We start from the raw sequence: 72,089 nt of genomic DNA on the forward strand, positions 1-72,089 counted from the left end.
GCAGCGACGGGATGTTTTCCTCCTCGCCTTTGAAGCAGTGCTGCAACTTCCTCCAAACGATAAGTGGTCCTATTTCCAGATTGCAGGTATTCATGGTCTGCCTCACACCCCTTACGATGGTGATGAGGGTGTCTGGTCCCAAAACAGTGAATGGTGGGGAGGATACTGCCAGCACGGTTCCCCTTTGTTCCCAACCTGGCATCGACCGTATATGATGTTGTTGGAACAATCTATTATTCGTCAAGCCCAATTGTTGGCCGGGACTTTCTCAGATGCTGATGAGAAGAAGCTCGTGGAAGACATGGCACAGAAATTACGCATACCGTTCTGGGACTGGGCGGACGAGACTACCAGGACTCTTGGTTTGCCTGATGTGTTTACTTCCACGCAGATTTCCTTAGCATACAACTGGAAATCGATTTCTCGAAGGAAAATTCCCAACCCTCTCAAATCTTTCGTCCTTCCAGAGGATGTAGGCCAGCCGATAGCCTCGTCCGATGTCTTCAATCCTTCAGCTAAGCCCAACTATGCCGTTCCATCCGAGGGCACGCCCTTTATCCCGCTTGGCTATCCTACCGTTCGCCATGTTGACGCCGCTTACACCAGTCAGAACGATCAACTGAATCTGACTTTGATGAGGAATTCGAACACCACTTTGGTGGAAGGGGTTCACGCGATGTTTCATCATGACGATTGGCTGTCCTTCTCGAATCACTTCTGGTCCAAAGAAACTCATGGAGACGGCAGCGAGTTTGGCCACTATTCTTCTTTGGAGCTCGTGCACGATCTTCTGCACGGCACTGTAGGGGGTTCTGGGGGTCAAATGACATACCCTGAAACAGCTGCGTTCGATCCTATCTTCTTCTTCCATCACAGTAACGTTGATCGCCTAATAGCATTATGGCAATTCTGCTATCCGAAGTCCTGGATTCCCGACAAATCTTTACAGCTCGACCACGACGGCACCTATACTCTGAAGCCTGAGAGCGCGGTAAACGAAGACACTGATCTTACACCATTCCGACGCTCTCAGAAAGGGGAATCTTTTGTGTCTTCTACCGATGTGCGCATTGTGGATGTGGATTGCGGTTACTCCTACCCAGAGATCTTACGGGCTCGTAAGGAATCCTGGAGCCCTTCGAAAATGTTGAGCTACGTTCTGAAGCTGTATCGACCGCCTCAGCAATTCGTCAATCGATGGATCCTTGTGATGGAAAACATATTCAAGCGAGCATTCAATGGGCCTTATTCCATCCGCGTGTTCCTGGACAAGCCTGATGCTTCTGCGAGTACTCCACTAAATAGCCCAAATTTCGCTGGAGAAATTCATGTATTTGCAAGATCCAACAACGTGAGGTGCGCTAATTGTGATAAGCGCAGATTCATGAGAGCATCTCTGGACCTGACCAGAACGATGTTGCGACTGGGTATTGCGACAGCGGTACAGTTGACTGGAGAGAGCAACATTGAGGAAACCCCAAGCAGCAATCCTTTAGCAGAGGCAGGCTCCATCATAGTGGTTTTGGTCGATCCTACTGGCAATCAGCTCGATACAAATAGCGTTGCCAATTGGGAAGGGCCAAAACTTACTCTGTATTTCCAAGAAGGGGTTCGAGATGAAGAGATTAACGAGTCTCTAGAGCAACAAGTAGACACACAGAGTGCTGAGCTACCCAAAAAGACAGTGCACAAATTTGCTCTCTCTAATTAATAAGCTTTTTGGCTTTCCAATGTACAGAAACTTAGTTTTGTAAAAAAAAAATATTATTTTCATACTCTTTGTTGCATGGTTTTGTGCCAATTAAAGATGCTCCTTTGCTGTTGTTTGTGTTCCATTTTGGGCGTTTTAGGGGAAGATTTAGTTAGTGATTAGTCTTTAAGCTCGGGTGGAGCTTTATGGAATGGGGCATGTTAAATGTTTCCTCAATGTATTACACTCCCTATCTCTTTAATTAATGGGTGGGACTCCTCCCTTTCATCCTCTCCTTCTCCCAGAAACTTTCCTGGCTTTTATCAGAAACTTTCCTCACTTTTATCCTCTTTTCCCCATAGGAACTCTCCAAAAAGAGAATTTCTTATAACACATCCCAATTATGGGTGTATAAATGGGCCTCTACATGGGGACATACTAGTGTAGCACATCTTAAACCTATTAACCATGGACAAAGGGAAAAAAAAGCAAGGACACATGGCAGCTTGGAGGAGAAGAGCTTGCCACGTGTCACAAGGAAGGAGCTCTTGGATGGAGGCTTGGAGACGGGAGGAGGTGGAAAGACAAGAGGCAGGCTTTGAGTGGGGAGGAGGTGGAAAGACAAGAGGCAACTTTGGGAGGAAGGAGGAGATAGAAGGTCAATGGAATGGAGGAGATGGAAGTTCACCTTTGCTCCATTGGAGAGGGGAGGAGGTGGAAAGACAAGAGGCAAGCTTTGAGTGGGGAGGAAATGGAAAGACAAGAGGCTACTTTGGGAGGAAGGAGGAGATAGAAGGTAACACTTAGCCAAAATTTCAAAAGCCAATCCAAGTATGCAAGGTTAATTGATTAGCAATTTAAGAACTGATAAATGCATGTGCCAAAAGGAGTCTCTCTCTCTCTCTCTCTCTCTCTCTCTCTTACACACACACACACACACACACACACACACACACACACACACACACACACACACACACACACACGTGTACACACACAGCAACGCGTGCCAAAAGAAGTCTGTGTGTGTGTGTGTGTGTGTGTGTATCCTGTAGCAACACGCGGGTTGCATACTAGTGCTGATTATGGGTGCAAGAATAAGTCTCTACATAGGGAGATTTAGTTACAACACATCTCAATTATGGTGCATAAATGAATCTCTACCCAGGATTGTTAAAAAGGAGCAAGATTTGATGCAAAGTGAAGATACTTTCTCACTAATTTCACAAGAGAAAGGAGGGAAAGGGTGAGAGGAAGAAATGTTGAGATATGGTGCCATGAGCACATAATTGAAGGCTAAGGTATGGTATAGGAATGTATTAAAGTAGCCACCCTAGGATGTGGACTACATGATGTGAGGATGTGGATCGAGGACATCCACAAGGAGAGAAGCTGGGACACAAGGAAGAAGATTGCATATTGAAGAACTACTAGGTCAACTACGTGGAGTTATCATCAAGCCATGAGCAAAATGACAAGAACAACATGTATTGAGAAGAAAAAGCCTTGCCACCTTTAGCCCACATGTTTGTAAATCAAACCTGACCACCTGAGAGTAGCTATCAAAGCACCGAGGGGGGGATTTAATCTTGTAACTCACATCTGACCACCTTGCAATAGCTAATGGATCATGGCACCAAGGGGAGGTGTTGAGATATGGTGCCGTGAGCACATACTAAGAGGTTAAGGTATGGTATAGGAATGTATTAAAGTAGCCACCCTAGGATATGGACTACATGATGTGATAATGTGGATCAAGGACATCCACAAGGAGAGATGTGGATCAGAGGATCCCACAAGTATTGACTTTTCTAAGGACTCTCTCTATATAAGAAGCCTATCATGTATTGTTGATTATGCACACATTATAATAGATTGAGTGTTTTCTATTTGGTGTCTCTCTCCTCATGGTTTTCACTATATTCTTTGAGCCTCCGTAGTTCTTACATTGATCTTATGTACACTAGGCTTAGCATGATCCCACTTTATTGACAAGAAAGAGGGAGAGGAAGAGCAACAATTACTATTAAAACCATATAGATTTCACTCTTATAAGCCTTTATATGAGAAGCTAGCTAAAGAAATTAAATTGCCTAGTTTTGAAGTAAACAAGAAACTAAAAAATGAAAGGAAAATGATGCACTTCATGCATCTCTAAACCCATCTTGTGAAACCAAAAGTTTGATTAAAGGTTTTCAAGAATAGAGAAACAAATTGTCATGTGTTGTCCCTAAATACTTTTCATTGTGTGCACTCCTTTACTCTTAAATCTTTTGAAGAGTCCAAGAACAAACTCTTATCACTATTATTTGTTGCCCCTCAGATTTTTTATTGTGTGAATTCCTGTTGCATCTATTTGTTGGGAATTTTGAGAAAAATCATCTAGGCATCTGGGAAAATTAAATTGGGCATGTATCTTTTTGTCTCAAAGGTCATGAAATGAAGCCTAGCATAAGGACTCCTTTTGTGAATAAATGGGTCTTTGGGCCTCTTTTGTTTACGTTGCTCATAGGGGGCAATTCAAGAAAATAGACCCAAAGACCCCTTTCTTTGATGAATGGGATTTTGGGCTATTTGTTTCTCATGAAAGCTTCCCAAAAAGGGGTCTTTGGGCCTCCTTTTTTCACGTGGTCCTTTGGGCGTCTTTCTTTCGCATGGACTGTGTAAAGAAAAAGAGGCCCAAAAATCCAACAAAGGGGTCTTTGGGCATCTTTTTTTTTAACATGGTCCATGTCAAAAAAAGAGGCCTAAAGACCTTTTGTTTTCACATTGCCCATGTGAAAAAAGAGGTTCAAAAACCCCTTTTGTCAAAACAAAGGGTTTTTCGGCCTATATTTTTACATGACCCATGTGAAAAAAAGAGGGCCAAAGACCCCTTTTGAAGACCCCTTTCTTCACCTAAATAAAGGGGCTTTTGGGTTGCTTTCATGTGAATAAAAGTAGCCCAAGGGGCTTTTGGGCTGCTTTCATGTGAATAAAAGTAGCCTAGAAACCTCTTTCATCATCTTAGCCTCTTTTTATTACATGGCCGATCTCGGAAAAAAAAAGAGGCCCAAAATCTTTTTTCATCAAAGAAAGGGCTGTTTGAGCCTCTTTGTTTTACATGGCTGAGCAAGGTTTTAAAATGGAAATCTTGGCCATGCTCAACTTAGTAGGTGATAGAGTATACCATCTCCCGATTGTAAACTGTAATGTTCAAGTAAGTTTGAATGATGGATGTTTAATTGAGATGTTGCCAAAATTAAGTACACATGTAGGGTAGTTTCATGAATAAAGGAGTTTTATAGACAATATCTGTTTTAGAAAATCAACAAAAGATGAAAAAATTGGAAGCTGAATTGGAAAGATATTGAATGTGGTTAAATGGGCAGTAAAATATAACACACCTTGTCTCGCCACATCATGTAGGAGTCTTTATGGGGTGTTTTTGCAACTAAAGGAGTCTATAACGCTACAACAAACTTGTCTAAGTAAAGACAATATATAGGACATGCCCAAAAAAAATTGCTCCGAACCAAATGCTCAAAGAAAGATGCCCCCCTATTTTTTATTGCTTGAAGTACTACTACAATATATTGGCCCCTTTCCAATAGAAATTCTAACAAAATCTATAAAGAATTAAAATGTCATTTAAGAGGACCATTGATATAGAATTTTGAGATGATTAAAGTATCCCTTATGCAGCATGAAAATTTTTACTTTTTGAATTAAAAAATCACTTATGTCTACATATTTTCTGTAACTCCATAAAAATATAAAGCCCCTTCAGTTGATCACTTGTGCTATCTTACATATGTCTTAGTGACCCCCCCGAGGGAAAAAATTGGGATTGATTCTTTGAATTTGAATTTCCCATATGATAAGTGGAATCTCGACGTCCTCTACATTATAATTTGATTTGGTCTCTTCCACCTCAACAAAGTTCATCTCCTCCCACTTATCTTCTTCACTTGACACTACAAGGCACAGGCCCTTTTTCGACGCAAATACTGACCTTTTTTACACTAAAAAGTGGGCTCAAAGGTCGGTATGTACGTTGCTATTAGCATTAGAAAAGAACGGTCGCTATATAAGTGTCGCTATATAGCGACATTGGTAAATGTCGCTATATAGCAACGATTAACAGAAGCTTAAAAAAACATTAGTGGGACTAAACAAGGCCACAACAAGCCTTGTTTTGCCCCACTAATGTTTTTTTTTTAGTAATTACAAAAGAATGTTGTTTGTTACAAAATTTCCCTTGTGAAAAGAGTGATACAAAATCGCTCAAACGAGCCAAGTGACAGAAGCATATACATGTCGAAGATATATAACATTGTTGTTACAAAATTACCCTTTCGAAAAGGGTGATACAAAATCGTTCAAACGAGCCGACATACAGAAGCATATACATGGTGAAGTATATGCAAACTACTAGTAATACTACTACTACTGCTGCTTATCCGAATCGTCATCCTCGTCCTCATCACGCTGGCCTAATCCCTGGCCCTCATGAGCTGCGCCTGATCCCTGGCCCTCGTCGAAGCCGTGTAAGCCTAATCCCTCATCATCACCGCTCACCTCTGCTGATGGGACGTTCGAGCTTTGATTCTAAGAGTGAAACCATATTAATTGGAAATTAGATTGGAACTTAAAGAATAAAATAGATTAAAAAATGAGATTACAAGTAGGAGTAGACTTATACCGTGCGAGCAGCCACCTCAGCCCAATCGACCGTTGCTCCCAATTCCTCCACTCAATAAACCACGGCTTAGTTCCTATGCGAAACCCTCATCTCGTCTATGTGAAGAGAGTGGGAGAGAAGGAAGGAGTCTCACTTGCATCTTTCTCACATACACAATGGGGGAATACACACGAAGGTGGAGGCTGAAAACAATTTTCCTCTTCTTAGTTGTGAAAGCCAAAAGAACTCTAAGTACAAAAGGATAGATGAACCCTATATGTGGGTCTCAAACCAAACTCAGCTACCTAAGGTGGCATACTAACTAAGCCACAAACTAGAGTACATAAAGATAGCTGTCATCCAGCTATTATTCATGGGTGGTGTACCAACCACATCTGTAGCTAACAAGTCAGTGACATAAATGCACAACGGTCACCCTGGCATATCACGAGTGGAGCTCAATATCTCAACACCCCCTCGAGCTCAATCCCAATTCCTACACAGCAAGCAGGTCTCTAAACTTGCACAACTTCTCTGTGCCCAATGCCTTCGTGAATATGTCAGCCACCTGATTCTCTCTGCTGACATAAACAATAAGACCTAGTAAAACCTTCTCTCGCACATAGTGATAATGCACCTCAATGTGCTTTGTTCTAGCATGATAGACTGGGTTATTTGCCAAGTTTATACTGCTCATGTTGTCACAATAAATGACAACTGGCCCATCTGTAGACTAATGCATATCATAAAGTAGCTTATGCAACCAAGCTACCTCACATGCAGCCATTGCTGACCCTGTACTGAGCCTCTATGCTCGACAAGGCAATTGTAGGCTGTTTCTTGCTGCTCTAAGTGACTGCAACACTCCCAAAAGAGAACACATATCCACTGGTAGACGTCTATCAAAAATACTACTAGCCTAATCAGCATCAGTGTATCCATGCAACTGTATCTGAACCCCAGTCTCATAAAACAGTCCATATTGCACTATAGTGATTTAGGGGTAGATGCAATGCAATTGGACATCTATGTTGATCATCGTTGTGCAAGTTGGCATTCTGATCTAGTGCTTCTTTGTCATCACACACAGGTTGACTTGATATAGTAGCAACGCCACTTTAGATTGCCTTTGGATAGTCCTGTCGATAGCAACCCACTATCATTTGCCTCCTCAGTCCCTTTTGCTTTCTTCACATACCTCAGTATGCATCTAGCCGCATCCAAATGCGGTTTCCTTAGAGCCTGCATAAACTGACTTACCAATCCAATAGTAGCTCAAATCTCGCCTGGTAATAGTCATATAAATCAAACTTCCTACTATGTGTCTGTACATAGTAGGGTCTTCCAGAAGCTCACCTGCATGTGCGCTCAGCTTCACATTCTGCTCCAAAGGAACTGAAATAGGCTTACAGCCTGTCATCCCATATTTGGACAGCATGTCCAATCCATACTGCCTCTGCAAGAGCCATATCCCACTTGGTGATCTAATCACCTCAATGCCCAAGAAGTAACGTAGCTCTCCCAAATCCTTCATCTCAAACTTCTGCTTCAATAGCATTTTCACATGAAGGATATCATCATCACTATCACCTGTGATGATCAAATCATAACATAAATGACAAGCAGCATAATACCTTTCTCTGTTTTTCTCACATAAAGTGAGAAATCTGCCTTGGAAATCTGAAAGCCAATAGTGACAAGATACTGTCCTATCTTGTCAGACCATGCTCTGGGTGCTTGTTTCAAGCCATACAAGGCTTTCTTCAACCTGCAAACAAACTCAGGATGTGAACAGCATGAACATAACCTGGTGGCTGCTCCATATAGACGTCTTCTTGCAAATCACCATGCAAGAAGGCATTCTTTACATCCATCTGATGTAAAGACCATCCCTTTGATGGAACCATAGCAATGACTGCTCTTACGGTTGCCATCCTTGCAACCGGACTGAATGTTTCTTCATAATCAATGCCATATATTTGTGCATACCCCTTGACAACTAATCTTGCCTTGTATCTGTTCACAGAACCATCTACATTGTGCTTCACCTTATAAACCCACTTGCAGCCAATTGCATTCTTGTCTTTAGGCAAAGGCACCAATTCCCATGTAGCATTTTCTTCCAAGGCATCCATTTCTTCATCCATGGCTTTCTCCCATTTTTCTTTTCCCATGGCTTGCTCAAAAGAAGTGGGTTCTGGTTCCTGTATCACTTTGACCATATAGGCATATTGAATGGCTGTAAATTCATCATATTTTAGCCTATCCACAGGATACCTAGCTCTGGTAGACCTGCGCAAAGTAGGCTCATTACCAGGTGCTCTCAAAACATCCCTGGTCTTCCTTACTCCAGGTGTAACAACAGAAGGAATACCCAACTCATCATCAATGCTCTGTTCTGAGCCACTGGATTCACCATCCACATAAGAGTGACCTGCATTCACATCAACCATGGGCTGATCTACTTTCTCTTTTCCTTTTCGTGATACCTGCATACCACTATTTGCATTACTTTGAGGAGATTCTCCTGATCTCAATCTGCCTGTCCATGGCGGAGTATATGAACCACTGCTAGAGGATGTTGGGGTAAAGGGCAGTGTGCCCACCCACTTGTACAGTGCCCATGTATACTCATATATATATGATAGAGGAATAAGCTGGAGTAGCTTTTTCTCCACCATATACGGTGTCTCTTATCCCTTTCAGAGTGCTCCCTCTTCCCCCTCAACTGGTATTAGAGCAAGGTTGTAGAGATTGATGTTCAGTTTATGGAGCGTAGGAGCCGAGAAGCCATTGAGGTAGAGCCGCTGGCCGTCAATTGCCACTGCAGCTCGTTTGGACGAGGTCATTTGGCTCGTTGGAGTAAATGCTCCAAGGCATAGAGGCAGTCGGATTCCATCATTGATGAAGGCGGCCGAGCAGATTGTGTTGCAGCTGGAGCTGAGGCGTCAGAGGCACTGGCTGTAGAAAGTCTAGGTGGAGAGGTTGTAGTTGAGGTAGCTGCTGACTATGAACGGTTGGCGATTGGCAGGGCTGCTGTTGAAGAGCGGACTGAAGGTCGCTGCTTCGCTGAGGAATCCTTGAGCCACTGCTGCTCGGTGCTAGCGCCACAGTCAGTATGACATAGTTAGCCAACCGATCGCTATGTGGTAGCCATTCCTATTGACATTAAGGTCGCTAGAGCCCGTAGAGGAGCCATGGTAGTGGGGCTATGCAGGGCCAGGATCTACATGCAGCCTTGGAGCTTGTGAGCCATGAAGACTGCAGCAGGGCTGGTGGAGGTGTTGATGGATGAGCTGCAGAAGGCTTGATTGCAGAGGTCGCGGGCTGCCACGTTCATCTGGTATCGCTGTGGGAAGCTTGGCTACACTGAAGCTCGTTCGGCATTTTTTGGTCAATGGGCAGCTAGAGTTGTTCTGCTGCCTGTGTTTCGATGAAGATGCCCATGAGCTCCGTAGTTGTGAATGCTTGAAGTGCTTGCTATAGAAGTCAATTAAGCTTGCTGTAGGGGGTCCTCGAGCTCCCTTGTCATAGAGCTCGACTCTCTCTTTCTAGTCAGTGGGTTGCATATCTTTCTTGCAGGTACATCACTTTGACAGTGGCAGTGACACATGCTTTGACAGTGGTACATGCCTGGTTGAGATGCATTGACAGCTCGTTGGATGCGGTTATTTGCCTATGTTGGATACATATGGTGGTACGGTGATGTATTGAGATCCTATCAGATTAGCATTGTTTGGAGCTATTTCAGGGCAGGTTTGTCAGCATTTTGGGGCTGATTTGTTACCATATTCGGGGCTGAGTTTATGGCATTGTGTTTGCCATTGGTCAGGACATTACAATTGCTGCTATTGTTGTTTTTATGACAAACACAACATAGTGCAGTTTCAATCTCACAATAGTCACTCATAAGATTGAAAACCATAAACTCCATCACACATAGCAGGGACTAGCGACTATGACATGCTCCTTGTGCAGTCCAGCCCACCTTGGAGCACCTTGTGGAGTAGCAACAGACCTCATCCAAGCCAACCATTAGGGGTCCTCTACAGCAGCCTGCAGCCTCTGTTACCTCAGCCCTAGATAAGAAAGGCTCCACCCCAATTATCATACTTTCATATCACAAGATGACAAACTGTCTACAGAGACCCAAAATGTACATGGTGTATATCTATTTTTTCCAGTCATGTTTGACATTCGTATGCTTTATTAGTCATTTTCAGGAGTGAATATCTCTTTCCTGTGCGGAATTGCACTTTGTGCCGAATTGGAAAGTTGTAGTTTACAGAACATACGACAACTTTGCTTTTGCAAGCAAGTTGATCCGGTATAAGCTGCAGGAGTTACAGCCTCTGCAAAACCACAAAAAGTTGCAGTCTACTGTCTATTTGTGACCAATGTGCAGGAAGCTGTTTTTCAGGTGAGAATATCTGAGAATCCACAAGGATTTGGCTCTTAAGGTCAACTGATCTAGGATGTATGACCATGATAGTGTTATGTTACAACATGATGGGTTGAAATGCCCTGATGTGCTGAAATACAGCCTTGATATGCTCTCCAGAGGTAGATCAATTGGTAGAAACAGGTCATGTTCAAGGGGGAATTCCAAGAGCAAGTCTAGCTCTCGAACTCGTGTTAGATGTTTCTATTGTGGAAAGTATGGCCACATGAAAAAGTATTGCTGGAAATGGCTAAGAAAATGCAAGAAGAAGAGCAAGGTTAAGAATGATAGGAAGAAGGAGAAGAAGCATGTTGAGCTTCAAGGCGTGGATGCCAGGGTTTCCACTGACAGTAGCAGTGATGAAGGCATTCTTTTGTCTATGTCTGACACCTCCTTCTTAGCCATTGATGTACCCATTCTCGGTGATTGGATGTTAGATCCATGTGCTTCATGTCATATGACCCCTCATAGGTCATGGTTCAGTGCATATCAGGAATGCATTGTGGAGAGTGGTTTGATGGGCATTGATCATTCTATGGATGCCTATGGTTATGGGGATATCCACCTTGTTATGCCTAGTGGCTCTATTCTTGTTCTACAGAGTGTTAGACATATACCAAGACTTGCTACAAGCAATATCAGTACTGGACAGTTGGTTGAGGCAGGTTATCATGTCTCTTTGGGTGATCATGCATGGAAGATTGCTAGAGGCAATCTGGTTATGGCTAGGGGATCACGGGTTGGATTCTCTTAAGCATTGCATGTATCAGGTGTCCAGGATAAGATGCTTATGATTAGTAAGCAACCATCAGTTAGTCTATGGTATGCCAAACTTGGACATATGTCTATTGTAGGTATGGAAGCCCTTACTACATTCCTGTTATGGATCTCTCAAATTTTATGTCATGATTGTGATGATGGTCAGCAGTCAGGATCCTCTTTTGTGAGGAAGACACTCAGTGAGAGGTATGTTGAGCCATTGCAGTTGGTTCATAGTGCAGTTTGTGGGCCTATGCCTACCGTTTCACTGGGTGGTGCCTCTTACTTTGTGACATTTATTGATGCTGCTACAAAGTACATATGGGTATATCCGATTCGGCATAAGCATGATGTATATGATACATTTCAGTGCTTCTTGGGTAATGCTGAAAATCAGTCAGGAAAGAAGCTATTGAGCTTGATGACTGATGGTGATGCAGAGTTTACCTCTTCTAGATTTCAGCATTTATGTGATACACTTGGTATTAGGAAGGTGTTGACCACTCCTCATCTTTCTGCTCACGATGCCTTGGCGGAAGGCATAAATCGGATTCTATTGGACAGGATTGGTAGCATGCTATGATATGTAGGTCTTACCGAATGCTATTGGGCTGAGGCATGTAAGAAAGCTACATACTTGCTTAATAGGTCACCCAGGAGATCTCTGAATGGTAGAGTGCCATTTGACTTCTTGATAGGCAGGGCACCATGTTATGAGCATTTACGTGTGTTTGGCTGCGAGGCTTATGCTCATGGTTCCCGATCGAGGAGGTGTATCTTCCTAGGATATAGTGAGTCCAGTAGGGACTACAGGTTATGGGATTCTTCAACTAGAGAGTTGATACGCAGCCATAATGTCTATTTCAGAGAGGATGCTATGTTTAGACAGCCCAGGACTGTGGATAGCAGGAGAGTGGTGTTCCAAGAGGGTGTAAGTGCACTGATACCTCCGAATTCTTTGCAGGGGTAGCCCATATCCCTTGGAGTGGGAGGTTTTTGCCACAGTGAGCAAGTTATAAAGTTGGGACAGCCACGATTACTTCCTGATTTTGGTCAGAGACGGTCAGATGTCTCGAGTATTCCACAGGTTTATACTCCTATGGAGATTGTTGATGCATCTTCTATGGATAGTGATAGTTTGCTCCCAGGATGCAGAGTGCCTCTTGCAGATGAGGATGAGGCTACGCATGGTGAGGAGGATACCTTGGCTAATGATGCCCGGTATGATCCATTGGTTGTTATGCCAGGACAAATGTGGTTTTTGCAGTTATTGACTCGGGTCATATTGCGCATGGGCAGGAATCATTGATATGCTTGCTTCGTAAGTGCCTCCATGGCTAGAAGCAATCCCCTCGAGCTTGGCTTCATAGGTTTGATACTGTTATGAGAGCTCAAGATGTGATGCACAGTGACACAAGTTATGGTCTCAGTATTCAGGAGGTTGCTATCCTTCTAAGGTTACTTGCCATATGGTTCCTTATGGACAGGGATGCTTTGCAGTGGGAGCTGCATGGTCTTGATGATGTTTGTCAGATACTTTTTTGTTTCAGTATGGAGAGGGGGAAGTTACTAAGTACTCCATTGCCTGTATGCATCCATGACTGTGTTGAGACTTGGTTCTCACATGTTTGCCATTGGGGCTACACTTCCGGTTCTTGCTTCCGTTGTAGTGGGATTTGGTAGCATGATTATGGCAGATTTTGGCAGTAGCAAAGCAGTTGTGGACATCAGGTCCTTATGCTTCCAAGAGCAGCATGCAGGTGATGCAGGTTGGGTAGACCAACAGAGGTCTATTATAGGGCATGTGCTTATGGTCACAGGTGGTATAGAGACATTTTCTTTGCACAGTGACAGTTTGAGTGCTATGGACTTAGCACAGGAGCACGTGGTGGTGAGAGTTCACTCTCCCAGTGAGATCTGGCATGAGATCTTGGTTGACAGGCATCTACAGCTTGTCATTTTCTATCTTGTAAACCTGATGTTTGCTAGCAGCTTACGCATTGTAAAGTGCCGATGGGCATAGGATGACGGTCTGGTCATCTTGTTTTTCAGCCTATGGCTGATTGTATTATATGTGTACTATACTCCCTTAAAGGCACACTACCTTTAAGTAGGAGGTTGTTGGGGTAAAGGGCGGTGTGCCCACCCACTTGTACAGTGCCCATGTATACTCATATATATATGATAGAGGAATAAGCTGGAGTAGCTTTTGCTCCACCATATACGGTGTCTCTTATCCCTTCCAGAGTGCTCCCTCTTCCCCCTCAGAGGACACTACAGGTCCACTAATATTTTGTGATTGCTACTGTGAATTCTGTTCAGCATTACCATTTTGTGCATCTACATCATCAATCACAGTTATTGGTTTATACCAGCTGCTCCTCTCATAAAAAACATCTCTACTCACTGTAAACTTACGAGTAGAAGGGTTATAGCATCTATATCCTTTCTATTGCAGAGAATAACCAATAAAGATGCACTTCTCAGCTTTTGGATCCAACTTGGATCTCAACTCATCTGGCACATGAACATAGGCAATGCAACCAAAAACTTTCAAATGAGAAATATCTGGTTTCCTACCAGTATACATCTCCTCTGGCGTCATGCCATGTATTGGTGCAATGGGAGTCCTGTTCATTATGTAGACTGCTGTAGCAACTGCTTCAGCCCAATAATAATCTGGCAGGACTTTTTCATTTAGCATGGCATGAGATACCTCTCCAATATGCTTTTTTTTCCTTTCTGCAAGTCCATTTTGCTGTGGGGTATGACTGCATGAATATAGTTGCTTTATGCCATGCTCCTACAAGAAACTTGTAAACTCATTTGAGAGGTGCTCTCCCCCTCCATCTAACCTTAGGCATTTTATTTGCAGGCCTGTTTCTTTTTCAACCATAGCTTTAAAAGCTTTGAAATGCCCAAACACTTCACTTTTCTTTTTCGTAAAATACACCCAAACTTTCTGTTGTAGTCATCAATAATAATGACAGCCTCCAATAGATGCATCTTTAGTAGTCCACACATCAGAGTGGATTAATTCTAATGGCTTCTTACTCTCTTGAACATGTCTAGGAAATGGTTTCCTTGCCTATTTTCCAAATCGACATGCTTCACATACCTTATGCATTTCTGCAACCTTGAACTTAAATAATCCTGCAATAATATTTTGGGCCTGCATTAATTTAAGTCGCTGTACATTAACATGACCAATGCGTTTATGCCAGATATCAATATCTGCAACTACATCGATCCCATGTGCAAACATTGCTGCACTCAATTCAAGCATGTCCGCACTCAACGTAAACATCCTACCCTTCTTCTTTCCTTTTTCTATCAAGCGACCTTTATTTTTCATATCCGAAACAAAGCATCCATGAGGGTTAAATCTGACCTGCAAGCCCTACTTAACCATGTGACCAATAGAAACTAGGTTCTTGGTGATATTCGGGACATGAAATACATCAGATAGGTATTTCTTTTTCCCATCTTGCGTAGACAAAGGAATTTTACCAATCTCCACAATAGGATGTGCAATATCATCACCAGTCTCCACAAATCCTGGTCTTTCCATTTTCCTTGCATCCTGCATCCATTCTGCATGACCCGTCATGTGGTTTGATGCACCTGAGTCAACATACCACACTTCATTGCTTTCTTCTGCACTTGCCATAGAATTGGTCATGTGTTGCACCATAAATAGATGCTCATTTCTGTCATCACCCTGTCTACTAGAGGATGCATAATTGCCTTGCTACAATTTTCTAGTCATGATGTCATTCTGCTTTTTATAGCAGTCTTTAACCATATGACCCATTTTACCACAGTAGTAGCATTCAACATTGCTGTTTGCATTTTGGCCTCTTTGCCATCCACCACGACCTCTTTGGCTCCCCCTGCCTCTAAAGTTACCATGTCCTCCTCCATAGGACTGGTTTTCTTGAGTTTGCTGCATATTCTGATTTCTACCACGGCCTCTAGATCGGCCTCCTCTACCTCTGCCTCTACCTCTTCTAGCATTTGAGTAGAAGACAGTTTCTTTTGAAGTTCCTCCTGAAGAAGATGCACCCCCATTTCTCTGCTCTTCAGAAATTAGAAGAGCAATCAACTCCTCAAAATCAGAAAAATTCTCACGGATGGCAATGGATGTCCGGAACTGTGCATAATCCTTCCCTAGGCCATTCAAGGTAACAGAAACTAAATCATCATCTTCCATTGGTGACCCAATGGAAGCAAGTGCATCTGCAATCTTCTTCACCTTCATGTGGTAGTCATTGATGCTCATATTTTCTCTCTGCACATTATGCAACTCCTACTTTAGCTGCATTTTCCTGGCTTGCGTATTTGTGCTATACATTTTTGCCAAACTATCCCATGCCTCCTTTGACGTCCTTGCATCCTGAATATGCACAATCATAGAATCTGAAATACTGATAGACAGCCGTACATAACTTTTTTGGCTCTCTCATGCCAACCTTTAAATGCCTGCATTTCCTGTTGATTGGGAACATTAGGAAGAACTGGTTCTTCTTCATTTCCTGTAATAAACTCCCAATAGCCTTTTCCCATAAGGAAATTCGTCATTCTAAACTTCCATGCTTGGAAGTTGTTCTTGTCAAGCTTTTTAGTGACAATATGTGAAAGAGAGTCAGACGCCATTACAGAACACTGCAAAATATTCTATCATTGCAAAAAACACAACTTCTGCCTCACAAGGCAAATCTGCAAAACTGATGAAAGTAGAGAGAGAGAGAGAGAGAGAGAGAGAGAGAGGCTTGAGAGGGATAACAAGTAGATGGACGGGGAGAGAGGGGGAGAGAGAAATATATTTTGATCCCTTCTCTATTACATAAGAGAACTGAAAAGTCTTTTTGGAACTGTAGTTCCATTTCTTATCTATTACAACTTTAGAAAATGCATAAGTCTCTGTGGAAGTAAATTTCCATCACTTGACTATTACGCCATTAGAGAGAGCATATGTCCTTTAAAGTGCCTACTATGGCATTAGCTTCATGAAAACAAGTGGACTTTAAATACGGAGGCCATGCGTAACCAGGACTGGCATCACAAATCTCCTCATAGACTCTCCTCACAACCTGTTTCGAATCTTCCGCCGACTTGTAAGCACTCAACAACTCCTCTTTTTGCTCCTGGCTTTCCTCATCTTCACCGTTTCGTTCAATACAGCTTCTAGCTACTGCCATATCCTGTATGACAATTTAGCTCATTAGCATAAGAAGTACGTGATTAAAAGAAGCAGCCATGTGCGTAAGATATTCGCCTCTTCTAGTGAGTTCAAATCAAGTAGCCATGTGCGTAGCATATCCTCCTCGAATGATTTTCCCCTCATGGATCCATACAAAGGGAATCTAAGATAGAATTTGAGTTCAGTAAATGAAGTCACATTGTAACTGGCCATTGTTTTGAAACGAAAGTGAGAGAAAGAAAGTGAGGGAGCAATAGTGAGAGATGCACAGTGAGCCACCTCTCCTTCAAGAGTGATAGAAAGTGAGGGAGCATACAATGACGTAAAGTGAGAGAAGCACCCTTTTCGAGGTAGTGATGTCCTCGGGTCACTTTTGGTCAATTATTTATTTTCCTTTTTGTATACTTTATGTTGTGGATCACTTTCCTTCAGCTCTATCACTCATTTTTTCCAAGTTATACCTCACATTTTTTTATGTAGAGAAATTGAGAGAGAGGGAGAGAGAGAGAGGGGGGGATGATAAGTGTAGAAATACGGCTCGTGAAGTAGAGAGAAAGAGGTAGACTGAGAGCCATAGAGAGAGAGAAAGAGGAAGAAGAGGAATCCATCTCATTTCATCCAATCCGTCTCGCTTGGGTGTGATCAAGTTTGGAATACTGTAGAATGTTCTCAAGGTTCCTTCTCTCTTTCTCTCTCTCCATTTCTATCCCCTTCGTTTTTCAATGTGGTTTAACATTACGATGTATTTGCATAGGTTCCAATGGCTCCAACCGAAAATGATTTGAAAACATATTTAGAACAACTATATCTCCAATACAGAGATATTGTTGGACCCCCTATTCACACATGAACTCTTCTTGGAGCATTTCTCAACCCTAACACACAAGATATCGTTGACCGTTATGTCTCAAATTCTGACAAGTCTAACCAAGAAATTTTAGAAGATTCAATTAATGAGATGAAATTATGGATCGAACGAGAAGGACACACACCTGTGGAAATGAAGCAAGAAGAGGACAAGAAAAAAGGAAAAGAAAAAACGAAAGGAAAAATGAAGAAAGACAAGGCAGAGTCAAGCAAGAGTGGCAAAAAGGGCTCTAAAAGGTAGCACTTTGGACTGTATTTGAAACATGTAAAAGAGAATGTATTTCCAATTACTACTTCCCATCAATAATGGACAACCAGAAATCATGTAGCCAGTATACTTTCTTTATGCTTTTCATAAAACACAATGCTGTAAATATTTTAATGGACTATGCATTATATATTTCACTGATATGCGTGGATATGGAAATCATAATTTTATTGTTGGTGCTTCATTTTGATTGTGGAAAGAGATACTATAAATTTCTTTTTATAGCTTTGATTGTATAATTTTATTGAAAGATTCTTCATTTAGATTGTGGAGACAGACAATAAATTGTTTTTTATAACTTGGTTTTGTAAATAATTGAATAGACTATGCATTATATATTTTGTGTGATATGCGTGGATATGGAAATCATAATTTTATTATTGGTGCTTCATTTAGATTGTGTAGAAAGACAATAAATTGCTTTTTAGAACTTGGTTTTGTATAACTTATTGAAATTGAAGGGGTTCCAAGACAATCACCAATTATGTTGATGAAAAGGAGGTTGCAGGGACAATCTTTCCCTCTTTAGGGAGAGGGAAGTTCAAGCAAGAAGGAGAGAAATGATAAAATCGAGCTATCAAGTGTTTCATGGATGTCTTTTGTAAAAACAACAATCTCGTTGAAGGGGAAGACATTGAAAGAAACGCAAAAACCTGTAGATTTGTTACTTTTTTATTTCCTTGAGAAGTGTGATGCTCAGCAGGATTACCATTTGTTTTATGACATGTGGAATAAAGAGCTCAATTATGCTAAAATTTTGGAGAGCCACACAGATTTTTTAGCAGACGAGCTAGCAGAATTTTACAAAATTTCAGAGAAGCAGAAAGTAACCATATTTGGGAAGTTATATGTCCATGCCAAGGATTTGATCACAAACAAAAAGCTTCGGATTCCCATCAATAGGAGGTTTGACATCTTTCCAGAAAAGTACAAAGCGGTTTGTAGTATTCATGGTGAAGGATGCAGGCTATTGGAGGTAAGCCTTTCTTTTGCTGTGTTTTTAAATCTTTGTCATGAAGGTATGGAAGACATGCCAGAAGAGGCCATGGAAGATCATGGGGAAGAACCTGATATTGAAGAAAAAGGCAAAAATATAGAAGAGGCACAAGAACTAGATGAGGAGGATATTAATCTTGAGGAAGAAAGCAAGGAGGCTACAGCCTTGGAACTTGTAGCCTTAAAGTCACAAACAGTAAATGGAGCTATGTCTACTAAAGGATTGGATTTTGAGACAAGTAGTCAAGCTATACCTATCCTTCCTTCCTTCACTATTCAAGGTCAAGAGTATTATCTGATCTCATATATACGTGTCATCTTTGACCTCAGAGAAGATTATGCCTTGGCCTTAATTTCTCAAGTATGTAGCATAGATAAGGATGTTCGAATTGAAGATGCTGAATTAATGGTACTATAAGATACATTTAATCCCAAGGAGGCACTCTCGATGTGCTTTAAGAAAACTATGGATGAGGAGGATATGGATGATGAGACCTTTAACAAGATTATAACGCAAAAATTGGAGGAACAGAAGGACATTCAACCAAAGGTGAAGGAGCAAAGGAAAACACAAAGTAGCATGGAAAGACACACTGATCTTTGGACCGATAAAATTTTGGAGAATGATGAGAATATGAAGGTACGCTATCTCACTATTTTCTCTGCTAGATGTTTTTTATCATGGATTGTATATATTTCTCATTGCTTCTTTTTTTGTACTAACTCACTATTTTCTTTGCTAGATCTTTTTTAGCATGACTTGTATATATTTCTCATAGCTTCTTTTTTTCTATTGTAGCTCTATATTGAATATGACAGTTTTCTAAGAAGGTCCTATGGGAGCTGAGAAAGGGGACTTGGACAGTTGTCTTCCCTTGCACAGTACATGAACAAGATGTCGTCTGCCAAGATTCTGACATACCACAGAGAATTGATTAACGATGGAGAGACAGCAATCTTCTTTTTTAAATGTTTCTCAAAGTTTCTTGGTGGTTACCAGGTAAATTGGCAGAATACAAAGTTATATTAATTGAGAAATTATCTGCTTTAGACATTTTTTGATATGGCCCTCGTAAATAGTGCTCAAGGGTAGGGTACTTTTTGACATACATTGCTTATGCTTTAGCACATGGAATCAAAGATCCTAGCCAATAAGATGGTTATGGAAAGCATCATTTGATTACGTTTAGAGAGCCTCTTTTTCTAGATTTTGAGGCTAAACAGATCAAAGGAGAGCAACTCAATGTAAAAGAAGTACAAGAGTAAACTCAAGTATATTGTATTGTCAAAAGTTACAAAGGACACAAAGTCCTACAAGAAAAGATAGTCAGATCAGAATTTGTACTACCTTTTTCTAGAAAATATTACAAAGTCTCTACATTGTTATAAATCTCCATAAGGTTTCCAACTCTATCCATCCACTTGTGATTCACATAGATCTTTGATTGTCTCCAGTTTGCATGTTTTTGTGTAGCTGTTGAATTACCAAGGATGTCCCTTCTTCTTTTCTTTTGTGCCGTATTAAAGGCAAGTTTAACTTTTGACAATGAAACTTTTTTCTTGATTTGCAACCTTTGAAGTATACCTCTAAAAAACCATTGAAATACTTCTTTGAGACTATTTGCCTTATGTGCTCCTCCAAAATGTTGTGTATGTCAGAAAAATCATTTCTTGCTATGTAATGAGACTTTTCCATTCCTTATGTTGACCATATTGCAGGGCATCCATACTTTTAACAAAACATGGAAGGTGGTTGTAAATAATATTCTTCAATCACAGAAAATATTAAGTGAGAATTTTGTAAACCATGTTTGAAAGTACAAACTATGCATACAAAACAAATTAATTCAACTTACTATGTAGTGTGTTATATTGTAGCTTGTCCATGCTTGTTTCATGGATTTTCCAAAAGTTTGAGCTCCTCTTCTACTGCACGATGATCGCTCTTGGTCCATGTCTTTTTGTCACAAAGTTGGAAAAGCTTGTCCAAGGATTTCCATACCTCCGCTTTAACATTTCGAGCAACACCATCTGCCATATCATCTTTAACTGCATTATGGACATGCTTCCAAAGTCTGTATCTCACCTTGGAAACATATCTTGATCATCTACCAAGTTTTCCTTCTCTTTTTGGTTCTGATAAAAATCTTCTTTCTTTGACTCCACCAATTGACGGTTTGATAGGAACATCCTTTCCATTTGAGAACTTCTTGATATCTGTTATGATATGAACATTTCTTCCATGGAGACCGATGTTCGATAATACTTTTTCTAATGCAGCAATTGCTTTCTTCCTATTTTTTCCTGGTCAAAGCTTCCAAGCAAATCCAATATACAAAAAGACCAACTTTTCGATGATTCTACATAAAGCATGCAATGTGCATATATGTACATTGCACAAAGGAATATCAAGAATTGCTTTGAATTCAAGATCAATCTTGTCCCTATTAGGAGATTTTCTCCACCATTTAGGATCCATGACATGGGCTGGCTCCTTGTAGTAAAGGCATGGAGATTTTGAATTACCTCCTTTGCTTATGTTGAACATACATCTGAGGCTCTTGAGGTCCCCTGCCATGTGCCAATCAACTTGGAAATCAACCTTGCCTTCAACATGAAGTTTCCCTCCTTGAACCAGGTTTTTTATGACTTCTAGTATTTTGGTATGGTGAAATACCCAAAACAAGGTTTGGTGGTCCTTTTCTTTACCTGCCATTAAGAAGAAACTATATTGAAGCATCTAGATCTAATAAATGAAATCAAACAACAATATATTTGAAAAATGAAAGTTGACGCTTACCTCAAATGCTCCCAACCACCAAATATGCTTCTCGGATTGTACACTAAAATGCTTTGAGTTTTCTCTAGTGATTGATGTATCAAGTGCCCTATTCATAAGTGTGATAGTCACTCTTTCAATCTTTTTCTCTTTCACAATTTCACATTCATCCAACTTTATGACAAATATAAGCCGTCCCTGACACACTCTTTAAATGTGATTTCGTAGAATTCAACCATTCTTTTTTGTAATTGTTCAAGATCAATACAAATATTATTCCAAGGATTATACACAGTGGTCCCCTTACTACCTTCAAATACATCCTCAATATGCAACCACTGACCAATAAAATCATCTACTTGTTCGTTGAGTGAAGCTCTTAAATTCCAAACTTCTGCAGGATTTGGAAGCACATGTTTGATCCTCTAATTTTTAAAAGTTGATGACACTGCTTTGAAAATAGAAGAAAAACCTTTCTTGCTAACTCCACTCTTATCGAGAGCCTCCTGAATTAAGTTTACATTAACTTTATTGCTTTCCACAAACTATTGAACAACATTGCATTTCATGGTTTTAAACTTCTTTTCCTCAATCATCCCTTTCGCAATAGTCGTTGAGAATAGACCTTTCATTTGTTTTATGGGAAGAGCATTCGGATCAACATTTTCCTTTTGGGGCTCCAACACTTTCCTATAAACCGGATGCATAAATAAGAGTTAATAAAGGAAGATTTACATAGCCACATTGCAAATAGTAAATACTTTTAGCAATCTCATGCTTAAAACAATCTCACCTTGCTACTTGTACTCAATGCTTGAACCCTCCACTTCTTGCTTTCAATTCTACAAGGTTGCGAGGTTTTCTACTTGTAAGCCTATCTCCCAAAGGGGTCGCTTTCAATCTTTCTTTACGTCACTTCTCCCTTGTCTTTGTATGTTCTTCGATTTCATTATGTAACCGCTCTTTCAATCTAGATCATTCGGCTATCTGCTTTATTTTTTTGTTCGACTCTTGCTCATAAAAGACTTATACATGTGTACAACTTGCTCATATAAGGACTTATACATGTGTGCAACTTGATACAGAGCTGTGATGTATCCATGCATACTGTGACATGAAGTTGGGGGTAATAAACTCCACGCACCTCTTCACTTCGTATTGCTTTTGAACTGAGTAACAAAGATATTTATCATTGAGAAAGGGACATTTAAAAGAAGCTTTTATGCCAAGATACCACACCATACTTTCCTCCCTTAGATGAGAATGAAGATGGTAACATTCCAAGTGATGTTGTACTCAAGCATAGGGAGAAGGAAAGGATCAGCAGAGGCCATAATCTCAGCAAGCCGGTTTGCGCCAAAGAGAAGAGCGATACGTTGTTGAAAGAAGATCTTGCAGCTCAACATGACATGAACTGATATATATCGAGGAGTTTGAAGGGCTGATTGGGTCAGATGGGTAGGTTCCGAGGAAACATTGCACCTCCTTCATAGATACCTGTACAATTAGCTCAAAACACTCTACAAATTGTCATTAGACACAGAGGCCTATAACTTTCAATAGAGACACGATATTAAAGATTCAAACACATATAAAGATGTGCCTAGAGATGGGCTTCGCGTAATATACATTTTGTAAGAAACAAAGAAGCGGCCAGAAAGTTATGGGCAGTTTACTAGACGGGGGTAAAAAATGTCACAAGAATAGACTATCTAACATAGAGTTTCATCAAAATTGGACTACCGAGCGAAAAGTTATGAGCAAAACACTAATAGGAGGTCAAACTGTCATAAAAATTGCCCTACACCCATGTTAATTTTGCCTGAACAGGATGCTCCCTCAAGACTCCACCTTCATCAATGATCCACCACTCATAGATTTTGCTTAGAACAGGGTAAGTAACTCCCTTGGTGGCTTGGGAAATGGATGGACCATGTGTGTGCAATGACCGGCCGAATAGAAAGAACTTTTAAGTCTTTGAAAGAAAGAAAAGGGAAGAGAGACTCAAGTGAGGGAATACGCAGTGATCTTCATTGTGTCAATAGAGTGAGACTCCACTCCAATCCAACTCAAAATACTACAAACACAAGGGAGAAGAAGAGGTTTCATACGTACAAGAGGGAGCAGAAGCTCCAAGACTATTCAAAGAGAGAGAATGAACTAGAGAGAAATGGACTCAAGAGTCTACATAAGAGAATATCTACAAGAGGGAGAGAAGGCTCATGGAAGAGGCTTGGGGAGACTAGAGCTACAACAACATGAGGCCTAATGGTGGAAGATATGATGAACAAGGGAGAGGAGGGCTCCTTCTATAGAGATCTTGTCACCCTCCTTCACCCATTTACAATTGCTGCATGTAGATTCCTTTCCCATCAATCACATAAGCCCGTATGTCACCATCCATGTCCTTTTTAGCTACTCTTGCCATGTGTCCCATCAAAAGATGCTCAAGACTCTTAAAATATTGAGAAAGTCAAGAGTCTCCCCACATGGGGCTCATAGGGACCCTCTCTTTTCCATATGTCCACATCCTCCTTATTCCAAATCGGAATTCTGGAAGGATTCCTCTTTACTCCACACTCCTCCACATGCCTTCCACACGTTTGGCATGTGGCCTCTCTTATAGTATTGGAATACATGGACGTGAGCCCACCTCTTTATATGACTCATTCTTCCTATTTTCTAAAAACCCCATAATATCCCATACACAAATAACTCTCACCCCATACCAAGGTATTTATAATTCATAGCTATGGTATTTACAATGATCCATTCCACTAATCGTCTCAATCCCATAAATATCTTAGAAAATAGAAATAAGTGAGAGTTGCTAGGCTATCACTTGATACTCAAACTCTTATCAAACATAGAGAAAAACAATACCAATGCCAAATAAAAAATATCAATTTTTTGCGTCACATCTTTCCCCCCCCTAGCAGATTCTCTCTAGTGACAGACAGGGTCTGCTGGCCCTCAAGGTGGTCGAGCATAGAAGAATTTAAGGCGATACTCATTGGTGCGTCCGAGTATCACCATGCCGTCAACATCCTCAAGTTGTGATGGTGAACTTCTTCTTGACTTGATATGGTCCCTCCCATCAACTGATAAACTTTTTGTCTAGCCGCTTTTCCAAACGGCTATCAAATCTCATGACCAAATCTCCTTCTGCAATATCTTTCTTCTTGCCTAATTTGGTGTCAAAATGGGCCTTTCTTCTTTTTTGAGAAGTTTCCAAGTTTTGTAAGGCCTATAGTCTGCATTCATCTAAGGCTTCTAGCTGTACCAAGCATTGAGCATAGGCATCCTCCTATCCTTCTTTTCTTGCAACAGCAATGCGAAGACTATGTATCTCCAATTCAATGGGCAAAATGGCTTCTATTCCATACACTAGTTGGAATGGTGTAAACCCAATAGCTAGCTTGTGTGTGGTTCTGTAAACCCATAAAACTTCTGCCAAGTGCCTATCCCAATGCCTTTTCTTGGTGTCTACAAGCTTTCCCATTGAATTGCACAACAATCCATCTGGTTTCTCAGCCAAGCCATTACATTGGGGATAGTATGGCATGGACATGCTATGATTTATCTTTAGCTTATGCACCACATCTTCAATTAGTTCATTTCTAAAAGAGGTTCCTCCATCAGTGAGAATTTCCAAAGGACAACCAAAGCGTGAATAAATTTGATCAAAGAGAAGTTTTGCAACTGTGCTTGCCTTGTTATTGACTGTGGCCTTGGCCTCTGCCCATTGAGTCACATAATCTGTGGCCACCAATAAATAATGCTTGCCCTAAGATGAGCAAGGGAGTGGTCCCACAAAGTCCAACCCCCACCTCTCAAATTGTCCATATGCTGGAATAGGCTTCAAGGGCCCAGGAATCAACTGTCGCCTTCCAAACTTTTGGCATACTTTACAACTTCGACACCATTCATATACATCCTTGATGAAGGTGGAGTCTTGAGGGAGCATCCTGCTCAGGCGAAATTAGCATGGGTGGAGGGCAATTTGTATGACATTTTGACCCCTTGTTAGTGTTTTGCTCATAATGTTTTGCTGGGTAGTCCGATTTTGATGAAACTTATATCAGCACGAAGCTCTCTTCAAGGCTCATTTTGTTGTGTGATTAGATCTTTAATTAGATACTACAACAAAAAGTTATGAGTATCTTTGTTTGATAGTCTATTTTCATGACAGTTTTTACTCCCGTCTAGTAAACTGCCCATAACTTTCTGGCCGCTTCTTTGTTTCTTATGAAATGTATATCAGCGCGAAGCTCATCTGTAGCGCATCTCTATATGTGTTTGAATCTTTAATATCATGTCTCTATTAAAAGTTATAGGCCTCTGTGTCTAATGACAATTTGCAGAGTGTTTTGAGCTAATTGTAAAGGTATCTATGTAGGAGGTGCAATGTTTTCTCGAAACCTACCCATCCGACCCAATCAGCACCTTCAAACTCCTCGATATATATCAGTGCTAACTTTTTCCCTTCCCTCGCTAATCCTACCCTCGAGGATTACCAAGTTGCTCAAACCATTTGCCTAGTTCTTCCCTCCCTCCACTTTTGATTCCCCTCCCACAAACTAACACTCTTCCATATTTCTCCCCCATGTCCCCATATTCTCTTCTGGCCCCGCCATCACCTCCGACACTACTTGTGCTACCATCAACAGAATATGACAATCTTTGATTTTGAATATCAAGATCGAAATAATCCAATTCACACTCCCATGCCAAATTCAAATGATGGGTATGATTTTGATTTGATACCACTTCCCAGTAACCCCATCAAGGAATTCTGGAGCAAATATCCTAATATGAAAACTCGAGGTGGAGGACCCTGGACAACTTCCCTACCAATCTTCGTCAGCATCAAGTTTGTGAAGCTTGGGTCAGCAAATTGGATCCCCAACCTGATTGCCACCATCCCAAGCTCTTTGATGTAATCTTCTTGAAAGAGTACTTGCGTGCACCTCCATGTCTCAGAACCCATCCCAAGCTCTATGCAGTTCCACGATGTCACAGATGGGAGGCCAACATACACACTTTGGGTGACGATCGCACCATTAATTAGCCAATCATCGAGTCATACTCTGGTGTAGAATGTAATATCCAAGGTACATTGATCCGAGAACTTCAAAAGCATGAGCAAATAATGCGCGGCAACATTGACTGCATCCTTCGCCAAAGTGCTATCCTGTGCAAAACATTGGAATACATTCTGGAAGTCCCCTGCCACATCGAAAACCATTTGCCTCCACTCAGTTTCAATCCCAATGAATGGATCGATGCTCAGATTACAAGCCAACTCAATCAAAGAGTCATCTTCTTAGAAGCATGACACATATCTCTGTTCGAACAAATGATGGATACAGGCTACCTATATACAGAGAAAAAATTGTATGGTGCCAAGGCTTTACAACAGCAGGATCGACTGGCATGATACAAGTTCCACATCCATTAGATTACACGCATGGCATCCCAACTCCGTGATCACAATAAGCCATATCCGAGGATGGGTAATAAAATCGATATGGGAGTATGTTGTCTTTGTGCCAACATGGACTTAGGTAGCACAGAATGTGTGTGTAGAGTAGTGGCAAAGCTCTTCTTGTACTTGCATAAGGCTAGGGATAATCTCTCTTAGGAATCCTCAGCATGCAAGTTCTACTTGCAACTCCTACATGCAAGTCCTACATGTGATTACTACATGCGAGTTCTACATGCAATGCCTTAATGCAACATGCAACTTGCAACTCCTACATACTTCTATATGCAAGTTCTACATGTAGAGAGAGAATGTCTTACAATTCCTACATGCAGAGAGAGAAGCTCTCCAACTTGTATAAATACCCCATAATGGAATGAAGGCCACACTCTTTGGGGAATTATGTTGATCTGCTCCTCCCCCCCCCTCCTCCTCCTCCTCCTCCTCCTCCCTTCTCCTCCTCCCTCCTCCTCCTCCCTCCTCCTCCCTCCTCCCTCCTCCCCCTCCTCCTCCTCCCTTCTCCTCCCTCCTCCTCCTCCCTTGACATCCATGATCTATGAGGGAGACCCGTTCTCCACCATGTACCGTATCCTAAATCTTGGATCCTCCTTCTAACCCTTAAACCCCTTCTAAACCCTAGAACCTCTTCTAAACTCTAGAGCCTCTCTCTAAACCTTGTAACCTCCTTCTAAACTCGAAACGTCCCTCTAGCCCTTAAATCCTCCTAAACCCTTCAACCCCCGATGAAGGAGAAAGCCTTCATTGCCCCAACCATGATGATGCACGTTCCTTTCACAAATGCATGCACTGTGTTTTCTTACCACACTTAAGCCTACGTCTCTCACCGGAATATGACCCGAGGTCCTAAGCTACAGTTATACTACAAACAAAAACACCAAAATATCTGTAGGTGACAAATAAGCCTCGAAACTCTGCATGCTGAGAACACCTCACTCTTCTTGTGGAAGCCATGGGAAAGAGCCAACAAGGTGTCACTACTGACATAAAACGAGCATGTTGGGTATCAACTCTAGTGACTCAACATCTTGAGAGCTAAGATCAGGTTGATGTGTTCTTTTTTGTCTCATGGGTCATTTTGGTGTTGTGAAGATGTTCATATAGTTCTCTCTCTCTCTCTCTCTCTCTCTCTCTCTCTCTCTCCGATCTCTCTCTCTCACACACACACACACACACACACACACACTCAATAGTAATTTACTACTATCAGTTATTTCGCTCAATCACATATATAAGGTAATACATTGTATTTATACAATGTATATACCATCACATGAGTACTCATACCTATTAACCCGCCTCCCATATGACAGTGATTAGACTTACAGCTTAATTCCTATGTTTGGTCTAAATCAACCAAATGTAACTCCTTAATTTCACCTCACTCTTACCATGGATGTAGTAAAGTTCTCAGGATTTGTCCTCAGTTAATGTCACCATATCTTGTCAATCTATTAAAATGACTATTTTTACCTATCCTCCATAAGAAAAAATCTCCTTCTTCCCTCGTAATATCTTTAGCCAGTAATATCTCGTTAAAAATGTCGTTGAGAACCTTTGAGTGAGTATAGCACTTATTTGTCTTTTCTCTCCTTGGATTCCCATCGCTCTCTTAAGTAGAGTGTTCTCTAAGGCGCTTTTAAATTTCTAGTCAGGAAGTGTGTTTGAACAGGGTACATGGCGGTTGACTGGCAGTAGTTAGCTAGAGGCCATAATTGGCATTTGTGGAATATACCGAACCTATATATGAACCTAAACTCCCCACCTTACGCCTCATAATCTAGCGGCTACTCCTGTCCACTAAGCATCTATCTGTGGCGATTCTCTCTATGGCGATTCTCTCTATGAGCTTTCCACTAACCTATGCAACCCTCTAAGCCTCACGACTCCCTACTAGTCTCTCCTCGCGATTCTCTACTATTCTCTACTTCGCGTCTCCCTACTAGTCTCCACCTCTAGCAACGCTGTCGAAAATCTCCTCTAGCTTCTTCTTCCTCTCATTTACCATCTGCCTCTACCGCCCCCTCACCTCTCCTCTCTTCTCTTTACCCTGTTACTCTATCAAGCATTCTCATCCCTATTCCGTAAGAGAACGTAGCGGTTTCAGATAATGACTTCTGTGGAGGTTTCCCCCGTTGAAGCAACTGAACAGTTTCGCGCAGCTGGCAGCGTTCCTTCTTCCTCCTCCTCTCAGGTCCACTCCCTTGATCTCTCTATGCATGCAGATCGCCATAATCACTATTGATTAATGGTGGATGCACTGCGATATGATTGTGAGGTCTTGCTTGAATCCGTGACTACGCACTGATAACCGGATGTCAATCGCCTTCCGTTGATCCATGCGTTGTGATTCCCATAGTCACAAATTTCTTTATTAGTTCAAATGAATTAGATAAGTTTTCTCTTGAATCGATCCATGAAGGTTAAATGCTTCACACATCAGGAGTAAGTGTTGTCGCAATACTTTCTTATCATGAACGCTAGACAAATCTAGTCTTTTAAACGTTATAGGCATGTTTGTATGTTGTAATTTCCGTCAGTTGAATCACTCAAAGAGAACCCAAACAGTGGGAAACTCCTCTCTCGATTAATAAGTGCAGATGGCTTTAACGCAATATAGTTACCATTTTTTCGTTAAATGTCCCTTTATTAAAGGAGACCAGCCCTGAGATTGTTATGGTTCGTCAGATCTTGAGTTTCGCTGGAGATGTAGTCCCACGCTTCCCTTTGCATTGTGTTGCTTAGAATGCATATGTTGGAGCGGGTTAGCAATGATTAACCATCCTGTTTAAGAACCGAGACCCAGAGTTCTTGTGTTGTGTTCTCGTAGATTTGTTTGATCATAAACAACCGAAGTAATGGGTTTGTTTGTGATTGATCATTGAATGTATGCTTGTCCAAAAGCATCATATGGGGAATAGCATCTAAACCTTTTTCTTGCAGTTTGAAAGCCTTCATGTATGGTACATATGATGACTATGGCTTAAGTTTTAATGGGAATGCCTTAGTCTCCTCACTCTGTCTCTGGTTCTTAACCATGTTGTCTGCTCACTTGGACCCGTAATGATGGTTTATAGCAGGCATCTCCTTGTCTTCTTTAGGCTTGGAGTCTTGAGTATTTGAAGATGTATGTACTCTGTGTTTTCGTACTTACCAGAGTCCTAAAGAATGGCTTAGTCCTGGTCTAAGTCTTTGCACTGTAGGAATCCATTGTCAAGTCAAGCTGGCTGTCCTTTTTGTTACTCTGGTACATGCTTGTAGAAGGTTGTATCATGCTTACCACCAATTAATGGTGGCTATACATACCCAACCCTAACCCAACAATCCACATACAACTGTTATCCACAGCATTCTTCGATATACTTATGCTTACCAAGGTAGCTAGTGACTGATTCTAACTGGTTACTCGAGCCTTCTAACATGTCTCATCTTTCAACTCACATAATGTATGTTGGCTTTTTATCATTGAATTTTATAAACATCCAAAAGGATGCTCCTTGAAGCTGTATCACTCATTTTTTCAGTTTGTAATAATATATAAGTTCATCTTTAGAATACCCCATGATATTCCTATGATTTACAGCAAATCTAGACTCCTGTAGATAAAGCATCTCATGAGCAAAACTATGTGCTGTTACCATTGAGTATTATGTCTGCTGCCCTAAGATGTTTTCACTATAAAGAATCTAGAAGATGCTGAAGAGTCACCACTTTAATAGTATATAAGTTCGTCTTAAATGTTTCCCTTGAGCATTTACAGTCATTGAATATTGATGCCAGTAGATAGCAAGTCTGAAATTCTGCAAACTGAGATGTTTTTCATTATAGATGATCTAGAGATTGCTAAGGAGTTACCATTTGGGCTCCAAATGGACTGATATTATTGTCAGAAGATAGAAATTCTGAATTTTTGCAGACAAGGCATCTTCATGAACAGAAATATATGTGATGCCGGTTTATTTTTATGCTTGCTGCCCTGTGATGCTTTTCATTTTTGAAGATCTAGAGGATGCTAAGGAGTTACCACTTGTACTCCGAAGGAACTGTTGATTCTTATGTCATGGAATGGGATCTCACTTATGTAGTTTGTTCCTTGCCTGGATAGATGTGGTTAATCTTGGAATGCCAACAGTTATACTCTTTGTCTTACCAACCAGTCTGAAAAACAGTTTTGTGGATGAGTTTCCTGCTAAGTTAGCCTGATATGTAGATAGGTTATGGCATGGATAAGTTTGATGGGCCAGCTCGGGATGCAGTATGAAAGCAGATACCTATATGGTGAAAGTAGATCACAATCCACTACATTGTGACTTCCCCCAAGGTGTCTTTTATATCTGTCTAGTCCTAATTATGCGTACGCATAAAGAACAAGACCAAAATTGATGTATCATTTTTGAAAGCTAGATGTGAGGAATCTTGCACCCACCATCATCCAAACGATTAGGGAAAAAGCCTCCAAATCTTTGTCCTCCCATTCTTCAGCCTCAAGAAGTTCTACAATCTTGCCCATGGAATTAACTGTTGTCTTATGCTTCCCATCCAATCCTTTCATCATCTTAAAATTCTCCTAATCGCCAACTTGCTGCATATCTTCACCTTCCATTATGGGCGATTTCTCCAATCCAACTTGTCGTCTTTTCTGATATTGGTAATAGGCATCCCTGAACTCATCGAAATCAAGAAAACTTGCAACCCACAAACTAAAATTTAATGCTGTATGAATTACTTAACAAAGGCACACTTAATTGATGTTGGAGTCATGGTCCTTTATGCAAGGGCCTCCATCCATCAATTAGAGTAGATCTTTGACGTAAATCCTCTAGGTCTACTACATGTCAGTGATAGTAGGGTAAGCAAACAACTCACTATCCTTGCCGTGGAGCAGGGTTCCCTTGGATCACATTAGCTCATAGATCTCACTCCTTGATTATGCACACGAGTTGACAATAGAGAGACAAAAATCTGGATGACTACACAAGCCCTGCTCCATTGGATCACATTAGCTCATAGATCTCACTCCTTGATTATGCACAAGTAGACAATAGAGACACAAAAATATGGATGATAAATAGGAAAGCAAGAGACAGAAAAAGAATGTTTTCCAATGCTTCTCAAAGTGAGGGCTAATGAACATACAAAACTGTCATACAAAGTACTCCATTTAGGTAGCCAAGTGGTGGTGGGCTGACCAACCTAAAGCTTAAGTGCTGCACCAAACTTAGCACACAACAGTGCTCCTATCCCCATTGGTATGTCTCTCCCTTCTTTCCACATTCTTTTAGTAGTAGCTAAGATGAAATTATAGGAGAACAAGCACATAGGCTCCTTATATAGAGGGTGATTCAACCCCCTGCCAAGCTTGCAAAATCAAGTAGATCTGGACACTGTCAACCCAGCCTCATATGCCCACACACCAACCCTAAAATAGTCAACATCATGCCAAATTCAAACCTACCAACTTGCTCTTGAGAGCCACATCGTCGCCTAGAGTGTTGACCACATGGTATCTTTGGTGCTTACCAATGTGGCAGCCAATCCAAGCCTCCTAGAAGAGCCTCCATTCATGTGGTTGCCCATTGTGGACACCACACCCAACAAGCACTGCATATATTCCTCACATGGCACATGCATCAATCCCCAAAGTAAACATAACATGAAATCTCAAGTGTTAGCCCTGATGCCCAGCCCATATAGCTCACATGTGAGACTACTTTTTTGACAAATGTAACTGAAGTTGTCTACTTGCTATCTCAATCGCTTGCCATCTCACGAGAAAAACCTGCTTCTTATTATGCTGTGAAACTAATGTAACATTCCCATTTATTTAATTCCCTGGCCAATCCCTGGTCCGAAGCATAGATTCATTTGTTGTGGGAGTATATGGAGACGTGAAAGATTTGGAAGGAGTTGTTTAAATGGATGCATGTTGCAAGAAGTTTGATTAAATGGAGTTGTAAGAAAACGTTGCTAGGAGACAAAAAAGTTAAGTTCTACAATATGAAGTGTTTCAGATCATATGAGGGACTGCCATAACATAGATATGAGATGCCGGAAACATCAAGATTTTTAGAAACATTCCATTCAAAGAGGAATGCAGTTAAAGTGTTAAGCTTAAAGCTCTGGGATATTAAAGGTTAGAGGGTTAAAAATTGAGGGAATTAAGTATTTTTCTAAGCTTCTTGAAGTGAATGTAGCTGTATAGACTACCCTTTTCATATTTTAATATAAATCTGAAAAAACTAGGTCTGGGTAGGTAGCTGTATTGGCAGAGAATATGTTTTATTATGTTTTGTAATTTTAACGTATAACCACATGTTTTGTTTTTAGGAAAATATCAATTTGCATTTGGAACACGGCACTTTGAATTCAACACATAGCACTTTACATTTTGCAAATAGTACTTTGCATTTAGCCCATGACCGCACATTTATTTAGGGGAAGAGTTGCCACACTTCCTCTCCAAAATTATAGGACCAAGGAATGTGGACTTATTTTTGTTCATTTCTTTTCACAAAGCAATTTGAATTTTGCACATAGCAATTTGAATTTGGCATATAGCGCTTTTATAGTACTTTGCATTTAGCACATAACCACACATTTTTGTGGGGGGAGTTGGCACACTTTCTCTCCAAAAATTATAAGACCAAGGAATGATTGCATGTGGTACATAGAAATTTAAGTTTAGCACATAGCAATTTGCATGTGGTACATAGCCCTTTGCACTTCTCAGATACTTGAGAAAATTTATTTCCTTATGGAAAAGAAGAATTTGTATTGTTTTCTTCACATTAATAAATGGGTCTTTTCTTTGGAAAAATCTATCATGTCTCAATTGGAAATACTATGAAATCAAAATTCTTGGAAGCCTAACATAAACTTACTCTTCTTTGATTGTATAACTTTGTAAGCATTGAGCCAGGTTGAAAGTCTAGTTTAAGATCGAATATTTCTTCTTCCAAATCATTTCTTTGACCACCTTTGACAATCCCTTATGGTATTACTACTTGACACAAGGATTTCACTTTCTTTATGAATGTTTAGACCATTGTTTTTTCAACTATGGGCATCTGTGGTGTGTGTCTCTATTTGAGGCTCTGCATAAAGGGATGTAATGAAATTAGAGAAGTTTCCTAAATCTGATGGCAACCAACCATTTCTTAAATCTTTACCCATAGAATGCCTTGAAAAGGTACTATAGATTTCTTACTAATATTGTATTTAGGCATCCTGTTTTGAAACTCCTCTTCACGGAATGACAATAGTTGTATTGTAGTAAAAAAATTCTCAATTACAGAACCTCTTGTTATTGCATAACCATGTGGGTTAGCAGTAGTGACCTAGAGGGGTGTGTGAGGTATGTTAGCCACAAGGGTTGACGGTTTGGATCTCCAAGCGGTTGTAGTCTTCAACGGCTGCTTCTCTAATTGTCAGACGGTTCTATACCATGCTATACATACCCAACCCTAACCCAACAATCCACATACAACTGTTATCCACAGCATTCTTCGATATACTTATGCTTACCAAGGTAGCTAGTGACTGATTCTAACTGGTTACTCAAGCCTTCTAACATGTCTCATCTTTCAACTCACATAATGTATGCTGGCTTTTTGTCATTGAATTTTATAGACATCCAAAAGGATGCTCCTTGAAGCTGTATCACTCATTTTTTCAGTTTGTAATAATATATAAGTTCTTCTTTAGAATACCTCATGATAATCCTATGATTTACAGTCGTCGTTGCCAGAAGATAGCAAATCTGGACGCCTGTAGATAAAGCATCTCATGAGCAAAACTATGTGCTGTTACCGTTGAGTATTATGTCTGCTGCCCTAAGATGTTTTTCACTATAAAGAGTCTAGAAGATGCTGAAGAGTTACCACTTTAATAGTATATAAGTTCGTCTTAAATGTTTCCCTTGAGCATTGACAGTCATTGAATATTGCTGCCAGTAGATAGCAAGTCTGAAATTCTGCAAACAAGGCATTTTCTTGAACAAAAATATATGTTGATGCTTTCGATAAGTTTTATGCTTGCAACCCTGAGATGTTTTTCATTATAGATGATCTAGACATTGCTAAGGAGTTACCACTTGGGCTCCAAATGGACTGATATTATTGTCAGAAGATAGAAATTCTGAATTTTTGCAGACAAGGCATCTTCATGAACAGAAATATATGTGATGCCGGTTTATTTTTATGCTTGCTGCCCTGTGACGCTTTTCATTTTTGAAGATCTAGAGGATGCTAAGGAGTTACCACTTGTACTCCGAAGGAACTGTTGATTCTTATGTCATGGAATGGGATCTCACTTATGTAGTTTGTTCCTTGCCTGGATAGCTGTGGTTAATCTTGGAATGCCAACAGTTATACTCTTTGTCTTACCAACCAGTCTGAAAAACAGTTTCGTGTATGAGTTTCCTTCTAAATTAGCCTGATATGTAGATAGGTTATGGCAAGGATAAGTTTGATGGGCCAGCTCGGGATGCAGTATGAAAAGCAGATACCTATATGGTGAAAGTAGATCACAATTCACTACATTGTGACTTCCCCCAAGGTGTCTTTTATATCTGTCTAATCCTAATTATGCTTTCAAACCTGATCACCACTTTGTAGGTCACAGGTCTAATAAATTTCTCTCACTCTTTGTATAACTAATCCCCTATGTCTAAATCCCTTATTACACTTGGTTTATTTTGAAACATGCTGAAAAATCTGGGATCTCTCTTTTTTACTAGTTCTTGACCCTGGCATTGAAATCCTTACATAATAAGACCTTTCCCTATCGTGCATGTCTCTGGATATCACTATGCCTGATATGATGTTATCTGTTCACTTCTTGTAGAAGTCCCCGACATATTTGTGAGTTGCAAGGGAAAGAAATGTTTTCCTCTCTCCTTTTTGTTTTAACACATTAGTCTTTCCCTCCTATATATCAGTTTTTAGTTCTCAATTTGGTTCGTGTCTTCAAGATGTTATATATCTCTGAGTGGACTGTGGATGCGTGTTCTTGACTGCGATAACAAGCAGCTGAGGGTTATGACACCTGCAGTCCCAAGAAGAAGTGGTGTTTTGACTAACATTTTCTCTCTTGGATGGATGCAGGTAACAATCCTTGACATTGGAACTCCTCTCATCCCAGTCGCTTTGAGATTCATTTGTTTAGAAATAACTTCTCAGAAGTGTACCTTTTTTTAATAAAAGTTGTATTTCAAAAATATTTTTTGGTGCAAATTCAATTTTCTGTTAACCAGGACACAACCACTACCTGTTTTCAAGAAAAATGCTAAAAATTTTGGGATCTCTCTTTTTTACTAGTCCTTGACCTTGGCATTGAAATCCTTACGTAATAAGAGCTTTCCCTATCGTGCATGTCTCTGGATATCACTATGCCTGATATGGTGTTATCTATTCACTTCTTGTAGAAGTCCCCAACATATTTGTGAGTTGCAAGGGAAAGAAATGTTTTCTTCTCTCCTTTTTGTTTTAACGCATTAGTCTTCCCCTCCCATATTTTTGTTTTTAGTTCTCAATTTGGTTAATGTCTTCAAGATGTTATATATCTTTGAGTGGATTGTGGATGGGTGTTCCTGACTGCGATAACAAGCAGTTGAGGATTAAGACACTTGCAATCCCACCCAATCTAGAAATTAAGTTGTATATGATCCGAATAGCATGAAAGTAAATTTAACTAATTTAAGTACTAAGAAACATAGTAATTAACCACCATCGGGACCATCAACAACTAATATTTGTTCAACCATGCTTGTTCAAGACAATCACATAAGTAGTGATTGAGCAGAAGCAGCGGCCACGGTTGCATGATGTTCCAACCACTGGGTTGGTTTAGTAAAATAACAATATATTTCTTTTCTAATGCATAATATATTTCTATTCAGTTCTTCTCAACCAGGCCATTGGGTTGGTCAACAACTAATGTTTATTCAACCACGTTGGTTCATGATAATCACATTAAAAGTGATTGAGTTGAACCAGCCACGGTTGCATGATGTTCCAACCATCGTGTTGGTTTAGTAAAATTATAATGTAATATTGCTTTTTTATTTTGAAATATATTGTTGTTAATTTATGCTCAACCACGCCATCGGGCTAGTCAACAAATAATATCTATTCAATCACGTTGGTTCGGGACAATCACATAATTGGTGATTGAGCTGAACCAGTAGAGGATTGCAAAATGTTTCATCCTCCACTGGGTTGGTTTAAGACAATAACATTTAGTCCTTGCCTTGTTTAAGAAATAAAACAAGTAAGCTATCCCAAAGCTCAATCACAATCAGCAACCGTGTTGGTTTACGCACCACTAATCTACGTTGTATCAAGCATGTGTATGATGTGCTCCTCAAAAATTTTACATCCTCTCCGCTTTTTACAAATGTCCTTTGTATTTGGAGAAACTCTCATATTTCATTCCAAAACATCGTCATTTAGTAATGACTTTTGCACTTAGGTTGTCTCTCCTTTACTTGCATTCTGTTGAAGCTCAAAGACTTCTCCGATTGAGACGATCGTGCATTGCTTTTGTTCTATGTTCAATTGCGAGAGCCACATTGGTCCTTTCGATTGACAACATCTTCAATATTGTGCAACCAAGCCATTTCTCCTTTGTTTCAAGGGACACCAACATAGCTAATGTCACCCTCTTTGCAGCTAGTTGATCTAAGCTGTGCATCCCTTTCACTTTTTATAGGCCATTTCTCAAGTTAGAGAGCATTGCCTCTTGGACGTGTATCTCCCAAGGTGTTGATAGGGTTGTTATTCTACAAAATTTAGGGTGCAGGCTAAAGATTGTGAAGGCGCGAGATCGGTATTCACCTGAATGGCTTGATGTTGCTGTCTCGAATGCTCCCACCAATCGTGACACCATAGGTTATGTTCTTTGCTCCGATGGCAATGATTGAATGCATGCATCTGCAACCGCTTCCTGTTGCTGCTCTGCAAGGAGTCTTCTTTCTTCTCATTGTTTCTCCACTCTCAAAGTTTGTAAAAGTATCTTCCATTGCGATTTTTTATATTGTGTCATTTCTTTCCTTGTTCCTTGACCAGGCTTTTTAACTTTCCTATCTCGCATCCTCTGTTGGTTTCTCTTGAAAGCCATGGTGGGCTGCATGTTGCCATTGATGCCATGGCCATGATTATTCTAGAATAAACCTAGAGAAGCTAGCCAATGAGGCAAGTAAAGAATAGAAGACAACTTACCCGAAAAAAGACAATCCCAAACCAAAGTCTACACAAGGTTGCGTCGAGGTGTTGTAGGGCGTTTGCAGTGCGAGGCAAGGTGCAGGAACTTAATGTTTCAATATTTGATGGACCAGAGGTGTGAATTCAAAATTCATGGGAGTAGCAAAGTTCTCAGCCATCGGTTTTCCCCCCTCCGGCGATACACATCAGTAGAATTGGATATCCCAAACAAGTGCAAAGTGGCCTCAAATGCTTCAAAAAATAAATAGGCCAAAGGGAACGCTATCAAATTTGATGCTGTGTATTATGAAACGAAATGAACTTTGGCATGCTTATGAGCAGTATAGCAAGCAAGTGCATGGAAAAAGAAACAATTAAAAATTGTAAATATTGTTGGATTTATTAAAAGATCTTTGCACATGTACAAATTGCACATTTTCAACTTCTTTCATTTTAGGGTGAATCTAGATACCAATACCAACAACTATTAATGTTTTAAGACCACCATGCAGTAGCTCCACTAGTTTGTATTCCAAACTTTTTATCCGCTTTGGTTTTCAACAAATCAAAAAATAGTTATGGAGCGTGCCTTCAAATGGGTGTGCATCACTTTAGCACAACATTGGAGGCCCGTTAATCCATGCCTTGTCATTGGCTTAGGAGAAGATCACGTAGTGTACTTTTGAATGATTACTTGGTTCCATGTATATACAGAACAAAATTTTGATGTTTTTGAATAAACTGCTATATCCTATAGTCTTCAAGATGCATGCTTCACATGCAACATAACACTTGTAATTCTTTAACACTCTTCTTTCAAATCCTTATTCCATACTTTTTTGGTCTCATGTTCAAGTTTGAAATGTTTACTACAACTTGAAGACAAAGTTTGTTGAATTTTATTGAGCAATGCATAAGTTTATGGGTCATGGAAGATACACCCATGCAAACAATGACCCTAACAATATTATTTCCTTTGTAATGTGATTTTGTAATGATTATGATTTGCTAGGAAAATTTGTTTCCCTCAATGATGATGGTCTTTATGTATGGAATTCATTGCAATGTGAGAATACATGAAAGAAAAAGAAAGCATCATTTTATAAATATTATTAGACTCTCTCTCTCTCTCTCTCTCTCTCTCTCTCTCTCTCATGTCTTTGCATGCATGTATACACACAGCCCTCCCACACATGCACACATGCACGCACATACGCATAATATTATTTCATTTATACCAATAAAATTTGAAACCAAATGCAAAATAAAGTATAAAATAAAATGAGAGTTTACAAAGCCATGTCACAATGTAGCAATATTGTTTATATTCTTCGAGCACATAAATTGAATGCTTAACCAAATGCTATTTGCATACACACTCAATAATAAAATCTTGCTAAATTTTGAAAGGACAATTATTATTAAATTGCATACAAGATATCTAAAATAAATATCATTTTGTTGAAATGTGCTTTCAAGTAGGCCACCTTCCAATTCAGATTGAAGTACCTTATGGTACCCTAAAAAGTTCCTTATGGTATCCCAAAAAGTCCCTTGGGGGATCCTAAAAAGAATGTTATGGTATCGCAAAAGTTTCTTATGAGACTCCAAAAAGTCCCTTGTGGTACCCTCAAAATCCCAAATCTTTCTGAGACTCCAAAATTCCCTTGTGGTACTCTAAAAAATCCATTATGGTACCCCAAAAAGTTCCCTTGTGGTATCCCAAAAGTTCTCTTATAGTACCTATAAAGTCTCGTGTTGCAACCTACAAATTACCTCTTGGTACCTCTTCAATGTTCCAATACCTAATAGAACCTTTCGAAGTATCTTATAGAGTCAAACTGCCCCAACATACCATCCAAAGTACATTGTAGAAGCATCCCAAGGTACATTGAATTGAACGTGCAAGTCTTTAATGGACATGATACTTTAGTGCATCTCATATGTACCCGCTTTAATGCTCGTGAAAAGTATCATGCCCATCCGATATGGTCTTCATGGTTAGGGATGCATTATACCATGTTTTTTATGCACCATCATGCATAAGAGTAAAAAAACATGCTTCGATGTGGCTTATTTAAATGTACGAGTCTCTAATGGACATGATACTTTGCACATGCCTCAATGTCCCCTACCCCAATGCATGTACAAAGGATCATGTACATCAGATATGGTTGAATGGGAGGGGACACAACCATGTTTTAACGCAAGTATCATGCACAAGGGTTAGCTTTAAGATCACTTATTTGAAGATGCAAGTCTCCGATGGACACGATACTCTACACATGATTCCATGTCATCTACCATAAGCTCCATGCATAATATCATGTCCAGCATATATGGTTTGCATGGTCAGGGATGCATTATACCATGATGTTAGCACACTCATCTACACAACAGTCAAAAAACAAGAGTCAGGTTGCCTTATTCAAACATGCGAGCCACCGATGGACACAATACTTTAAAAATTTCTCAATTTTACTCACATTAAGACACTTTAAAAATATTGTTCCCACTCGATATGGGTTGCATGGTTAAGGATGCATTATATTATGTTTTTCACCACCCGTCATGCACAAGGGTGTAAAAAAACATGCTTCAAGGTGCCTTATTCGAACATGCAAGCCTTTGATGGGCACGATACTTTGTAGGATCCTCCATGTCATTAAACTATGAGGCTTGTACAAAATTCCATGCCCATTGGATATGGTTTGCATGGTCGTGGGACACATTATACCACGTTTTCCACCACCCATCATGCACAAGGAATAAAAAACATGCTTCGGGGTGCAATATACCCTAAGGGGATGCACTACGTAGAAACCCTATGTATCACGTGTGTTCAAGGGGTAATTAAAAAACCCCTCAACTAAAATTTTTCCCCCAATAAAAATACCCCTCTTTACTTATGAACTAAATGATTTTTTTCTAAAGTTGAATTAAAAAACCCCTCTTGTTATTGTAAACCAGTTAAAATTTTCCAAAAAGTTAAATTAAATTACCCCTCCTTTTGAATGCATGTGGTACATTAAATTTTTTTGAGGTGAACCCCCAAGAATATACAATCATACGAGTTTTTGATGGACAAGATACTTTTTACATGCCACAAAACGGCACCCACTTTAACTCCAGTCCAAAATATTGTGCCCATCTAACATCATTTGCATGGCCATGGACACATTCAACCATGTTTTTTCTAGTCGCCATGCACAAGAGTAAAAAAAACACACTTTGAAGTGCCTTGTTCAAACGTGAAAATATCTTATAAGCATGATACTTTATAGGTGCCTCCATGTCAAACACCTTAAGGACCATGAAAAGTATTGTGCCCATCAAATATGGTTTACATAGAAGGGCACGTATTATACCATGTTTTTCACCACTTGTGATGGACAACGATTTAAAAAAACGGTTCAGAGTTGCTTATTTTAATGTGAAATTCTTTGATAAGAATGATGTCTTCACATGTCTCCATGTCACCTATCCTAAGACTCATGAAAAGTATGGTGACCACCCGATAAGGTTTGCATGGCGGTAACATATTATACCATCATGTTGTTCACCACCCATCATGCATAAGGGAAAAAAACACGCTTTTGGGTGCATTATTCAAACGTGTGAGTCTTTGATGGGAATGATTGTTTGCCCTCACCTCCATGTCAACTACCTTAATGCATGTGCAAAGTACCATGTCCACCATCGGAATGGTTTCATGGTTAGGGATGCATTATACTATGTTTTTCACCACCCATCATCCATAAGAGTAAACAAACATGCTTTGGGGTGCCTTGCTTGAACGACCAAAAAAGTCTATTGTGGGACCCTAAAATAAATCTTTTGGTATCCCAAAATGCTCCTTGTGGGATACCAAAAGTCTCTTATGATATCCCAAAAAGTTCCTTGTGGTACCCCCAAACGTTTCTTATGGTACCTCAATAATTCCTTTTGGTATTAAAAAAATTCCCTACGGTACCCTAGAGACTCCCTTATGGTACCCCAAAAATTCCCTTGTGGTACCCCGAAAGTTCCCTTGTAGTATGCCAAAAAGTCCCCTGTGGTAATCTACAAAAAACATCTTGGTATCTCTTCAAGGTACTAGATTGTACTTTTTGAAGTACCTTATAGAATCAAAGCACCCCAACATTTAATCTAAATTACATTGTAGAAGTCAAATTATCCCAAGGTGTGTTGAATGAAAGTACCATATTGTACCTTTTGAAAATTATCATAGATTAATTGTCATTGAAATTGTAAATATTTCACAAACACTTTGATATCAAATTAAACTGCATATCAAATACATTTTAAGTGGCTTTTTTTATTGCATTTTAAATAATTTGCATTTCAGAAGGATTGCATGTTAAAAAAATTGCAATTGCGACATGTTCCAATTATAACCAACCATCAAACCAACATCTCCTCTTTTGAATCACTAAAATTCGGCTCAGGGTGAGTCAGTACAGGGGGATCATGCAAGGGACCTAGACGATTAGTATGTACCCACTTTAGCATGGATACCCCTTTCACATCATCCAAAACTCTATCGTTCGAATAGAGGTAAACTAGCTTTTCCAATCTTTTCGATGTCAAGTGGTTTCTTGTGATGGAATGCACAAACTTATAGTTACTCCAGTTGCGTTTGCTACAGGAGTTGCTACAAGGTTGCGACAACACTTTCATGGCCAAGGCTTGCAAATGAGGCATGGATGCCCCACACTCTTCCCACCATCTCCATGCTGGCATGTCTTTTGCTAGTTGTTTGATTCTTGGATAAGCAAACAATCCTTCTATATTTCAAAAAGTTGACGGTTCCCTAACAGCAGAGGCATACTCTATCCCATCCTCAAAGAAACGTCCAAGAAGATCATGTCACGACTGCATTATCTGAACATTAATTTTTTTTGTGATATTCCCACCATTGCGGGTTTAATATATGGGCAGCATAGTGCAAAGAATTGTGAGCTTGATTCCTTCGTTTTCGCACCATATTTTGCAATGCCGTTCATCTTGTAATGCTATACCCACCTTCGCTAGGCCTCACATCTTCCTTCAAAACATCCCTCTCAGTAGTCCACCATGCCATATAAGCACTTCCCATGCTTGGCCCTTTCACATCCAACCTACGGATTGCAAACCAAATTGGCTTCATAGCTTCCCCTACATCGAATACCCTCCTCCAAAATGCCAGGTTATAAACCAATGCCTTTAGGTCTCCAAATTCACTACGACAGTTGTTTGAGCGTGCCTCAACTATCCACTCTTCCGCTTTGACGTTGAATAGAGTCTCCATTACAAGGGCTTGCTGCTTTAACAACAGGGATGTTTTTATCAAAGCTATACTTATATATTAATATAAAATCTTGGCGAAAGTTTATTAAGCTAGTTTTTTTAGTTTCATCATATCAATAGAAAATATTACAATTTTATGTATTTTCTTTTGAAATTTGAAGACAAAGTTGGAGCAAAGTTGAAATCTTGGTGAAACTTTAAAAATTTTCCTATAAAAGTTTCAAATCTTGGCGAATGTTCCAATCCTTTATTTTTATTAGGGCATACAACTTTCAACTCCAATATAAAAGTGTCACTTCTTAACGAAACTAAGAGGAAAAATTCATCCATGTTTAACAACTGCTCCATCGTTATATAGTTTGTGCCAAAGTGCATTTCACCTGGCTTTAGAAGCTCTAGCGGGTGACTCATAGGTTGTTTAGTCCTGAATATGCCTAGTAGTCGCTCATGGTTAAGAAAGTACAACACAACCTTTCGTTCCTCATCCACAACAAGTTTGAAGAAGCTTGTCTGAGGTATTTTGTACCAATCCTCCAAGACTAAATCCAGACAGTGGCATGAGCATGGCGATGCCCAAATACATCAATATCTCTGATTTATAATTTTCCCAGCCTTTCGACAATTCTTAGCATTATCAGTGATCAGCTAAATGATATTGTTAGGACCAATTTCTTCAATGCATTTACTTAATTGCTCTACAATGAATTCTCCCGTCTTAGCCTCACCGCTTATATCAATTGATTGTCGAAAAGCCTCCCCTTTGAACGTCACAACCATGACATTAATCAACGGCCACTTGCTAACATTCTTCCATCCATCTGATACGATGATGCAAGTAACACTATATTAGGGAATTTGGGAATCTCCCAAGTCCCACTTTCAAGTAAAGGGTTAAGATTCGACCATGTGGCCAAAACTTGAACCCTTATTTGAAAGTGGGTCTTGGGAGGATTCACTAATATGGTGGTTAGGATGGATTCCACTTTCAACTAATGGGTTCAGATTTGACCATGTGGCCAAATCTTAGCCACATTGGGAAGTACCAAACTATTTGGAAATTCCCAAATTCCCTAATATAGTGTTAAGTAGTCTTCTAAATGCCATCATAAATCACTTGTTGCATCTCCTCTTTATCCTACTATAGTAAGCATCCAACATGCTGTTACAGATAGCATCGTAACTACGCATTATAAAACCCAGGCCAGCTTTAGTGATAAAGGCCATGGCTTTTTTCCAATGTGGGCTTTGCACCATGCTCAATGAATATCCCATGCGACATATAGCTTCAAACACATCTTGTTGCACTTTCTCGATATGTTGTGCTTTACTCTTCATGGCAGATGTTACATCTCCACTTTGTGGCAGTTATGAGCATAACATAGTCTCGGGCTTTTGCAGGGTTTCGGCCTCGTTTCTTTGGAGCCATGCTCACGAACTCTGTATGCACGTTTCAATGGATCAATAATGTGAAATTGTAAATTTTCATGTATAAAAGAATTTCTTTGATCTTAAACTTTTATTTCTCGAATATGTGTTCCATGGAGAAATCATTTTGCTCATTCAAATTTTGCCAACATTCAGTAAGTGTGCCAGACCTTGAGACGGAGCAACCATCCAATCATCTTGCCCCCTCCCAACATAATTGGATGGTTATAGATGTGGTAATCTACTGCCTCGGGACCTAGGCATGGGATGGCATATTGACTTTTCCCAGATCTTGCTTCTTCTCAAGTAAGCATCATCTATCTGCACTATGATCATTCGTAACATCATGCTTTGTATACGAAAGTCGGTTTTTCACACACACTAGTGGAGTAGCTAGCATTGCTTACATGTACGCAGCGGCTTGCGGGTTTCTCTCTCTCGCCTTCTACTTTTCAATCTTAATTCTTCAACACAATTATTCGAAGAATCTAAATGCATTAGTTCATGCTACAAGCAATCTACAACATCAAGACTTAAATAAATACGTAAGGAACCATCAATTGATCGATTGAGAACATCCATGATGAAAACCATTCTCAAATTATGGGCTAGATATCTTGGGAGGCGGTGCCATTCTTAGTCCGCATGGCTGATCAACACCGGGTTCGACCACTCAGAATCTTGCGGGCCATTGTTCTAGAGGTGGCAGGCATATCATTCGTGGTGTCCTTTGTGGTGCTCAACATGGAAGCCGCAACACCAGAGTATAGCATCCTTTTGGGTAGGCAGAGAGGAAAGAAGAAAGTGCGGGTCACAATGGGAGTGGCAGCACCATTGGCAGATGCGATCCGCCGACCTATGTTGGCCGAGACGGTGAACATGGCAAACAGATTGGAGGATGAGGAGGAGGAAGCCTTTCTCAAGGAAAATCCAGAGTTGGTTCCTATCTTCACCATCAATGTGGAAGGCATTATAGACAGTTACATGCATCAAAGTTGCCCAGCGGACACGGTTAGCCCTGTTCTGGAGGAGTTTGCGCCCCAGCAAGTAGCGGCAGAATTGGATATACGGGATCTCCTACAGTAGGAGAGAAAATTCAAAGAATGAATGAGAAGAGTCACCCGAGTTCAGGAGGATGCTCTAGATACGGTTTATCTAGGAGCGAATGTCGCATCTAAACCAGTCAAAGTCAGCACTTTGTTGACAACTGAATTCTCCAGCGAATTGATTTCCCTGTTGCAGGAATTTTTTGATGTGTTCGCCTAAAACGGACTATTGCATCAAAAAATGATTCAGACAACGACGGCGCTTCATCTGATGGATGAACATGGGCCTCGGAGAGTTCCAGAAAAGAAGCACAGGAATCTGTAGATTGTTGCTCCTGCACGATGGCCGCGTCGACGGATGGATGGCAAATAGCGCCAGCTCCGCCCAGGAAATCGGATCCACAGGTCACCTGATCATCGGAAATAGTTGAAGTAATGGACTTAGCGCCCGAGAATTTGTCATATCTTGCACCTTCTGCCAAAGCAGCACTCTGAATAGATTTGGGTGATAGAGAACTGGGAAGCAATGGAGGAGGGCAATCCGGCAAATTCAGTGGAGGAGCGGAGGGACCTCGAAGGCAAGCAGAGGCTGTATCGTAAGCACGAGCGGCTGCCTCGGGTGTGAAGTAAGAGCCCAACCAGATGCGGGACCTCTTGTGAGGTTGGCGGATCTCGGATACCCATTTACCCCAGGAGCGTTTGCGAACGCCACGGTAACGAGTGGACTTTGTTTGTGGTGTGTTTGCAAGGCTAGTGCTAAGAGAATGATCGACGTATTGCATGGCGGACTGGCTAAGAGGCTAGGGAAGCAAGCTGAGCTAGCTGTGCAGAACGAAAGTGAGTGGTGGAAAGTGAATGGTCGTTCATGTCTTTTGAACTCGATTTTGGCTTGAACCGCAAGCCCGCCAGGTCGCATTGAATATTAAGAAATACATGGACGGGAGTCCACGAAGCTTCTGTCACTCATCCCCCTTCTCATTCTCTCACGTTTTGCTCATTCATTTTGACTTGGAAACTACGTCACCGTACCCCTCATCTCTCACGTATCTGGTCCATTTGTGACTTTTAATGTAATCCAAAGGGCAGGAACAACAAAGGAACAACAACACATTGCACTTCCGGCTCGAAAAAAGTCGATGCGATTACGTTTCACGAGGAGACTCTTGTGGTAGTTTTTTATGATTTTGCAAGTTCAGTAGCCTTATATGCTCACTCGTCTTCAAGCCATGCACTCTTTTGGAGCCATGCAATCATGCACACATATGCAACTACTTTTGTAGACGTACTCACTTTTGGAATAACAAAAGCCATCAATTATAGCTTGTTTCTTACATGTGCAAGAAAAAGACATGATATATATATATATATATATATATCCCAATGAGAAAAGGTGCCTTGAAATTGACTTGTGAATCTTTCATGTGGACTTCCCAATGATAAGCACCACAAAAAAGTTCAATTTGAATGTGCCCTCCAAAAGAGCTTTTAAGCTATCAAAAGCTATCCCAGAGCTCCCTTTGCTGATTCTCTCAATTGTAGCAATGATTATCTAGAAAATATGCAAAATGTAATTCACAGTTTCAATAAGTTATGTCTTTACACACTCCCATTCAAGTTCAAACTATCTATACTAGAAGTTAAATTTTCACATCGAAGTTGAGATTATTTGTCATTCAAGGATTTAAAACTTCGAAAAGCATCTTTTCACATGATGAAGGTACTCGGGGGGGTCACTATATATAAACCCTCTATATCACGTGCGTTCAAGGCCTATATTTAAAATCCCTTATCTGTAAATTTTTTCATTAATAAAATGTACCCCTTTTCTATACAAATCTGTAAAATTTTTCCAAAACTATTTTAAATAGTCCCTTATGTATATTTATTTCTGTAAATTTTAGGAATAAAAAATATCCTTCTTTTGAACTCACGTGATAGGGTTACATATGATGAGTGACCCCCCCAAGTGAAGGTATGTATGAAAATTGTTGGTTCACTGAACTTTCGGACTTCATGGGATCAACAGTCCTAGGTCCTTCGCTTTGCCTTACGTATCATTGAGTGATAACTTGTTCGTCCACTTAAAGATTTCCTCCATACTCTCTCTCTCACTCTCACTCTCTCTCTCTCTCTCTCTTGTACATACATCCATACATATATACTTGTCTCCCTCTCCTCCTCTCCTCTCCTTAAAGTCAACCCATTCCCCATTGTTACATTGTGATCAAAGAACTTAACATATCTGATCCTTCCTAATTTAACTTAGCTGGAATATTTTCTTACCTTCAAGAATATCTTCAGCTAGAAGGTTCTCTTCCCTTCATGATATCTTCACCATACAACATACGAGAGATAGGGTTCTTGAAGGCTCGATGGTGGAGTTGACAGAAGTGAGTGATGCTGCTCACTAGAATTGATGATGAGGACATGATGAGGATCTAGCCCTAAGGGCTCCAATGTAGCTCTAATCGGATAAATTCAACAATAATGCATATTCGTATTATGATGATTGGGCAATCGAATGAAGTAGCAAGTATATATGTGGTTCTTGAAATAACTTCATTACCCTAGTAGATGACCTGCATTTGCTTGTGTTCCTATCACTATAAAGGATTGCTCTATGATTTTTCCTTTGATTGATTATCTCAAGTATATGGGTGAGAAGCCCAAGCACGTGAAAATAACACACGTTGACCAAGTGCTCTAATGTAGCTCCAAGGAGAGATTCAATAGACATTTAAGGCTTAAAGAAATTAAAACTTTTGAGGAATACCTTTGATAATTAAAACTATGTAAAATAAACAATGTATTTATTAATTTTGAACTATTAAAAAAAAAAATTGGACTTTGTTCAAAAATCCTTCCCAAATGAAAAGTTTATTGTCTGTAATTATTGTTCCCAAATCAAAAGTGTATTTTATAGGACTACCCTTTCCACATAAAAAGTTAATTTACTCACACAATCATTTTGCACTAATAATGAGAGAACTAGGTAATATAATTCGCATCTTACTCGGGGTAAAAAATAAGGAACAAGATTATGACAGTGTAGGTCAATGGGTGAATCTTTCCCCATATATAGAGTTATAAATATTAGCCCTGCTACTGATTTTAGGGCGAATTTATCAAATTTGAGGCTCTAAAAATTAGCCCACCTTTGTTTTTGGGCTAATTTATCAAATTTAAAGCTCAAAATATTAGCCCAGCCAACTTGCGAAAGCCTCTAAATTAGCCTTGGGCTAAAATTCGCCCCTAATTTTTCCCTTGAGATTCTTTTACTCTAGCCAAAAAATTTATTTTAAATAATCTTCCTTTAAAAACTTAGCTTTCTTTAAACTATTAACAATTTAAATTAATAAAAATAATTTATACGCATGAAAAATGGTGTGTGTGTGTGTGTTTTGGTAAATCCCATGCACGACATTAATTTATTATAAGACTCATCTAAAATCTCCAAGATATCATAAGAGTGTTAATAAATGCGTTTGAGTGTTTCAAAATTCTAAATTATGGTAGATATGACCTCACAAGGCCCTACACACGTACGCATGGCACAAACACATCTGTGGTTTATCGATGGAAGGACATCGGCACATATGGTGGCACATGTGCATTGGACATCCCCATTTAGCTCATCCCTGTCGATGTGGGATTCATGCTGCGGCTTTTGAAGGAGGGGGCGAGGGAGAAAGAGAGAGAGGGGGGGGGGAGAGAGAGGGAACGAAGGGGGGAGGGAAGGAGAGGGGGAAGGGAAGGGAAGAGGAAGGGAAGGAAGGGGGAAGGCAAGGGGAGGGAAAGAGATAGGGGGAAGGGAAGGGAATGGAAGGAGGGGAAGGGAAGGGAAGGGAGGTGGCACATGTGCATTGGATATCCCCATAGCCCTTTTAGTTCATCCCTGTCGATGTTAGATTCTTGCTGCGTCTTTTCAAGGAGAGAAGGAAGGGAAGGGAAGAGGAAAGGAAGAAGGGGGCAGGGAAAGGGAAGAGGAAAGGAAGAAGGGGGAAGGGAAAGAGGGAGGGGGAAGGGAAGGGAATGGAAGGAGGGGAAGGTAAAAGAAGGGAAGGGCAAGGGGGAAGGGAATGGCGGGAGGGGAGGGTGAGGAAGGGGAAAGGGGAGGGTAAGGAAGGTTTGAAAGAAGGGGATGGAAAGGGAGGGAAGGGAAAGGGGACGGAAGGGAAAGGGGAAGGAGGGAAGGGGGAGAGAATAAGGTAAGAGAGAGAGAGTGTAAAAAAGGGACAAAGAGAGAGAGGTGAGGGGGGGCACGCTCATCCCTTCTCTCCCCTCTTGGCAAACCCTGATGGCTACAAACAAAAAAGTTTTTTTTTCGTAGTGGCAGCCGCAACCGCACAATTGCAGCGTGATTAAGAGGGGAAGGGGGTAGTTAAATAAAGGAGGTAAGAGAGAAAGATGAAGGAAGGGGAGAGGAGAGGGGAGGGAGAAGAGGAGAGGAGAGGGGAGGGAGAGGCAAGGGGAGGGAGAGCAGAGAGGGAGAGGAGAGGGAGAAAACAAAGGGAGAGGAGAGAGGGAGAGGAGAGGGAGAAGGCAAAGTGAGAAGAGAAAGGGAGGGGGGCAGGAAGGGAAAGGAAAAGGGAGAGGAGGGGGAAAGGGAAGGATGAGATCCTCAAGTGAATAGATAGGCCACAAAACCCTAAAAGAATTCAAATTTCTTGCTCCTCATCCTCTGATAGAATTCAAACTTCCCACACTCCCTCCCCCCCCTCCTTTCCCTTAGCTTCCCTACAATTCAATTTCTCACTCCCCTCCCCTCCTCTCTCCTCTCCCCTTACCTCCTCTCTTCCCTTCCCCTTCCCTCCCCCCCCCCCCCCCCCCTCCCCTCTCTCCCTTCCGTTCCCCCTTCTCTCCCCCCCCCCCCCTTCCCTCCCTTCCCTCTCCTCCTCCCCTCCCCTAGCTTTCCCTTCCACCCCTCTTCTCCCCTTCCCTTCCGTTCCCCTTTCCTCCATTCCATCCATGATTCACTCTTTTCCCTACCCTCCCGCAATTGTGGCCACCTTTTTTAACTTACTTGGAAGACAAAAAAATAAATAAATCCTTGTGCATGCATGGATCATAGTCACTCTTTAAAAAAAAAACCCTTTTGTAGCTTATATAGAAGGCATGGTCATGAAAATTTACAAATACCGTTACTATGCTTAAATCCTGAATCCTAAATTCTATACCATATATGTAACTCCTGATCTCTATAACATAAACCCTAACCCCTATCTACCTAAATGTAATACCTATACATTAAGCCCAAAAAATGCAAACCATATCGAGGTGTGGTGGCTGAATCTCCTTCATAGTTTCATGCCCATCACAGACTCGCACGCATGTGCCTTCAGGTAGGTTACATGTAGACACGTACAAGTATCATTTTCATCGAGAATTCGCACATTGGAATAAACCATTACGAAGCATGTTTTTTGACCCTTGTGAATGATACCTTGTGAAAAACATCATATAATGAGTCCCTGACCATGCCAAAGATATCCGATGGGCATGATACTATCTACACACCATGCCAATGATATCCGATGGGCATGATACAATTGAGATGCATGAAAAGTAACGTGCCTGTTGGAGACTCGCACATTCAAATGAGGCACTGCAAGTATTTTGCACCTTGTGCATGATGGGTGGTGAGAAATATGGTATAATGCATCCCTAGCCACACAAACCATATACTATACATAGTACTTTGCATGTTCCTTGAGGTAGGTGACCTTGAGGTGCATGCAAAGTATCTTACCCATCTGACTGGCATGTTCAAATAAAGTAATCCAAAGCGTGTTTTTAAACCCTTGTGGATGATGGGTGGTGAAAAACATGGTATAATGTGTCCACAACCATGTAAAGCATATCCTCTCGGCATGATACTTTGGACATGTCTTAAGGTGGGTTTTATTGATTTTATTGAAAATTATTATGCTCATCGAAGACTTGCACCTTTGAGTAAGGCACCCCAGTACATGTTTTTTGATTGTTGTGCATGACAGGTGGTAGAAAACATGGTATAACGCTTCTAGGACCATGCAAACCATATCCTATGGGCAAGACAATTTTTGTGGGTATTAAGGTAGGAAACATGGAGGGACATGCAAATTATTGTGCCCATCAGAGACTCGCACGTGCAAATGAGCCACCCCAAAGTGTGCTTTTGGCCCTTGTGCATGATAGTTGGTGGAAAACATGGTATAATGTGTCCACAACCATGCAAACCATATCTCAGACACAATACTATGTATGTGCTTTAGGGTAGTTGACATAGAGGCACATGCAAAGCATATCAAATGGGCATGATAATTTGCATTGTCCAATGGGCATGATACTTGTATAATAGGGTAGCTGATATAGAGGTGTGTGCAAAGGATCATGCCCATCAGAGACTTGTACATTCGAGTTAGTCCCCTCGATGCATGTTTTTTGACCCTTGTGCATGATGGTGGTGAAAAACAATTTGTAATGCATCCTCACCATGCAAGCCATATTCGCTGGGCATGACACTTTTCATGAATCTTTGTCTAGGTGACATGGAGGTTCATGCAAATTATCATTTCCGTCGGAGGGTTGTAAGTTCAAATAAGGAATCCTGAAGCATGATTTTAACCCTTGTGCATGGCAGGTGGTGGGAAGCATGGTATAATGCATCCCAACCATGAAATCCATATCCAATGGACATAATACTTTTTCCTTAAGGTAGGGTATATGGAGGTGCATGTGAAGAATCGTGCCCATAGGAGACTGCAAATTCAAATTAGGCACCTTGAAGTGTGTTTTTTGAGTTTTGTGCATGAGGGGTGGTGAAAAACATGGTATAATGCATCCCATACCATGTGAAACATTTCCAATTGGCATGATTATCTGCACAAGAATTAATGGGGATGAAAGTGATGCATATGCAAATTAGAATTCCCATTGGAGACTCGCACATTTAAATAAGACATTTGGATGCTTGTTTTTTGACCCTTGTGCATGACAGGTAGTGAAAAACATGGTATAATGCACCCAAGACCATGCAAATAATATATGATGGGCATGATATTTTGCATGGGCCTTATGGTTGGTACAAATGCATTATGATCAAAGTATCATTCCCATTAGATACTCACAAGTTTGAATAAGATACCTTGAATTGTGTTTTTTAATCCTTGTGCATAATACTTGGTGAAAAACATGGTAATGCATCCCCAACCATCCAATCCATATCCGATGTGCATGATATTTTTCATGCACCTTAAGGTAGGTGGCCACACAGTCACTTCCTAGTGACGATTTTGCATCAACAGGCAATAAGAATGATACTGTCACTCCCAATATCTCTGCGCATAGGCATACGATGCAATTTCTATGGCAACTTTTCACCGACCTACAGAACAGTGGTCGCACAACAAAAACATGGCACTTTTCTGAGTGCCTGCGGAAAACTTTCGCCTCCAAAACGGGCCCCGAAATGGCCTTGAATCAATAAACCATGGCTTAGCTCCTATGCGAAACCCGCATCTCGTCTCTGTGAAGAGAGTGGGAGAGAAGGAAGGAGTCTCACTTGTAGCTTTCTCACATACATAATGGGGGAATACACACAAAGGTGGAGGCTGAAAATAGTTTTCCTCTTCTTAGTTGTGAAAGCCAAAATAACTCTAAGTACAAAAGGATAGATGAACCCTATATGTGGGTCTCAAACCAAACTCAGCTAACTATGGTGGCATACTAACTGAGCCACAAACTAGAGTACATAAAGATAGCTGTAATCTAGCTATTATTCATGGGCGGTGTACCAACCGCATCTGCAGCTAATAAGTCCGTGACATAAATGCACAACGGTCACCCTAGCATATCACGAGTGGAGCTCGATATCTCAACAATCTTTGTGTCTGTGGGAAGGCGACCCATCGTAGCTTGCTGTGGGCCCAATTTACAAGAGTTAGATAAAGTGCATGCAATATGTAGTAAGACAAATAAACACCATATTAGAGAATTTGGGAAAATCTTGATAATTTGGGAACTTTTGAGGGGTTGTAATTATGTAACATTCAATGTTTTTAATTGATTTTTCCCATAGATTTGGAAGTCCATCCAAATCTCGCAAATGTGCATGGTTTGCATCAACATAAATAAAATGTCCAATGTTGAGGTTTCGACCAATGCATGGTATTTTTTGAGGGGTTGCAATTACAATGCATTGAGTGCACTCCATTGACTTTCTCCCTGGATTTGGCCGTGTATATGAAACTCACAATTTGGAGTGTGCCTATTTTGCATTAGCCGGGGAGAAAACATAATATGTTTGAGTTTAACGAAGCATTTTTTGCCTCTTCTCGAAAAAAGGTGGTGTTCAAAAACACCATTTTAGTTTAGTTGGAGAAAAAGTAAGAATGCAATACTAGTCCTTGATATTTTGTCAAGTGTGCAGAACTTGCAACCACAAAGCAATGGTTTGCAAAAAACAGATAAAGAAAAAAGATCAATGTCATACCTTCCAAATATTTGTCAGTATTCAATTAAATTATCGTTGTGCAAGGAAAAAAAAGCCATGCTTTTCAAGTACCTTCACCCATTGTGGAGTCAGCATCAGATTCGAAATCTATTCTATGAGACAAACTGGATAAAGCTCGCTTGCGTGCAATGGTTGGTATCTTCACCTTGATGGGGAGGTTGTTGCTCTTCGAGGAAACCTTCTTTGAGAGGTTACCTTTTGGAACCCATGACCATACAATAGCATCAATAGATTCCCAACATGGAGGATCACCTTTATTGCACATCCAAATCTTGTTCCAACAATCTGCATACACCTCCTCAATTTGTGCATTGTGTCTTTTGCATATAGGTGCCCAATATTGTATGAAAACCTTCTTGAAATTTTTAGATTTATTATCCTTCTGTACATCAGTTTGAGCAATGCCTAGCTAAACTGGGTAAATTTTTTCTGCTGGTCGGACCAAAAGAAAGTGTCCTTTTTGTACATCAACCATTGGATCAAATGACTGTTTTGTCTTTTGCCTTTGAGGTCCATAGTAGTGATCATTTAACTCTTCAATTCCTTGAAACTCATCGTTTTTATTATCAACTACTTGCACACAATCAATATGTTGCGTCTTTGGCCAAAATCTCTCGTACATGCCCTCTACACTATTGTTTGGTTTATCAAGCTCATCAATCATGTTCTTCCAGTACTTCACTATCGGCTGGATCGTTGGACATCCAGAATCCCGGGACGGTCGTGCTCCCAGACGCTCTCTTCGGGTCGCAGATCGAGGACGAGGTGCTCCGCAAGGCGTTCCAGATGAGCGAGGAGGAGATCAAACGTCTGAAGGCCAAATTTCAACCCAAGTCCTCGCCATCGCCATGATCACACTCACAGGCTCCATCTAGGTGATCCTTCACATACTTAAACATGGTTACACAAGGAGGCTCTCCACTTGGTAGCATTGGATGACCATTTGGATGTCTCTTCCACAACTCAATGCCACCTTCACTTGGTTGCCAATCTAATGATCATGGATGCACTTTATATTGCATGATAGGAACTTCATTTCGCATAAAAAACTGAAATTGGAGAGGCTTTGAGTGTCCCACTAAAGCATCTTGCCCATCGCATAGGCATCCATCAACATAGCTCTTGAAATCAAGGACTTTCGTTACCAAAAATGGCGTTGGAGAAGACTCCTCACATTGTCTAAAAGTATCCATGAGATGTGCAAATGTCAATGTTTGGCTAGTTCTTAACCTCTCTGAAAACCTGCTAAACATTGAATCAATATCCTCATGTGTATGCCCAACCATCAAGAATCCCAATTGAATTGACTTGAAAATCCCTCGAGCAACAAGTAATGATAGGTATGCAAACAAGTACCTATTCTTGTTTTTAGAACCACAATTATCCAACTGCAACAATAGGTGTTTGGGTAGTTTCTTATAAGGATTTTCTTGATGGGAACTTCCAAGTCCAAGGTCTTTGAATGTTCCACCCACTGCTCCAAGATGAAGTTGTTGCTTGTCATTAGAAACATAGTGAGAATCCAATGCTTCTCTTGAGGTTAGTGCGTTTAGCAGAGCGTTGTTAGACCTTGGCATCCCATCATGTACCAAATCTCCAAGTGCATGGTTATCAAATCTTTCAAGATTTCTCAAACACAAAGCCAACGAACCAATTGTGAAGTTAGGATCCGACGGCCACAAGGATAAAGAAAAGTGACCATAATGTCGAGATAATGTCCCTGACCATGTCCATGTCTTATCATGCCAGTCAAAGCCACTGGGAGCTGAAAGGATTTTTTTGTGCCCTTTGAACGATTGTGTAATCTAGGGATGGCTCTTTTCTTTTGGTCCATCTTATCATGGATAATGCACAAGTATGTCTGAGGATACATTTCAAAAAATCTGCGCCAAGTGTAGTACACATTTCTACAACTTTTTTGTTGTAACATGTGCTTTCTTCTATCTTCCATCAACTTATTACGTTCATTTTGGCATTTTGTGGCTGCAAGCTGAGCCTTGATTGCACTACATAAACCACACTTAGAGAATTCACTTGTTTTTGACAAAGTTACATGCTTGAATTCAGAGTTCCATATGCGGTTGAACGTGGAAGTTGACATCTCCTTACAACCCAAAGTATGCTTTAACTGCATGTTAACCTCATAGAGAATATCAAACTACTTGTATACATCCGGTATCGCCAACTATGTTTCCCTTGATCTATCCTGAAGTGTTCTACTTTTGTGTGGTATACGCTCAGAATTGTTATCCACAAAATCTTGGATTATGGCTCTACCCAGTTCTGTGTGGTCCCAACCTCTCCCCACAATTCCTTTATTACCATGCATGCACCTTCATATACCAATTTCAAATTACTCCCTGTATCGATAAAATGTTGTTTTTGGAATACCATGCATTTCATACCATGCTCTACAACAAACTTGAATACCATTCAATGAAAATACATATTTGAACTGCCCATTGTCATCTTTTCGACAAGCAATTCCAAGAGTGTCATATACATAATTGGTGTGAGCCTCCAAACTTTGGCCCCAATACTCTATGCGTAATTTGGATATCATTTGATGATCGGCAAATTGACAACAATTTTGTTTACAACAATCAATCATAGATACTTTTGTGATTGCATCCCTTGTGAGTCTAGATGATGCTAATGGCATGCCATGTTTTTTTAGCTTTCCTCTTTATCATGCAGTAACGCCTCTTTTTTGTGGATTTTTCCATTGGGTCCTCATCTTCCATGTGCTTTTTCCCAGAACCACTTGGAAAATTCATGGTGTCATCGATTCTTAATGAAGTTCCATCTAAAAAGGTTATTTGTGCAATGGGCCATTTTATTAAGTGGATGGTATCGATGCGTGATACATCACTATGATACTTTTCAATTCTCACACCTAGATTACGTTCACCAAGCATCTCAAAATTTATCGATTCAAATGGATAGACATACAAAACAACACCCTCTACAATGCTCTTGGTTTTCTGCTCATCCCATATTAAAACTTTCTTGTCCTTTCATGATTCTCGAATGGAAAACTCATCATATTCACATAGAGGTTCAACATCAATGGTATCTGATGTTATATCATTCATTGGTACAATAGCTCCATTGACATTGTCCACACAACTCATTGATTGTGCTTTCCAACGAACAACACTACCCAAAGCCTCATAGACTAAGAATGCATCCATTGTAGGAAATGGAAGAAGTGCACTTTCATCCATACAAATATTGATCGCCACTAATACATTGTTTTCTCCCAAGGACACACCTTGGCACATGTCATCATGTGATGTAGAGAATATTGTCCCAATGGCAACAATCTTTCCATTGACAAGCAAGTTGACTTTAACTCCCACTTTCAATGTGGCACCTGCATAGTACATAGCATTTGTTATAGTTTAATATTGATATCTGATGGTGTGACTTAGGATGAAAATGCTTTACAAGATTTCATTGCAAGTCCAAATCTTCCTAAACCTTGGTGCTTTGAATTTTAGGCAGCATAATTTGGCTACATGGCCAAATCTTCACAGACCATGGTGCTTTGAAAGGGAGATAGCAAGATTTGTCCACACAACCAAATCTCCCAAGACGCTGGTGCTTTCAAGAAGCCATCAAGATTTATCCACACATCCATATCTACTTAGACCTTGGTGCTTTGAAAGAAGCCAAATCTCCACAGACCCTGGTGCTTTGAAAGAAGCCCACAAGATTTGGCCACATGGTCAAATCTCCCCAGACCCTGGTGCTTTGAAAGGAGCCAACAAGATTTGGCCACATCTCCTAAGACACTAGTGCTTTGAAAGAAGCAATAAGATTTGGCCACACAGCCAAATCTGCTCAGACCTTAGTGCTTTCAAAGAAGCTAGCAAGATTTGGATGCACGGCCAAATCCTTCAAGACCTTGGTGACTTCTTTCAAAGCACTGAGAAGATTTGGTTGTGGCATTCTTTCAAACTTGGGGAGATTTGGTCGTGTGGCCAAATCTTGTAGGCTTCTTTCAAAGCACTAGGGTATGGGGAGTTTTGGCCGTGCAACCTCCTCTTGCGTGCTTCTTTCAAATCACCAGGTTCTGGGTGTGGCCAAATCTTTCAAAGCATTAGGGTTTGGGAAGATTTTCTCGTGCTGCGAAATGTTGCTAGCTTCTTTCAAATCACTAGGAAGATTTGGCCACATGGCCAAATCTTCAAACGTTAAATTTAAAAATTGAAAATCCAGATTTTAAAATTTAAAATTTAAAGTTAAAAATTCAAATTTTAAAATAGAAAATTCAAATTTGAAATTTCAAAATTCAAATTTCAAGTTTCAAGTTTCAAGTTTCAAATTTTGAAATTCAAATCTAGAGAGCCAAATCTTCAAACGTTAAATTTAAAAATTGAAAATCCAGATTTTAAAATTTAAAATTTAAAGTTCAAATTCAAATTTTAAAATAAAAAATTCAAATTTGAAATTTCAAAATTCAAATTTCAAGTTTCAAGTTTCAAGTTTCAAATTTTGAAATTCAAATCTAGAGATCCTACTTTCAAAAAAATCGTACATGCTTTTCATGATTCACACTATTACACTTTGAAATCATACTATTACTTCAAAAGCAAACCAGAAAATCTAAAACTATTAAAGAACCAAAACTTTAAAAGGCAAAGTTAAACAAACCTTTTAAACCAAGCATAAAAAGTAAACCTATGAGAAGGAATTGAATTCATCTTCATGGGGATCAAGTGCTAGGCTCACCTTATTCTCTCCCTTCCTAGATGTCAAATGCGTAACTAGGGTGGTTTGAGAGCCTTAGGACAATGTCTTAGATGGGGTAGTTCTTGGAAAACACTCCTCCACCCTTGGTTAGCTAATTGCAAGCGAAAAAGTTCAAAACTATGTCAAAATAAGAGGTCCCGAGAGGCTCCCCATCCTAGATTTGTCCTAACAGTGGTGCACTTAACTATGTAGATTTTAAACTTCCATTACCAATGAAACTCTCCATAGATTCCACACTCAATAGTGGGATTAAAAAGAGGTCTTTTTTTTTTTTTTTGCTCTACATGCTTTTGGGGAGATTACTCCTTCCCCCCAAAAGCATGCTTTTTTGGGGTGGTTGCTTCTCCTCTTCTCTCCCACTTTCTCCTCCTCCGTCTATCCGTCTTCTTCATCGTGGTTTCTTCCTCCTCGTTGCCCTCCTCGCGGTCTTCTTCCTCCTCATCGCCCTCCATCTCCCTCCTCATCGCCCAATTTCTCCTTCTTCCTCCTCGTTGCTCTCCTCGTAGTCTTCTTCCTCCTCGTCGCCCTCCATCTTCCTCCTCGTCGTGATTTCTCCTTCTTCCTCCTTCTCCTACCATTAGAGAGCCCGACGTATCCCACCCATCAGAGAGCCTTCCATTTTCCTCCTCGTCGTGGTTTCTCCTTCCTCCTTCTCCTACCATTAGAGAGCTCGGTGTATCCCACCCATCAGAGAGCCCTCCATCTTCCTCCTCGTCACCCTCGTCGCGGTTTCTCCTTCTTCCTCCTCCTACCATCAGAGAGTCCAACAGTCGTGTTTCGGTCTTGGGCAGCACATCAACGGAAGCAGGTTGAGATTCACGGTAAGGGCACTGAAGAAGGAGAGAAGATGGGAATAAAGCTCGCTACGAGCTAGGATATCTACCACAGAATCATTTTCGACAAGCCTCCTGTGGAGAACGTAAGCAGTTTCGTGGGAGCAAAACAATGCTACGATCGCTGGCAACCACTTGAGATTGGATTCGTGTGACAAACCTCTCCGATTTCAGGTGCTTTTCTCTCTGCGCTTCTCCCCTTCGGCTCCTCTTCCGTTTGTCAGCAAGAAAGACAACTCCTACAATTGCTACAGCTACTCTCTCTATAGCTCCTACGATTGCTTGAAATCCAAAGAGCACAAGCTCACAAACAACAATGGCTACTCAATCATCCAAGTAAGAAAATGAAAGAAATCGAAAGTGTACCTAATTCTTGCATGTTCTCCATTTTTTCCATTTCAAAACACCGCGATTTGAAAGAAAGAGTCTTGTAAAAGTAGGAATCTCGAAGTGTGATTTGAAAGTAGAGTCTTTATTATATGATTTGACTTTCAGATCTTGAAATTTGAAATTTGAATTTTGTATCTAAGATTCAGAATTTCAATTTTGAATTTTGAATTTTGAATTTTGAATTTTGAATTTCAAATTTTGAATCTAAGATTTTGAATTTTGAAATTTTCAGATTTGAAATTTGAATCTTAAGATTTGAATTTTGAATTTTAAATGGGAAGATTTGGCCATGCGGCCAAATCTTCTTGGCTTCTTTCAAAACATACAAGATTTGGCCGTACGGCCAAATCTTCCTAGACCTTGGTGATTTGAAAGAAGCTATAAAGATTTGGCATCACAACTAAATCTTCTTAAACCTTGTGCTTTGAAAAGATTTGGCCACATAGCCAAATCTTCTTAGACACTCGTGATTAGAAAGAAGATAGCAAGATTTGGCCGCATGGCCAAATCTCCCATGCGGCCAAATCTCCCTAGACCCTCGTGATTAGAAAGAAGCTAGCCGCACGGCCAAATCTCCTTAAACCGAAGTGATTTAAAAGAAGCTAGAAAGATTTGACATCACAACCAAATCTCCCCAAATACTACTGATTTGAATTTTGAATTTTAAATGGGGAGATTTGGCCATGCAGCCAAATCTTCTTGGCTTCTTTCAAAACATACAAGATTTGGCCGTACGGCCAAATCTTCCTAGACCTTGGTGATTTGAAAGAAGCTATAAAGATTTGGCATCTCAACTAAATCTTCCTAAACCTTGTGCTTTGAAAAGATTTGGCCACATAGCCAAATCTTCTTAGACACTCGTGATTAGAAAGAAGATAGCAAGATTTGGCCGCATGACCAAATCTCCCTAGACCCTCGTGATTAGAAAGAAGCTAGCAAGATTTGGCCGCACGGCCAAATCTCCCTAAACCCAAGTGATTTAAAAAAAGCTAGAAAGATTTGACCGATTTGAAAGAAGCTAGCAAGATTTGGTTGAACGGCCAAATCTCTCCAGACTCTAGTGCTTTGAAAGAAGCCCACAAGATCTGGACACAAGGCCAAATCTCCCCAAACTTTGGTGCTTTGAAAGAAGCCCATATGATTTGGCCACACATCCAAACCTCCCCTTCCGGTGCTTTAAACGAAGCCCATATGATTTGGCCACACATCCAAACCTCCCCTTCCGGTGCTTTAAAAGAAGCCCATAAGATTTGGCCGCACAGCCAAATCTCCCTAGTGCGGCCAAATCTCCCTAGAATCTAGTGCTTTCTCAAATCTACTACTATGTCTAGTGTCAATTCTAGATTCTATTTCAGATATGTTTATTGATAATGTGTTTTGTCTAACATTAAAGATTATAAAGATGATAGTTTGTATACTGCTTGGGTTTTTTACAGGAAAGACACAAATGTGAAGAAGGTTGAGAAAGTTGTAAGTGGTTTTGGAGAAAAAACCATACCTTGGTACTTTGACATATATAGTATTGAGGGAGCACAGTTGACACGAGTTCACTTATTTGTTTTGTTACCTAATAAAAGTTCATACACTTGTGTTGGATCGGTACATCAAATCACAGAAGATGTGGTTGGAAAAGAGGGAGATATTGGATTGTTGATCATTATAAATCAAAATAAGAAATTTCTCTTGGATCCCAACAATTATGAAGCATCTCGTATGAAGTCTGATGTAGATGACAACATGCACTTAAGAGGCTGGATAAGTGTTGCATCAATTGATGGAAATGAAATTGACATAGTGACAACAATCATTGAATCATATTGCAAAGTTTCAGCAACATTAAAGAAGCGTAAGAGTGGGGAAGATAGTGGGGAAGGAACAAAGAAAGGAAAGTCGACAATGGTTCAAGCACCAGGTGGTAGCAGAGAAGGGGTAAAGAAAGGAAAGCTAACTATAATTGATGTACCACAAGAAGGAACACCTCCAGAGGGTATGCTAGCAGTTGTGGAAAGAAGCAGTGGTAGTGAATTGGAGCCAAGTGGAAAGGTCATAGGAAAAAAAGGGCAAAAGAAACCATCAGGCTTGGTGGAATATGAAAAATACTACCCATTCGGGTTGCATGCAATATTTCCAATTCCAGTTGCAAGATGTCAAAAAGCTCCTCCAAACTATGTATATAGAGGGTTGAACAAAGAGCATGTGGAGAAGCTTGCTGCAGACTTCCGTAATAAGTCTAGGCCTCCTGCTGTTGTAGCGGATTTAATGCCTTTCAATTCTGAAACAAAGCAGCCCCTAGAAAGGGTAGATAAAAAGGATTTATCCAAGTGCCACTACTGGATACTATCTAGACAACATTCAATATATGCTGCTAAAATATTCACATCTAATGATGATAACAGCACGGCCCAAAGAAAGAATTACTACCACACCAGCCAGGCGAGGATTGTAGTCAATTGTCCCGCATGCTTTTGTGTGGAGATATCAAAGATGGCAAACCTGGAGTCTCAAAATATCTTGAGACAATCTCCATACATTGATATACTTAAGCAGGTGAGGGGACAATGGATTCTCTTTAACAGACCCAAGAAATCACAACAAGGGCTTGCAAAAGGACATCTAGATTGTGAGAATTAGGATGTAAGTACAGATTTTAATTATGAATCATTTTTTACAAGTTTGTTTTCTTAATTATTGTATTCTAATGGATTCATATATTTTGCAGGCTTTCATTGACACTGGCAAGGTAACATTGGGCAACAGCTTTGCCACGAAGGATGTACATATGATAATCACAAGAGATGCCATTTATGATGGTTGGATCTCCATCCTTGAGGATTACATTGCAGGCAAATATTCACAAGATGGAAAATGCCATAGGCAACCCACAGTCTCAATGTCTAGATGCTTGCGTGGATTGAGTGATGATCAAATAGGTCAAATTCAAAATGACATTAAGGAAGGTAGAGTAGTCATAGCTAAAACAAAGACTGATGCCATGATTCTTGATATTGAAGGACGAGCTATGCAGATCAAGAGAGATGCTGCACTACAAGAAGAACTTTATACATTTATATCGGCAGAACGATCTTCTTTAATGTTAAAAAATTGGGATGAGTATAAATTACATTTTAAAATTACTCCAGAATTGTATCATTGGATTCGTGGTTGCTCTGACTCATGGTTAAAAGTGAAGCTTCAACAGGGCAAGGAAACTCCACCATTGCCTGATGCTGCAAAGGGTTATCTGAGGTGGATTATGGGACAAAGTGAAGGTGCAAGTCATGGACCGAATTCCACCTGGCCTTGGAGGTTCTACATAGTCGGTTCAAACATGGAGGGAATGGAATTTATACATCATGTGTACCAAGAGCCAATGGTAATAGGGGTTGCTTTTTTGGACGTAATGTATGGACCAAGCAGAAGTAGAAATTAGAACGAGGATCGCTTTGAGTGTTTGTTGAAAAGCTTGATGACAATCGCTTCTCCCCAAGTGCAATTCCTTCTTGTGGTGTTCTTGACCATGGATCATGTATCATGCTTGAAGAATGCATTAAATAAGACATGCGGACAATATAAAATACACTTCGGTTGCCTTAATTTTGAAACTGCAGATATATTTGTGTTGAGAGTTCACGCTCAACATCATGTGATCATGTGTGCATAGCACCATCACGTGATCATATGTGCATAGCACTAACCTTATAGAGTGCTATAAAGGAAAGGGTTAGATCCCCTAACCCTAACCCTAAAAGGGTTTGTATATATTCTATTTTTTCAACTAATTCTAGTGTACAGTTAGTCATTTGTGGTGTGCTCTCTAGCTGTGCCCTCTCTCCTCATCTCCACTCTTCTCCTCTCCCCTCTTCATATTTTGTCATGGTATCAGAGCTCCCTTGTCTTCCGTTGAGACATTGTGATTCTTGAGAGTGTGAGAGAGATTGTGAGATTGAGAGTTCTCTTGAGTGATTGTGAGATCCTTCCCTTCACTTCCGTTGAGAGAAAATTCCGTCCATTTGGTGAGATATTTCCGTTCATCTCCTTCAAGAGTTTGTGAGAGATTTGATTCTTCTTCTTAAGAGAAATAGAGAGAAAGTTTCCATCCACTATTCTTGAGGTGTGAGAAAGAGATAGATTTCTGTTTGAGAGAGAACGAGAGAGATTTATTTCCTTGAGAGTCTTTAAGAGAGAGATTTGTGAGAGTCTCTCGACTTGCTTCTACTCTAGCGCTTCCTCTCCAACAAGAGTGCTTCCTCTCCTTCGAATGTTGCTTCACGGGATGCTCTAGTCAACACGGCTCATCTTCTAAGGCACCTACGCGACCTACAGCAGCTCTTAGTTTTTGGTGTATCGTGGCTCCTTCAACCCATAGCTCCAACTCCAACCTTCGCTTCTCCAGCGTAGTTACCAACAGAAGAGCAGCCCGGACCTCCATTGAGCCAGAGGAGCAAGGGCTTGGACGAGGCATTGGAAGCAACCTCGAAGAACCAGTAGAAGAGAGCTCTCCCATCGACGACACGATCAGCTTCTCGGAGTGCCTTCAAAGGATCATCGGAGGAGGCGACGAGCTGTGAAGCATGGCAAGCCCAAACGCCGATAAGAAGGAGAAGTAGGGCGGATTTGCAGACGGCGAAAGCCATGAGCTCGACTGATTAGTCCACCCGACTTCCTTTGATGCAGTTGAAAATAAACGCTGCTTGCCACTTCCTTCTAGCAAGAGTTCCCAGTACAGACCCGCCAGACTTCGGGGTCCTTGCGCCACTCTTCTCCAATTCCTTGACGACGACGAAGAAGAAGAAGTCGAAGCTCCTACGCCTCCTACGGCTAAAGCTCCTACGCCTGTCTAAGTCTGCTGCTCAGCCCAAACGCATCTCCATCGACAACCATCTACAGGCTCTAGGTACTGCTCCATCTTCGAAGCGCTCCTCCTAACGGACAAATAGCCGACTACAACGAGCAACGGCTCAGTCTCATGCAATGCTCACGTAGCTCAGTCCTTCTTGGGCGACTCCAGCAGCTCCACGACGAGCTCCATCGCCAGCGACGCGCTCCAGCTCCACGACCTCAACATCCGCAACGAACCTCATCGCAAGACGCCACCTCCAAACGGCATCGACGGAAATCCGCAGGGAGACGGAATCTCGAAGATTCCATCAGAATCTTTCAAAGATTCCGGTGCCCAACAGTCAGACACGTGGCAGATAGAATAGAACCAGGGTCTGGTTGCGATGACCTTGGGTTAACTGGCTGACCCACAGTTGGACACGTGGCAACCTTATCCTACCCACGTGCCACGTCACCACATTATCTTGACACGTGGCAATCCTTATCTGACACGTCAACAGTCCCGTGAGACTGCCACATCACACGCCACGTAAGCAGGACACATCATCAATGCCATGTCACCAAGCCACGTCACCTCTGCCATGTCATCAGTGCCACGTTAGCATTGCCACGTCACCCTGCTGACATCATTTGTGCCACCTCAGCACTGCCACCTCAGCAGTCCAGTCAGCACTGACCCCTGCAGGCACAGTCCCTTGCCAGGCACACTGTACACACACTGCATGTGCACACTCCTGCCACCTCAGCACAGAGCTTCACTGGCACACCTCTTGCTAAGCACAGTGCCACATCATCACTGCATGTGACTCACAGTGACACATCATCATTGAGCACCATTTGCACTCCTTTTGCCCCTCCACCTAGATCAAGTCATATCTCTTGATCCAGGAAGAATTTGAGGGTGCTCCAAAAAGGAAAGTCGCTTGATTTTTTGTGCTCTACGCGCTCGTTACATCACGCGCACATTTTGGCGCAAGTTACACTCACATTTAAGCCTCGCCGACAAAACCACTTCCTTCACGCACATTTGCCTCTACATTGACGCATCTGACCCAGCACTTAAAAAGAACAAAGGAAAAGGAATTATTTGCTGCTCTTTCATCGATCGACGGTTGGTTTAGATCTAGATCAGAGTAGACTAGATCGCCATAGAGGGGACGCTTTGAATTCCCCAAGTTGCCAATCTAAGCCATGCCCGAAATTCCCGACTAGTACCTACTCGGAGTCAGTCCATACGCTCACATCCGATTTCACATCATTACATTACCTGAAACCTTACGTTCATTAGTTCAGTGAGCAGACTTCAGAGTTCAGAGGCATTGCAGATTGATTCAGTGGGCAGATAGCACTTGATTTCACACACACATGCCACCATTGTAAAGCCTATTTGGCTATCTCACGGCATCGTGCACATCATTTTTCAGCCTTGTAAAGCCTCTTGGCTATTCCCGGCATCATTGCCACAAGCCTTGTAACACAGATCAGATCTTATATACAGCGGTTCTATCTTCACCGACGGTATAGAGACTTCACTTGGCATCTTCAGTGTATTTGGAGTTGATTCATACAGAGTTTTCCAGGACACTTTTTGAGTACATTGTTTGCACCATGTCGACTAGCAACCTCAATCTGGAGGCATCTGCTAAGTTAGACAACTCCAATTACGGTACATGGAAATACCGAATGGAGACCATTCTTGTGCTTCAAGACAAATGGGAGTATGTCGATGGGTCTACACCTAGACCATTGGCCGATCCAACTACCAGTAGCTCTACTCCATCTGTTGTCACAGCACCAGCAACGGGATCTACATCGGGATCTACATCTACACAAACAGTTTCCACACCAGTAGCAGATCCTGCCATTGCCCGAGCTCAAGCAGAATGGGATAAGAAAGACAAGTATGCCTATCACCTGATCAAGCAGAATGTGCAAGATGTCATGCTAGGACAGCTCAACACAGTCACGACATCAAAAGAAGCATGGGATATGTTCGCAGCTCTCTACGAGTCCAAGAACACATCCAGGATTCTCACCCTGAGAAACCAGATCAACCAGAGTTTCCGCAATAGCAATGAAACCGGTCATGCTTATGTACTCCGCATCAAAGACTACAACAATCAACTTGCAGCAGCAGGAGAGACTATGAATCCCGCAGAAATGGTTCAAGTAATCCTGAATGGACTAGGAGATGGATATGAGAATCTAGTTCAGAGTATTGCCATCCAACGGCAAATTCCAACACTAGAAGAACTTCAGTCAGTTCTACTTGGTGAAGAACTCAGGACTCAGGCCATTCATGCACGTAAAGGTCATTCTAATGATCAGGCATTCACAGCTTCAGACAGAAGCAGAGGCAAAGGCAGAAACAGAGGTAGATCATATCAGAAAAGTGGTCATCATCAACAAAATCAAAGTCAGAATCAGCAACAGCATCAGCAGCATCCTCAGCAACATCAGAATCAGCAAAGAGGAAATCATTCCAACCGAGGAAGATTCCAAGGACGAGGGACGAGGGAATGCATCCACCAATGTGTCAAACATTCAATGCAACTATTGTCACAAGTTTGGACACTACGAAAGAGATTGCCGCAAGAAGCAGTACGACCAAGGCGGTCAATCCAGCAGTAATTCCCGAGGAAGAGGAAATCATCGTGGTGGACATTCTAGTCACAGTCATTTTGCAAATGAACATGGAAATATGTTTCTTGCAAGTGAGGAATTGCATCAGACTGATACAATGCACCTAGACACTGATTTCAATCCCAAAGAGGATTTCAGTTATCAAGTCGACCAAGTGGAACAGGATCCTTGGTACATCGACAGCGGTGCATCATCTCATATGACAAATCACTAGGAATGGTTCACAGAAATGAAGCCATTAGAAGGTCAAAAGAATGTCATCTACACAGCAGACAATACACCGAATCCGGTTCAAGGGACAGGTGTTATCCCTATGAACAATTTCACTGGTACAAAAGGATTAGTCAAAGATGTGCTCTATGTTTCGAAGCTCAGCAAGAACCTTTTGTTAGTAGGTCAAATGACGGAACACAACTACAAAGTCATCTTCGACGGTGATGAATGCACTATCAGAGACAAATCCAAAAGAGGTCAGCTAGTAGCAAAAGGTGTCAAGGAAGGACGCTTATACAGGATGCTAGCTATAGTACCAGATAAGCATGCCATGTCAGCTCAAATGCAACAGATGCCACTATCTGCAAAATGGCACAAGAGATATGGTCATGTCAACTTCAAGTACTTGTTAGATCTAAGGAATCAAAATATGGCAATTGGGATTCCGAAGCTACAATTTCTTGGAAAGGTTTGTGAAGCATGCTGCTTCAGCAAACAAAAGCAAACCAACTTTGTCAGAAGTACCTCTCGTGCACGAGGTATTCTTGATTTGATTCATACAGATGTATGGGGTTATGCCCAGACCCGCAGCATCAATGGTTCACTTTATTACTTGACCTTCATCGACGACTACAGCAGATATTGTTGGGTCTACTTTCTGAAAGAGAAATCTGAAGTGTTTGCCAGATTTCAAGAATTCAAAGCCATGGTAGAAAACCAGACAGGCAGAAAGATCAAGGTCATGAGATCAGACAGAGGAGGTGAATACATGTCTTCAGCATTCATGAACTTTTGCAAAAATCACGGCATTCGAAGACAATTCACATGTGCAGATACTCCTCAACAAAATGCAATAGCTGAAAGGAAGAATGGGACTTTAGCAGACAGTGCTAGAGCAATGCTTAGTGAAAAGCATCTTCCGAATCAGTATTGGGCAGAAGCAATAGCTACAGCTAACTACTTGCTTAATCGGCTTCCTACCGAACCAATACAAGGTATGACTCCTTATGAAGCATTCACTGGACACAAGCCACGCATTGGGCATCTCCGCATATTTGGTTGCATAGCATATGCCCACATACATGATGATCATCGCAGGAAATTGGATGCGAAGTCACGCAAATGCATCATGGTTGGCTACAGTGAAGAAAGCAAAGCATACAAATTGTATGATCCCATCAACTGCAAAGTCCTTATCTCCAGAGATGTAATCTTCGATGAGGAATCAGAATGGAAAACCTCACCTACACAGGAGATAGAAGCATCGACTTCACAGTCATCTACAGAACAGGTTGATGAAGAAGAGCAAGAATTGCCAGCAACACCCCAAGCAGTGCCACAGCAGCTCAGACGGTCTACTAGGGAAAGCAGACCACCAGCCAGATTAACATATGCTCAGAAAGGCAAAGCAATTCAGGTGGAAACCACCAACTATGCTCTTATGACTACCATCATGGCTACAGAAGAGCCAGTGTACTTCGAAGACGCAGTAGACAAGCCAGAATGGCAAACTGCTATGAATGAAGAAATGGATGCTTTGTATAAAAATAACACTTGGGAATTATGCGACCTTCCACCAGGAAAGAAGGCCATAGCCAACAAATGGGTATACAAAGTGAAGTACAATCCAGATGGCAGTATTCAAAGATACAAAGCCAGATTAGTTGCAAAAGGATTTGCACAACAATATGGTCAAGATTATGATGAGACTTATGCTCCAGTAGCAAAGATGGATTCCATACGGTTCTTGATATCACTAGCGACACTCAGTAAATGGAATGTGTATCAGCTCGAGGTCAAGAATGCATTTCTCAATGGTTATCTAGACGAGGAAGTCTACATGCAACAACCAGCCGGTTATGTTGAACCAGGAAAAGAGAACAAGGTTTGCCATCTCAAGAAAAGTCTCAACGGCTTAAAGCAAGCCCCCAGAAGTTGGTACAGCAGAATTGACAAGTATTTTGCTGATCTGGGATACATGAAGTCCACTGCAGATCATACTCTCTACTACAAAGTTCAAGGGGAAGATATTACTTTTGCACTATTGCACTTTTGTACAGCAGAATTGACAAGTATTTTGCTGATCTGGGATACATGAAGTCCACTGCAGATCATACTCTCTACTACAAAGTTCAAGGGGAAGATATTACTATTGCACTTTTGTACGTAGATGATCTGATTGTGACAAGAAGCAAGGATAGCTTCATCAGAAAATTAAAACAAGACTTATCTGCAGAGTTCGACATGAAAGATCTTGGACTTATGCACTATTGTCTTGGAATTGAGTTCTGGAGAGATTCAGATAGCACATTCATGAGTCAGCTCAAATATGTTGACAATCTCCTGAAGAAGTTTCATATGGCAGATTGCAAGATTGCAGCCACTCCCATGGAACAGAGTTTGAAACTTACTAAAGATTCAGAAAAGCCTACAATCAATGACAAATACTACAGGCAACTCATTGGATCTCTTATATATCTGACAATCACACGGCCAGATATTTGTTATGCAGTAAGCTCACTAGCACAGTTTATGGCAAATCCAAAACAGTCTCGCTGGAATGCAGCCAAAAGAGTCTTGAGATACATCAGAGGTACAAGACAATTTGGGATAGAATACAGAGGAAGTCATCCACGGTTGCATGGATACTGTGACAGTGACTATGCTGGAGATCATGAGAACAGGAGATCGACACAGGGATATGCATTTTTCCTTGGTCAAGGTGCTATATCATGGTTGTCAAACAAACAGCCAACTGTTTCTTTGTCTTCGACTGAAGCAGAATATAGGGCACTCACTACAGGTGCATGTGAAGCTATATGGCTCAGAAGACTATTGTCAGAAACAGATTACTTTGATGAGTCAAAGCCAACAACAATATACTGTGATAATCAATCGGCTCAAGCATTGGCCAAAAATCCAGTATATTACTCCAGAACAAAGCACATTGATGTCAGAGAGCACTTCATCATAGAAAGAGTGTTACTTGGTGACATCACACTGCAGCATTGTGATAGCAAAGAAAATGTTGCAGACATCTTTACCAAACCACTCGGTAAAGAGCTATTCGAGAAACACCGACTAGCTCTTGGTTTGATGCAGAGGAAGGACATTCCCATTAAAGGGGTGTGATGGAATGTAATGCTCAGTCCTTCTTCGATTCCCCAGAATCATCATCTTGAGGGAAGGCCTACTTCATGATGTTGATCTTGAGGGAAGGTGTTGAGAGTTCACGCTCAACATCATGTGATCATGTGTGCATAGCACCATCACGTGATCATATGTGCATAGCACTAACCTTATAGAGTGCTATAAAGGAAAGGGTTAGATCCCCTAACCCTAACCCTAAAAGGGTTTGTATATATTCTATTTTTTCAACTAATTCTAGTGTACAGTTAGTCATTTGTGGTGTGCTCTCTAGCTGTGCCCTCTCTCCTCATCTCCACTCTTCTCCTCTCCCCTCTTCATATTTTGTCAATTTGTCACTGGATCTATGGATGGCTTGATTGCCTGTGTACTGGTGAGCAAGGAAAAGCATTTCAATGATATTGAGTGCTATACCAATGCACAATGTAAGCCATCAATATATGTTGGAGATGAAAAATATGAAAAATCAAGTGGTGCAGAAGAATAAGGTGACGAGGATGATGATGATGAATTTGACATTGAATTGTCCTTGAAACGAAAACGTTCAAGTATCATGAAAGACATGATCATGGGTTTCTGTCGAGAAGATGAGTATGTATTGGACTTGTTCTCTGAGGGGCTTGCTGCAATCGAGTCTCTTTC

General features: G+C 40.8%; 2 protein-coding genes and 1 long non-coding RNA gene across 5 annotated transcripts in view; 2 read left to right on the top strand and 1 right to left on the bottom strand.

Annotated features, from left to right (window-relative positions):
• Positions 1–1,731, top strand: part of LOC147900416 (polyphenol oxidase 1-like) — a 2,174-nt gene extending 443 nt beyond the window's left edge. The window contains exon 1 of the mRNA XM_087377525.1: positions 1–1,731. This exon is cut by the window's left edge and continues 443 nt beyond it. Coding sequence (XP_087233651.1) covers positions 1–1,711 — 1,711 coding nt within the window. The 3' untranslated portion in view covers positions 1,712–1,731.
• Positions 1,732–28,997: 27,266 nt separating this feature from the next.
• Positions 28,998–36,666, top strand: LOC147900417 (uncharacterized). 3 transcript variants are annotated; one of them, XR_015541340.1, is made up of 2 exons: positions 28,998–29,363; positions 36,274–36,666. It is a non-coding gene; the product is annotated as an uncharacterized LOC147900417 (long non-coding RNA). The 3 variants fall into 3 exon arrangements; XR_015541342.1 differs by lacking the exon at positions 36,274–36,666 and adding an exon at positions 31,380–31,495; XR_015541341.1 differs by lacking the exon at positions 36,274–36,666 and adding an exon at positions 31,384–31,495.
• Positions 36,667–46,273: 9,607 nt separating this feature from the next.
• Positions 46,274–46,912, bottom strand: LOC147900418 (ethylene-responsive transcription factor ERF011-like). The gene has a single exon (XM_087376641.1). The coding sequence runs from the start codon at positions 46,910–46,912 to the stop codon at positions 46,274–46,276; it is 639 nt and encodes a 212-aa protein (XP_087232767.1).
• Positions 46,913–72,089: the final 25,177 nt, after the last annotated feature.

Source organism: Dipteris shenzhenensis, chromosome 7 (genome assembly GCF_047967505.1).
Source record: "Dipteris shenzhenensis isolate YYH24624 ecotype China chromosome 7, Dip_SZ_1.0, whole genome shotgun sequence".
Taxonomy (NCBI): domain Eukaryota; kingdom Viridiplantae; phylum Streptophyta; class Polypodiopsida; order Gleicheniales; family Dipteridaceae; genus Dipteris; species Dipteris shenzhenensis.

What these genes read in the sequence shown, in the direction of transcription:
- LOC147900418 (XM_087376641.1), bottom strand. Translation starts at nt 46,912, where the DNA reads ATGCAATACGTCGATCATTCTCTTAGCACTAGCCTTGCAAACACACCA.